At 45.0% G+C, this 58113-nt stretch overlaps 15 protein-coding genes across 15 annotated transcripts; 9 read left to right on the top strand and 6 right to left on the bottom strand.

Moving 5' to 3' along the window:
* Nucleotides 1-2108: 2108 nt before the first annotated feature.
* Nucleotides 2109-3094, top strand: GL218_07272 (Aquaporin-2; the record flags this gene model as incomplete). Its single annotated transcript, XM_033584021.1, has 3 exons — nucleotides 2109-2438; nucleotides 2518-2821; nucleotides 2883-3094. The coding sequence occupies 3 exons, from the start codon at nucleotides 2109-2111 to the stop codon at nucleotides 3092-3094; spliced, it is 846 nt and encodes a 281-aa protein (XP_033433002.1).
* Nucleotides 3095-3665: 571 nt separating this feature from the next.
* Nucleotides 3666-5169, top strand: GL218_07271 (uncharacterized protein; the record flags this gene model as incomplete). Its single annotated transcript, XM_033584020.1, has 2 exons — nucleotides 3666-3759; nucleotides 3827-5169. 2 exons carry the CDS (start codon nucleotides 3666-3668, stop codon nucleotides 5167-5169), a joined length of 1437 nt encoding a protein of 478 aa, XP_033433004.1.
* A 1146-nt stretch (nucleotides 5170-6315) lies between these two features.
* Nucleotides 6316-7458, top strand: GL218_07270 (uncharacterized protein; the record flags this gene model as incomplete). Its single annotated transcript, XM_033584019.1, has 3 exons — nucleotides 6316-6462; nucleotides 6522-6834; nucleotides 6899-7458. The coding sequence occupies 3 exons, from the start codon at nucleotides 6316-6318 to the stop codon at nucleotides 7456-7458; spliced, it is 1020 nt and encodes a 339-aa protein (XP_033433003.1).
* A 286-nt stretch (nucleotides 7459-7744) lies between these two features.
* Nucleotides 7745-8650, bottom strand: GL218_07269 (uncharacterized protein; the record flags this gene model as incomplete). Its single annotated transcript, XM_033584018.1, has 4 exons — nucleotides 7745-8142; nucleotides 8229-8310; nucleotides 8361-8475; nucleotides 8529-8650. The coding sequence occupies 4 exons, from the start codon at nucleotides 8648-8650 to the stop codon at nucleotides 7745-7747; spliced, it is 717 nt and encodes a 238-aa protein (XP_033433243.1).
* Nucleotides 8651-11332: 2682 nt separating this feature from the next.
* GL218_07268 (ATP-dependent permease MDL2, mitochondrial) lies at nucleotides 11333-16014 on the bottom strand (the record flags this gene model as incomplete). The annotated part of the gene is made up of 6 exons (XM_033584017.1): nucleotides 11333-13391; nucleotides 13459-13612; nucleotides 14623-15405; nucleotides 15456-15656; nucleotides 15745-15836; nucleotides 15917-16014. The coding sequence occupies 6 exons, from the start codon at nucleotides 16012-16014 to the stop codon at nucleotides 11333-11335; spliced, it is 3387 nt and encodes a 1128-aa protein (XP_033433244.1).
* A 799-nt stretch (nucleotides 16015-16813) lies between these two features.
* On the top strand, nucleotides 16814-17648 carry GL218_07267 (Clathrin light chain; the record flags this gene model as incomplete). Its single annotated transcript, XM_033584016.1, has 3 exons — nucleotides 16814-16856; nucleotides 16931-17139; nucleotides 17199-17648. The coding sequence occupies 3 exons, from the start codon at nucleotides 16814-16816 to the stop codon at nucleotides 17646-17648; spliced, it is 702 nt and encodes a 233-aa protein (XP_033433251.1).
* A 374-nt stretch (nucleotides 17649-18022) lies between these two features.
* On the bottom strand, nucleotides 18023-18398 carry GL218_07266 (uncharacterized protein; the record flags this gene model as incomplete). The annotated part of the gene is made up of 3 exons (XM_033584015.1): nucleotides 18023-18084; nucleotides 18139-18199; nucleotides 18267-18398. The coding sequence occupies 3 exons, from the start codon at nucleotides 18396-18398 to the stop codon at nucleotides 18023-18025; spliced, it is 255 nt and encodes an 84-aa protein (XP_033433252.1).
* Nucleotides 18399-18936: 538 nt separating this feature from the next.
* Nucleotides 18937-21429, top strand: GL218_07265 (putative pentatricopeptide repeat domain-containing protein; the record flags this gene model as incomplete). Its single annotated transcript, XM_033584014.1, has 1 exon — nucleotides 18937-21429. The coding sequence occupies one exon, from the start codon at nucleotides 18937-18939 to the stop codon at nucleotides 21427-21429; it is 2493 nt and encodes an 830-aa protein (XP_033433249.1).
* A 288-nt stretch (nucleotides 21430-21717) lies between these two features.
* Nucleotides 21718-22997, bottom strand: GL218_07264 (t-SNARE affecting a late Golgi compartment protein 2; the record flags this gene model as incomplete). Its single annotated transcript, XM_033584013.1, has 3 exons — nucleotides 21718-22265; nucleotides 22324-22877; nucleotides 22975-22997. 3 exons carry the CDS (start codon nucleotides 22995-22997, stop codon nucleotides 21718-21720), a joined length of 1125 nt encoding a protein of 374 aa, XP_033433250.1.
* Nucleotides 22998-24108: 1111 nt separating this feature from the next.
* GL218_07263 (Calmodulin) lies at nucleotides 24109-25094 on the top strand (the record flags this gene model as incomplete). The annotated part of the gene is made up of 7 exons (XM_033584012.1): nucleotides 24109-24111; nucleotides 24222-24278; nucleotides 24385-24400; nucleotides 24543-24668; nucleotides 24737-24807; nucleotides 24861-25002; nucleotides 25060-25094. 7 exons carry the CDS (start codon nucleotides 24109-24111, stop codon nucleotides 25092-25094), a joined length of 450 nt encoding a protein of 149 aa, XP_033433247.1.
* A 1371-nt stretch (nucleotides 25095-26465) lies between these two features.
* Nucleotides 26466-28298, top strand: GL218_07262 (Mannosyl-oligosaccharide 1,2-alpha-mannosidase IB; the record flags this gene model as incomplete). Its single annotated transcript, XM_033584011.1, has 1 exon — nucleotides 26466-28298. The coding sequence occupies one exon, from the start codon at nucleotides 26466-26468 to the stop codon at nucleotides 28296-28298; it is 1833 nt and encodes a 610-aa protein (XP_033433248.1).
* A 1658-nt stretch (nucleotides 28299-29956) lies between these two features.
* GL218_07261 (Metal tolerance protein 3) lies at nucleotides 29957-31345 on the top strand (the record flags this gene model as incomplete). The annotated part of the gene is made up of 1 exon (XM_033584010.1): nucleotides 29957-31345. One exon carries the CDS (start codon nucleotides 29957-29959, stop codon nucleotides 31343-31345), a length of 1389 nt encoding a protein of 462 aa, XP_033433245.1.
* A 4737-nt stretch (nucleotides 31346-36082) lies between these two features.
* Nucleotides 36083-38341, top strand: GL218_07260 (Glycogenin-1; the record flags this gene model as incomplete). Its single annotated transcript, XM_033584009.1, has 6 exons — nucleotides 36083-36124; nucleotides 36189-36323; nucleotides 36382-36966; nucleotides 37021-37160; nucleotides 37219-37930; nucleotides 38006-38341. 6 exons carry the CDS (start codon nucleotides 36083-36085, stop codon nucleotides 38339-38341), a joined length of 1950 nt encoding a protein of 649 aa, XP_033433246.1.
* Nucleotides 38342-40157: 1816 nt separating this feature from the next.
* On the bottom strand, nucleotides 40158-41063 carry GL218_07259 (Protein N-methyltransferase NNT1; the record flags this gene model as incomplete). Its single annotated transcript, XM_033584008.1, has 1 exon — nucleotides 40158-41063. The coding sequence occupies one exon, from the start codon at nucleotides 41061-41063 to the stop codon at nucleotides 40158-40160; it is 906 nt and encodes a 301-aa protein (XP_033433026.1).
* A 2472-nt stretch (nucleotides 41064-43535) lies between these two features.
* Nucleotides 43536-45606, bottom strand: GL218_07258 (uncharacterized protein; the record flags this gene model as incomplete). Its single annotated transcript, XM_033584007.1, has 2 exons — nucleotides 43536-44866; nucleotides 45105-45606. 2 exons carry the CDS (start codon nucleotides 45604-45606, stop codon nucleotides 43536-43538), a joined length of 1833 nt encoding a protein of 610 aa, XP_033433025.1.
* Nucleotides 45607-58113: the final 12507 nt, after the last annotated feature.

Raw genomic sequence — 58113 nt, 5'->3', positions numbered from 1 at the left:
AATTTATTAAATTTTAAATATAATATAATAAAAAATCCTATTAAATTTTTATTAATTAAAAAAAATTTATTAAAAAAACTTTAATTAAATATAATATTAATATAAATAAATATATTAAATTACCCTAAAAATTAAATATTATTATATTTAATATTTAATTATTTATTATAAAAATAAAAAAATATAATTATATTTAAAAAATAAATTTTTTTAATTAATTAATAATAAATATTTAATTTAATATTATAAAAATAATTAATAATTTTTTAAAAATTAACATTAAACCAAAAAAGATTTATTTTAAATTTAAAAAATATTTATAATAATATTTTAAAATAATTAAATTATTTAATATTATATTAAAAAAAAATATATAATTAAAAATTTTAAATTATAAATTTAAATTAATATAATATTTATAAATATATTAAGATTTTAAAAATTAATAAATATTTATATTATTATTTTTATAAAATATCTTATTTAATAATTTTTAAAAAAATAAATATTAATAATATTAAATAATATTAAAATTAAATTTATTAATTTTATTACAATAAATTTTTTAATAATATAAATTATAAAATTATTTAAAAAATTAAATTTTAAATAATTTAAATTAATTATTATATTTTTAAATTTAATTAATATTATTATAATAATTTTAAATCTTTTTAATAATATTTAAATTTAATATATTAATATTTAATATAAATAAATAATTAACCAAATTAATTAAAAAGATTTTTAAATATTATATATAAAAATAAAAATTATAATAATTAATAGTTTTATTAAATTTTTATTAAAAAAAAAATATAAAGAATTTATAAAATAATTAAATTTTTAAAAATATTTTTAAAAAAAAAAAAAATATTAAAATTTAATATAATATATTATAAATAATAATAAAAATATAAAAAAATAAAATTATAAAAAATTTTTATTAAATTAATAAAATTATTATAATTAAAAAAATTAAAATAATAAAAAGATTAAAAAGAATTAAATTTAAAAAAATAATAAATAATTAATATTATATATTAAAAACGTTAATTTAAAAAAATTTTAAAAAATAAAAATAATTTTTAATTATTAAAATAAATCAAATTTTAAAATATTATAATATATATAATTAATTATTTTTTACATTTTTAAATAATTTTATATTATAATATAATTTTATAGAAATATATTATACGGCTTTATAAGTGGTAGGTATACCTGTTAAAGCAATAAGTTTTGGCAGAATAGACCTATATTAATCTAATCTATTTTAGATAACTTCAATGGGTAAATCTTTTTTCATGCATCATCTTGCCCCAAAGGTGGCAATATATATTACCTATCAAGAGGTAGCACGATTTCTTGTCTCTTGTTTCGACCAATTATAGGTGTTGTTCCTATTTTTTAGCAATATCATAGTAATACAGGAAAATTATAGGTACCTATATTATGCGTAATACAACCAACAGGCTCATTAGGTCACCTCTTGTAGTAACTTGAAGGTAAAGAAAAATCATCTTGACTCCTTATCATAAATAGAGTCAAAGGTGGAGTCCGGCAACCATACGTGAAGGAGAAAACGAAGGCCTACCTAACATATCGCTACAGATCTTCGCCGAGCAGCCTTTTGACATGTTTGATACTTAGTATGCTCATCGGTAGATCAAGTTGACGATGATGCGGAGTCTCTACTTCAGTTAGCGGATATCATTAATAAGTGCGGAGCCTCAACTTCCCAAGATAATTACTGGACGAGGAACTAAAGCTCCTATGCTTCTACCCGTTTAGGTCGAACGCGTAGTCTTAGTCAACGACTAACAAGTACTAGTAAACATCTTAAGAAATTCTTCCCGTCACCACACGTTAGTAGCGTGACTTAGTGAGTTTAGATACTCAACGGCAGCAATTCCGACGAGTTGGTTACATCATGCATGATCCACCACATCGTAAACTAATTGTTAAAGCCGACTCGTAAGCTTCGAATTGTACGAAGTCTAGATATAAGAAGTTCGTAGGAGTTGCAGGAAACCATGGATAGCCAAGTCCGTTGACCAAAATCAAAACTGCAGGGGAATACTTGGCTGCTATCATATAGAGCCGCGATGCCTCCTCACCATGAAAAGCGCCGCCAGCCATCTAATGGATATGGAAATGAACACGGAAATGGACACCCGCGGCGAAGCCAGCCGCGCCTACCACGCGATAGGCATCTGAACCCGTTAGAAAAACATCTTGTCGCTGCGACGGGAGAATTTGTCGGGACCTTCTTTTTCCTTTTCTTTGGATATGCGGGCCACCTCATGGTACTCGACCAAGGGGCGGCAACATCGGGTGCGTCGAAGGTGATCTATATCTCGCTTGCCTATGGCTTCTCACTTCTCGTTACCGTTTGGGCCTTCTACAGGATTAGTGGAGGATTGTTTAACCCTGCGGTACGTGTAGAGCTTGAAGAGAACAATATTCTCTCCTCGACCCTAAGAGCTTTGTAGCTAACCTCTCAATGTGTAATAGGTTACTTTGGGTCTCTGTCTCGGTGGCCAACTACCGTGGGCGCGAGCAGCTTTTTTGATCCCGACACAGCTGATCGCATGCATGTGTGCGGGTGCCATAGTAAAAGTCATGTTTCCCGGTGATATTGCATTAGTGAACACGACGTTGGCTCCCGGGATGAACTTGGCACAGGGTGTTTTCGCTGAAATACTCTTCACCTCGTACCTGGTCTTCGTGATCCTCATGCTCGCAGCCGAAAAGTCTAAGGACACGTATTTAGCGCCATTAGGCATCGGGTTAGCACTCTTCGTCGCTGAAATTCCTGGTAAGTAGACGATAAATGTCTAGCGACTAGGCTAGGGAGCGCAACTAATATAAGACAATAGGCGTTTTCTACACCGGCGGCTCACTCAACCCGGCACGCAGTCTCGGGTGTGCCGTTGCTGGACCAAGTTTCCCGGGATACCACTGGATCTACTGGGTTGGTCCTCTCCTAGGTGCTTTAATCGCAGCCGGATACTACCGGTTCGTAAAGATCTGCCATTACGAAGAGGCAAATCCTGGGCAAGATAACGCAACTGCCCCTCCAGAGGTGTAAGAGAATGAATTAGTAAATTGCTGTTATGATTTCACACAAATAGGGATTGAATGGTTTCTTTAGTCAATGGAGGGGTTCTCTGGAAATAGGTACAAGGGGCGTATAATGTAGAATAGCAATGTAAGATTACACGTATATAGCAAAGCTAATGTATATTCTAATTGATGTCGCAAAATTCAGATGTTGTGAAGTGGATTGGAAGCTTTTGTTTTCTGTAGCGTCGTAGTCTCTTCTCCTTTAGTACCTAATGTATGAAAAATATAGAAGTCTTGTGCATAAACCTGAAATAAAGTCAAGTTGATATGAAGGTAAACGATTTATGACAAAAACTTAAACAAACGAGGCATGTATGATAGAACAGATTCGTAGGTTTCTGGAAGGAAGGACAGAGTAAAGGCACAGGGGTTTAATCTGCGGCTCATTACATAATCTCCGATGAGTCAATCAAGTCATCTCCAATTCTTGCGCCGTTGGGTCGGTTTTACTTCATTTGCTTACACACTCTTCTTAATTTTTGCGACTTCTTCTTTTCGCAAACAGTCGAGATAGGTTTATCCCATCCTCAACTGTTATGCCTAAGAAAAGACACAATAACAAATACTCGAAACCACCTTCAGTAGCTCCGCCATCACTTGCGCTGTCCTCCTCATCGAGGACCACCTCTGGTAAGTTAATCTCTTAACTCCCTCAAACTCCGAACGTGCGCATCGTGTCTAACAAATCATCGCGTAGATCAGCATGAACGTTCCGTCAACCAAATTCTCGCAGATTTGCGACGGACTAGCATAAAACAAAATGGTACCTCGAGTAACTTCTCCGTAGCGACTCCCACCGTTCCACCTTCGATCCGCCAAATCCTCCAAATTCCCGAGACACCCGCTCCAGCACCCCGACGGCCTCAACGTTTCCATGCGCATGGTCGACGGCCACCCCCAGGCCCACCGCCACCGCGCAGTTGGGTATCGCTGGCGCAGTCGCGGCATGCCCCCGCAGACCTAAGAAGAGACCTTGGAGGACATATTCAACACTGGCCCTTACCGGGTATCTACACCCCAGCCGATGGCAGTTTCGTGGATCGGCTAATACGACGGATGGCCCTAGATTGGGAGCAGCAGCGGCATTGGAATCAGTTTTACTTATATACGTTACCCAGTCAATTGCGGGCAGCCTTAATCAGTTGTATCTCGGAGCTTCATGAACCAGGACTGTCTATCAACGACCTGCGACTGATCCTTGCTGGTCCCGCAGATGAGAAGCTCGCGCAATACGAAGTAGAAAAGCCTGATTTGGATAAACTAAACGGGGACGTGTTTTGTTTGGACCTGAGCGGTTCGGTTGGGAAGTCAATACTATTGAAAGAGTTAGGTGAACTATTATATCCTTCAGTCGCTGTCGAGCTTGATCTTCAGGAATCGTGGGAAGCCCCAGAACCCATTTCCGGGCCGATTAAGCTTTTACCGAACTTAACACAGCTATCCCTCGCAGTCGAGCCCGGAAATGCGCCCGTCGCTTCATGGAAGCAGCTACTTTCGTTAGCTAGCAAGTTACAAACACTTACGCATCTCGACCTGTCTGGCTGGCCGGAACCATCTCTGACACCAAATGCAAAATTTGCGAAGATGGCGTCACCGTTAACAGGAAGAACCGTTCAGTATGGCGGCACCGGGCCTTATAGTCATAATTTAGACGGCGACTGGTCGGAAGCGATACTAGTGTTGAAGCGTCTAAGCAAGTCTCTATATAGCCTGGAGTACCTCGATTTGACCGGCTGTGGGGATTGGTTCCCAGCATTGAGAGAAGAGTCAGATGGAGATTTTACTATCGACTTTGTTGACTGGGTGGGTGATTGGGGGAAAATCACAACCCTGAGACTTTGTTCCGGGTATGCCCTTTCGGACTATTCATTAGATGGTCAAGTCCTTCGGTTTGCGGATTGGATCGAGTCTGCGACAGCAGTAGAAAAGCATATCAGAGCACAGCGGTCAGGAAGGGGACGTTGGATTACCGTGGAGAAAGATGCCCTTACAGACGGTGAGATGGCGATTGTAGAGAGTCAGCGACGTGGAGTTTTATGATATAGCTATGGATGAAAGACATCTCACACATTCGAGAGGACTAATAACTTAAGTTTAGGATACAATTACTACCCCTGCTCAAAGAATCCGCGATATCTTTAGAATTGAATTCAAAATTATGACCACGCGTTGCTAACAATGTCAAAAATATACTAAGAGAATTACTAGCGAATAATAGAGACACAAAGGCAAGTTATCCGGCACCTCGCAACAATTAGAATAATGGCATCCTACAATAGCTTTCCCACGATTGAATCACTTTATGACCTTTCTACGGCCCACTCATCATTAGTCACCGTGTAACTCCAGCTATTTCGATATTTCTGCTAAACGCCCCCTACCTGCGACGCCGTTTCGGGAGGCCGCCAAGAAAGATCACCGTATGGCTACGGATTATTCTCAGAAGACGCTCTGTTGTACTTAGTTCCTAATGACTGCCGGGGTTAACTGGCTACAAGGTGTCGAACCGGTTTTACAGGGGGTCAATTCTGTAATGGTCCCTTATGACGCAACGCTAATAAACAGCCAATCACAGAGACCGACATGGACTAAAGGAGGCAAAACTACTCCGTGACGCAACTCGTTGCCCACTCAGATGCAGCCCATGAATACATGGATGGCATGTTTTTTGATCGCTGGTACTTACGATAGAGTAGATTACATACATGATGAGTTTTCTCTCGTCTCGAAGTAGACTAGATAAGGTACACTTGTACGTATACGTATGCCGAGCATATGTCGATTGACAGAGTAGACCAAGATGCGTTGGTGTCTTTGGACCATTCAATTTACAAGTGGAATTCGGACGAACGAATGGTGACCTTTCGGAGTTTTATTTTATTTTAGTAGATAGTAGATGATGCACGTTATACATATATTACATACAAGGCTGTTATCCGAGAGCCATATTAAGTACCACGTACGACATTCATGAATTTCCTATTATATTCGACAATGTAATAGTCTACTTCATTACCTCTAGCTTTGTTCTGCGCCTTTAGTTCTTCTTATTATTTAAATTCTTATCGAATCTCACTAGTTGAGACTTCCCCTTTTTATTTTTTATATCAACTAACATAAACCCTATATCTGATTGTAAGAGGATCAATTGATCAGATTATCCTAACATTAATCAACTACGGAAATATGGCTGTAAAACGCGGCTATACCAAGCCACTAATGGTGGTTATTCCAACCCTCCTGTCGCTGGTGGGATTCGTGCTGGCAATGATAGCGCTCTTTGCTGGCTCCGGATCGCAGCAGCGATCGATGGAAAACTATCATATCATTGCCGTATGTCCCTAACCCCATAAGTCATATTTCAAAAAACCTCAAGCTAACCTCGTTTTTAGATTAACATGTCCACTTTTGGTTATAATCTCGTGCCAACTCCAAGTTCTTCCGGTTCCCAGCCCACGGCCACCAACGACGACGGGTTTGGTTGGGACGACATCCAAGATGGACTCGACGACATCGAAGGCCAAATCACAGACGAGTTAAACGATATCGCAAATGACATTGCCGACCAACTTTCCCGCGAACTAGGTATTTCTCAGTGGTATAGCGTACATGTCATGACTGCTTGCGAGGGCAACTTTGCGCCCAATGCCACTTCGCCGGGTGCGTGGTACAACACGACTAACTGCACAGCGCAGTCCGCAGGAGGTAAGGAACACCGTCATATTTTACCAACTATATAAAGCCCGATATAGCTAACGCTCGCTTTTAGTCCAATTCAATCTCACCGACATCATCCAGAGGGAGATCAATGCCGGCCCCCTGAACATCAACGCAGCCGACATCCCGATCCCAGACTCGATCCAGGAGACCATCGACTACGTCAACAAGTTCCTATTAGCAACATTCATCCTCTTCGTCCTCGGAGCCGGCTTCTCCGGCCTATCGTTTATATCGTGTATCATCGTCCTGACACTACGACGCGAAGTCATCGGGAGAGGAGCTATCCTCGCCAACATAGCGCTTACCGCACTAGCCGCCTTGGCACTCGCGGTTGGCGCCGCGATCGCGACGGCCATCTCGAAGAGAGGCGCGTCTGAGATCAACGACCGGGGCGGCGAGTACGGCATCTCCGCCGTCGAGGGCACGAGGTTTATGACTATCTCTTGGGTGGCGTTCGCAGTCATGTTCGTGGCGTTAGCATTCTGGACCGTCTCGTGCTGCATGCCACGCAGGCAGTTCGGATCACCTACGGCGTACAAGGAAAAGGTACCCCGAACGAGCACGGATAGCAACCGTGGCTTGTTGGGGATATTCCGGCGAAGACACTAGGGAGATAGGAGGATATAAGAGTGCAATTAATGAGGATGAGGGCTGGTGAGGAGTGATTGAGATGACGTTACGAGCTTGGTTTTAAGAAAACGTACGTAATGATTAGATGACGGTCACGGCGCATATATTTATTCTCTTAGGAACTTCTTAGATACCACCACCAAATATTTCATTGAATTAACCAACTCGTACAAGCAGTTTATGCTCGTTCTCGCTGTCCACATACCATTCTCGCTGTCCTTGTATTCCAATTCCGCCGCCCGTATACAACTGAAACTCCAAGGCCCTACCACTGAAGCTCCAAGTCGATAATGGCGCGATCATTCGGGAAGGCTTCCACGAAAGCCTCGGCCGCGCGGTCCAAGTCCTGCGCCCTTCTCGTCTTCTCCAAGAATTTCTGTATGGCCTCCGCCAAGTCGAGGCCGACCTTCGTTCCGCTTATCTCCAAGGTAATTGCCGCGATGCAGAAAGCCTGTTTCGCGAGGTCGAAGACGCGCGAGCGTGTCGTCTCCGCCTTGGTCCGCATCACCAGGCTGACTATCCCGGACAGCATCATGTGGTACGCCGCGTAGCACAGCCGGGGTATGTCGAGGAAATCGGCGGCGATGAGGATCTCCGCGATTATCGGAGGCGGCACGTCGCCGCCGCCTTCTAGTCCAAAGGCTGATGTAGCTGCGGAGGACCCTGTGTGGGATATAGTTAGCAACTGTATTTCCGTGGTATACAACTGGAGCGACAGTAGGATAGTAACTATACGGTGAAGTACTTACAGTCTTCGTACATGAATACTACAATGAAGTTCATTATGGTAGCGTCAATTTCGTAGAGCTCGATTTCTTTGGTCCTGCTCTCCTACTTATAGTTAGCGTACCGTCGGTAGAACGAAGAAAAGTGTCACTCACTAATAATGGGACGGCCAAGGCCATTCGAAAGAAGTTGCTTTGGCCGGTGATTACGTCTCTGTGGACTCGCCATTCTCTCTTAAATTCGGGCAGCCAAATCGTTATATCCGCAGATCTAGGCAGATTGTTAGAAGTTTCCTTTGTTCTCTTTCGGAGTCAGATACTTACTCCTCTTCGTGCTTCGGCAAGGGCGTGTAATCCAGATTGAAAGCCGGAGTGACCACCCGTTCCTGTCTTGATGGGTAGCGATGGTAGCGGTTAAAAAAGCTTGTTATAGATTCATCCAACATCTTGAGTTGTAGGTAAGTTTTGATGAGACGTTTGTTAATATTTTTGACAAGATAATCGAATAGCAATAGCCCTGATGAGATATTTGAGTGTTATCAGCTTTGAAGTAGTAGAGCTTTTAACCAGTAGTCTTGGGCTTGTTAGGATGTTGTGATAATGGAATAGGACAGAGGATTGGCCAAGGACTGGGTAACTTGGATCGCTTATATGGTCGTTTTGGAATCATCAGAGAGGTTTATAACGGTAAGACTTCCCTAGCAAAGCCTAATTCACTGTTAGTGTACGTATTGGGGCTATGATATTCGTTTACCTAAAGTATTTAGTTGCAAATTTTCGGGTGACTGAATCGTTTCCATAACTCTAACAGTCGTAACACCCATAGCGAGGGGGTTACCAAAAAGCTCAAAGTCATGGTTAGCAAAATTTTCCATGCGGGAACTATGAATGTTTTAATAACGTTTCCTAAATGTGATGCTTATTACCTACACGCACAGACTAAAATAGTCCTCTTATCGTAATTATTCTTAATAGATCCACATGTAAATAATATACAAGCTATACACCTGAGTGCTATGACTATTAGTAATTACACGTCACTTGAGAAGTTAAGACGTGTATAGGTATCAACTTTGATTTACCGGGCGGTAATTATCCACTATTTCACTATTTATTTACCTATGGGGAATAATGATTGGATATTTTCAAACTATATACGTGATTATATAAAGCCATTGCATTACTTAAATCTTAATATAATCTATCATATCGAGGCAATCAGATGAGTCTCTCCATAAACGTTCGTGACATTCTGACGGTGATATTGTGTAAATAAAATTAAGTTCCCCGTCAACTTTATATCAGTCAATTAATCTTGACCGAGCGTAGGTTGCACTCGGTTGTGTATAGCAAGGCTATTGCCACTCGAAGCTTATATCTTTAGGAACTATATTTCTGGTAACTATGTGTTGCGCCTGAGCTACTCGCCGCTGAAATAGTTTTTCGAATTATAGTGATCAAACCAATCTCACTAAATGCTACTAATATAGATTTTAATTGTATTATATAAGGTATTTTCAAGTTGATAATCCTACATTTGCTTGTCTTATGAGGTAGTAAGGGTTGTGATGCTGGCTAGTGGTAGCGGAAAAGGGGGTGGTGTAACGTCCTTAATATACTTCAAATTGAGATTACAAGCAAATATATCACAACTACCTAGGAAACATCTTATATAGCACTACTTTAAGGCGCTAAAGTTGAGCGCTCATACTTGTTTAAATGATCCGACGCTTTAACTCGCTGTTATTCGTAACTACGAACTGATGCTGCTGTTGTCTGGTAATATCAATAGCAATTATTCCACGCAGAATGATTCTAGCTGGAGAAAATGAAAATGATCACAACTTGATTCGATGTGATAAACAGGTATATACTCGAAGTTACCTTCCGGATAACACAAAAGCCTAAGCCTTACACCGCACCATACCTGGTATTTATCTGGTATTATATCCTTAATGAATATTAAGATATATTGAACTACGAATGCCTACCCTTGACCCTTTCATATACCCTCTTACGGGAGCGTTGTACACATCTTATGTCCCCATTCCTAATAGACTTACTCCTGGATCTACCTTTGAGTTATTTATACCTTAATAGGATTCTACCTCTTTTGTCATCTCTTTCTTTTTTACTACTTTTTGTAAGGCAGGAAAAAATCGCATAAGGTAGTAAGGCATACGTTCCGAATAGGAAATTTTTACTCGCATTTGACACAATATCCTATCCTATATATATATCCTAAAGGTAAACCTTGGGAATTCCTTGATCATAAATGCATCGTTGCCTAGATACTTGGGTAGGTACCTTGTAGCCGGTAATCATATAATGGTTACCAGGCAACGAAATCACACGCATGCTAAGTTTAAAAGATGCATTAAGCGCACCTTCTATCACGAAGCCCCAATCCGAGATTTGCTTGCCAACATGGCCGTGGTCTAGTGGTTAAGGACATGAAGGGCTAATTCGAGTTCGAGGCTAAGTCGCGGCGACAAAAAGGCCAATTTGTTCAGGTCAAGTGCTAGGTTTGAACTCACCTTTTTGTCCCTTTTTCTTGTATTTTTATCTTTTTCTATTTTATTTATTTATTTATTTTTCTCTTCACTCCCATTTCCAAGTTTTCTAAATTTCCGCATACACATAGTAAAGTCCCCAAAAAGACCGAGTCAATAGTATATAGGGTCAATGGCATATAGGTAGTAACAACAACGCCACAGCAGTAAAACAGTATATTTTACCCCTTTATTCATCACGCCGTAGATGTATTATTCTACAACCCTTCGAGCCATCAACCCTCTCCTTTCTTTCTATCCAAGGGTTCCGCGGACTCTATCCCGAGCCCGGCTTATGCCTCGTCGTGGTATATTTACCTAAATCGAGTGGAGTTCCGGACGCATTACTTTACACGTACATATACATACAAGTTATCAATTCATTATCACCCAAATACCCCCCTGTATCTGTGCATGTCTTATACCTGGTGACCCCTTCCCTCTCTAAGAGACGAACTTTTTATTGTAAGAGCCCCATTGAATACGCAGGAAACCAGAAAAATTGCAATAGACTTTCACCGCCGTTCCGTTTTTCATGCAAAAATTGTATGCTATGGTTTATGAGATGCGTGACTATTACTTCTCCGGTTTCTGTTTTGCTTCTTCCTCTTCCTCTTCGCCGAGCTCCTCGTCATTATCCTCCTCGAGCTCTTCTTCGATTATCTCGGATTCCGAGAGTACGGGGCCTTGCGCCTTGGTTGGGACCTCACCTCCGCTCATCTGCCACTCCATCAGCCGGGTGAATTCACTGTGTGGGTTTGCGCTGAGTTCCTCGTAGGATCCCACTTCGGCGACCGTGCCCTGGTTAGATAGCACGATAATCTTCTCTGAGCGCTTGATCGTAGAGAGCCGGTGTGCGATGGAAATAGTTGTCCTCCTGCGGCCTTTGAGTAGTGCCGCCAGAGCTAGATTCACGGCCGTTTCGGATTCCGCATCTAGAGCTGAAGTAGCCTCGTCTAAGATGAGAATATCAGGGTCCTTAATGAGTGCTCGTGCTATAGCGATACGCTGTTTCTGCCCGCCCGAGAGCTGTGCGCCCCTGGGGCCGACTTGCGTCTCGAGACCTTGCGGAAAATCGGCAATAAACCCACAATTAGCCTTTTGCGCAGCCGTTACTATCTCTGACCTCGTAGCATTTGGTTTTCCATAGGCAATATTCTCGGCCACTGTGCCAGAAAACAGTACTGGTTCCTGGGATACCATGCCGATACGGCGTCGTAGTGACTTCGCGTTCGTCTTGGTAATGTCCATGTCATTGATCTTAATGGTGCCAGAGGTAGGATCGTAGAACCTCAGTAATAAAGACGACACAGTCGATTTTCCTCCGCCTGAAGGACCGACTATGCACACATTAGTCCCCGATGGGATCTCGAAGTTCACGTTGTTGAAGATCATCACAGCAGGGCGTGTAGGGTAAGCGAAAGAAACATTCTCGAATTTGATGGGTCCTTGTGCTGATGTGACTTTGAACCCCTTAGTCGAGGAGATACCTGAGTCTCGATCTTGAAGTTCGAAGATACGCGTAGCAGCGCCGACTCCTTTCATTAGTTCTGAATAGAAGTTGGCCACGCCGAATAACCCGCCACCGGCCCAGAACGTGTACATGACAAAAGTAGTAAGATCTCCAGTTGTCATTATACCATCTCTGACGAGATTTCCGCCGAACCAGAGCAAAGCAATTATCGTCATGTTACCCATCCAGGATGTTCCAGAAAAATATGATGCATCGTATATAGACTGCTTCTTCCCAAGCTCAAAGACCTTCCTGACCTGGTTGTTGTACCGACGGACCTCCTGGGCCTCACCTGCAAAGGCCTGACTGGTTCTAACATTTCCTAAGCGTTCTTCCGCGATCTTAGTAAGAGTTCCTAGGTTCTGTTGCATCTTACGGCTTATCCTCCGAATGATGCGAGAGTACACGAAAGAGGCGCTACCGATGAAAGGGGCAGCGAGCAAGATAATAGCAGTGAGACTGGGGCTGATCCAGGCCATCAATGCGAGTCCCGCAACGCTGTTCACCATCGATCTTAATCCATCTGATACATTTTGCGTAATACTCTTGCCCACTATAATAGTGTCCGTGCCGAGCCGAGAAATCAGGTCACCGACCCTGTTCGCATCGAAAAACTCAGCATCCTGGCTATACGTCTTCCTGAAGAGCTGCGATCGTAGGCGTGTGACGACTCGCTCGCCAACGATTCGCAGTAGGACGATACGTCCGAAATTAGCGCATGCGCCGAGGGTAAGAGCCAATCCGAAAGCGCCGAAGAACTGATAGAGTGACAGGCCGAACATTTCTGTATCTGCTGCAGCTTTCGCAGTAGCAACATTCATGACTTTGCCGACAACCAGGGGGAGCGAGACGAAGAGAGACGAAGAGATAAGCAGCAATACCACGGCAATAATAAGATTCCTTGCCTCTGGCTTCGCGATCTTGATGAGGCGCCATATTTCGTTGAACGAGGCCGAGCTTTTCTTGCTATCTTTCCCATCATGGGAAAGACGAGCGCGTAAGTTGACCTGAGCCGCCTTAGAAGCTTTTTCAGTTTTGCCGAAGCCCTCGTAGGATTGCGCAACGTCTTCTACAGTCTTAGCCGCCGTTGAAGCAACGATACTGATGTCCCTCTTTTCGTTACTCGGGATAGTCACATTAAGATTCTCTCGGTTAGACGGTTGATTTGTAGATAGTTGTCTCAGCGCACCAATTGGCGATTTCCATGGCGATTTCCATGGCGAGTTCGATGTTCGTATTCGTGACGTAGAAGTAACGCCGAGCTTCGGAGAAAAGGCTAGCGGTGTTTGCGATCGGATGGAACAAGATGAGTGATAGTTCGTCTTGAAAACGGTAGGAGAAATCTGGAAGAGCGGTCGTGACGGAAGTTCCGGAGTAATTAGTCGTTTAGGGAGGACGGAGGACATATGACATGGTAAAAGGACGGATTGGTGGGAGAAGTTCTTTGCGACGCCGGCACCACGTTGCGGGAGGCTTCCCACTATAGCGCGGCCCAATGCTCCCGAAGGCATCTTGTGCGCTTTATTCTCGCCGGGTCGTCATGGATAGATTTAGGTGTGTTCCCTTGCGGAGGGTTCGCACCATCGAAGCGAAGCTGACTTGAGCTTCACTATCTTTTATTTTCGCCGCGCAAGTTTCGTTGGCAACCTCGGTGGTAAAAAGGAAAGAAAAAAAAAAGTTGAGAAGAATGCCGTCATCTACACGGAGTAATTCACTAAAACCGCTGAAGCTTCGAATTGCTTATGCATCATTCAAGTACTTGCACCTAGAGTTAATCGGCACAACTCCGGTCTGTCACGTTCAATTCCTTGTAGAGTCTAGTGCAGAGTTAAATAGGTCCTAAAGTACTTAAGTACATAAAAGGTAGGCCGGTACCTACCTAAGCTTCTAATAAACAAACTGGGCTACTCTGAATTCTACTTTCCTATACATGTTAAGAAGGGGTAAGCAAGCTAGCTAGCTTGAAACATTACGTGCATTGTCGAGAATACATATACTCGTCGAAAGGTGATATAACTAGTCGGATTAAACCTAAGATCTCCGAGGGCCAAATCGGCTGACATTGTACAATGCCTGCTTTATGAGTAGGTAAATAAGGTCTATAATTATTCTGTATGGATTACAGCCATACGCCTATACCATAAGTAGAAAAAAGACGATGTATCCTTGGTGAACGAGAATAACAGTAAGCTCGTATGATTTTGGCATTAGAAATCAAAAAGAGCCACCCTGAAACACAAAACTGGCATTAATATACATCGATTCGTCTCCACTCTCTGCTTAATATCTTCAAGACATCATTTAGGGGACATGTGCAAAGTTAGCTCGAGCCATGTCTGCCAAGATTACGAACCGCTGCTATCTCTACGAAGCATCTCGGCCACGTCCGAGTCGATGCCATCATCTTCTCCTAAGTCGGGAAAATCATTGCCATCATCGAGCTTGCGTTTCTTAGACCCGTTCATCGTAGTTGGCACCGACTTATACTGGACGCTGAGATTAGCGTGAGTGTCGGTATCCTCCACGGTGGGCGGTTGGTCGGTGGTTTCTTGGGTACTACCTGTATTATCCGTCATGTCGGCGTTTCCCGGAAAATCCGGTTCCATAGGCGGTGGTGTAAGTTCTTCAACCTCTGGTCTATCAGGCTCTGGATCTGGATGATCATTTTGGCCATTGCTGAAGTAAGGCTCATCGTCTGGAAGTCCTGCCATAATTGCTCTCTCGACCTCGGTCTTCTTATCCTCCACTTCCATTCTTCGTCTTACGAAAGTCTCTAGCTGATCTTCCTCAGATATTAGTGCGTTTCTGTTGCTGTCTAGGACTTTCTGCAAAGCTGCAACAAGCTCCCGGCGAGCCTTCACACATTGGTCTACTGCTCCTTCCGCCTGGGCTAGTGTCTTCAGCAATCCGCTTAGACGAGCAGCATACACAGGGGCCGAAGGCGCAGTACTTCCAGGGCCCAATAATTTGTCGTATTCTTGATTGGCTATGTTGACGGTAGACTTTGTACTTAGAAGTAGCTTCGTCACGTTTTGCTGAGGAGTTGTCAGGGGGGCCAGCTCCGTTGGAACAGAAGCAGATCCGAATATCGAGCCACCCAGCCCGGCCTTAGCGGTACCGCGGGCCTCATTGATTTCTTTGTATAATTAGTATAATATTGTATGTCATTAGGAAACGGGGGTTTACCTTGTACGCGAGCTTCTATCGCTTCTAAGATTGGCGTCTCGAAGACAGCACGTTCTCTCCAGACGTCAACAACCCGTTTGATTCTTTGCTGTATATCGGCCGATGCGCCCTTGTAAGCGGTGGCGACGGCTTCCGCAATAATAGGCGAGAATGCTACAACAAAATCATCTCTATGACGAGCTTTCGTCTGTTGTGCAACCTCTACAAAACTGTCAGGTTTTGAAGAAATAGGGGCAATTGGTACAAGCACAGCGGCTTGGGGGGGATCCTGTGGGTTGATAACACATACCATTGGCAAGATAGATGAGATTCAATCGCTTGTGACTTGTAGAATCTTTAAGGCGTTGGAGCCACAGTTGCACTGTTCGATCTGCATGGCGTCTGATGTCCGACAAACAAGTCAGTGATTATCTACAAGGCAGCACGGATTGCTTAATAGGCATGTGCTCGAGTTTGCCTACCTATGAAACATGATCCACTGGGATACGGACACAATGCTGTCTGCCGCCTCGGAGAGGGCAGAGAGCTTGGCCAACACAGCATCGTCGGTGTAAGCCATAATGACTTGTTGAATCGAGGGTTTGAGTTTGAGTTTGAGTAGGGATTTGTGCTGGATTGAATGGGCTCTTCTGTGAATTGGAATGTAGTTTACTTGATGAATCAATCTACAGTTGGCTACCAGGATTTCATCTTGACGCGGGCTGAAGACGCGCAGATATTTCTTAGAGGTAGACTAGCCTACTTGCGAAATATCATGAGATAAGGGAAAGTAACTCGAGTCCAGCACAAAGCAAAAGGCAGTAAGGTTGGTAAAAACCAATTCAGACAGCTGCTTGATTCTGCTTGTTTTGTTTTGTTTTGTGATATCTAGCTTAAGTAGTTGTTAGAGGTAAGATGCATAAAATGGAAGTTAGTGGAGCTATGAGCGGGAACGTACATAATACCGTAGATCTTAGATGATTGGAGCACGTGATATTAGCGTTGTACACGGGCTATTTTTACCAATTATATCAATAGGAAGTTGCCATACTTTTTCCAAGGCATCAACGTTAGGTAATTTAGTGTTTAGGTAGTACCTGGAATGATAAGATGTGGACAGTGCCCATCGCCATAATTAATGTGACTAACGCCTTGAACACACTGTGTCCTGATCCATGCATGCAACTGTAATCTGTACTTCATACAAAACATTCGGACCTGAGGCTGCAGCTTAAGCCTTGCAAGAGTGTTAAGACTTGTTCTTGCATATCATTTAATTCTCCCAAGAATCTCTACATTACAACCTCGACGTACATCATTAGTAGCTAGAAATCACCTACAAACCTACTTAAACTCCCAATCGCATTGTTGTTGTCAATATGGCAGATAGATTCCCGTCGCTAGACGACTTTGATTCTGGTGGTAAGTAGAGCTACCCCCTTACTTTTTGTTTTTAATCTAGCAATTGTCGCTCACTCCCAATTTCTCTTTGCTAGCCCAGACCGATATCCAAGATGTCGGTTCACCATCAGCCGACGATTTCCTTGCTCGAGAACGCGCTCTCCTTGGCGATGACGCCACGCAGTTTACCACGGGCAACGAGTCTGCGGCCCTTGCGGATCCCTCATCCGACGATCTTCTAGGAGGCGGCGCCGAAAGTGCCCAATTCGAGAGCCAATTCCCCGATATCAACACTCCCAACGAGGTTTGTAACTTCTGAGTTAGCTGTAGCAAGATTGTGTTCTAATGATGATCAATGAACAGCAAGTCGCACCTGGTGGTACTATCACTGGTCCGTCTGTCAGTTACAACTCTGGCTTTAACGCTTATGTCGGAGAAGAGGAGGAACCTGAAGTGATCAAGGAGTGGCGCGAAAAGAGGGATGCTGGTAACGCTCGACGAGCTGAGCAGTTTGCCGCCCAGAAGGCCGAGACTATCAAGGAAGCTCAACAGAACATTGATGATTTCTACGAGAACTACAACAGCAAGAAAGAGAAGATGATCGCGCAGACTCGAAAGGAGGCAGAAGAATTCCTAGCCAGCCGAGACGATACAACTTCCGGCGGTACGAGCTGGGAGCGCATTGCTAAGCTAGTGGATGTGAGCGGCAAAGGCCAGAAGGGCGGTGCTAGCGGTTCGGGCAAGGAGCGCTTCCGTGAACTACTGATGAGCTTGCGCAAGGACGAGAAGGCCCCCGGAGCCGAAGGATACTAGACATGTCCTTAATACTAGCATACAGGGATGACCAACTAATAGAAGTTACCAGCTGGTTGATGTATTGACAGTAATTCGAGGGTGGATTACTACCAACGTAGTCTTTGCTTAGAGAAAACATTCATGTACGAGTAAATAGCAGGCATTGTAGAGGCATATTGTGCCTTGGGCGTAATGGACTGATTTACATCAATTTCTACATCAACTTCGCGACTTCTTGGATATAAGAGGGTTGATTTATGAAGTCCTCGAAACTAGAAGGAAACTCGTAGGGATTGTATGAACAGCCGTCTATTCTTCAGCCTAACAGGACATATGTGGTCGTCCTCGCCTCTCTCGTCTACAATGCTATTCGCCTTCTCTTTTTTCCTAGTCTAGTTCTTGCCGAACCACGTGTTGTAGCCTAGAATCTTGCGTCCCATCATGTACATAGAAGCTGCAGTCATTGTTAGAATTTGCCGTATTAATATCTATAATATGATGAACGAACCTCCGAAACTGCCCCAGAGTAGGACCTGGTAAGGGACAAGTAGGTAGTTGCTTCGCGGGTTCTGCGTTATATTCGGTCAGTCGAAAATGGCCTCGGGCAAAATGCATATGAACAAATTAGACACATACGATCTTCCAGACTCGGGTGTGCTGGTTATAAGCTTGCTGGTAGAATCGCTGGTGTTGAGGCACCTTGTTTGGGGCGTTGACTAGACTGCACAGCTGGTTAGTATACATCAACGAAGCTAAACTCATTCCCATCGTAAAGATATTCGAATCCGCGCATAGACGGAATAAGGCCATTGACGTTTATATGAACCATCGGAAGGATATCTGAACGTAGGGTGCACACGTACGCCATTTTGTAGATGTTCGAGGGTTGTTCGGAAGTAGGTTTACGGATCCGAGAGTGTATGAAGAGCTGTTGTCGAAAGCTTGAATTGAAGCGATTCAAACATCGAATGATTGGATCTGGATTGGGTAGTGTTCTAATATGACTAATCGTTAAAACCTCGGCTAAGCCTTGTATAACTAGCGTAAACCCCACTAACCCCCCCTGTCCTAATGGCGGTCCAATGGGCGCAACTACGATTTTCTTATTGGCTTAAGTCGAAAAGTACCGAAATACCTTACCTAAGGTATCAATCCGATCTAAGCTGCATCTTTCAAATTTCTATTTTCCTTATGCAGCAATTAGGTCACTCTATACCTTCGGGATCTTTACTTCACCGTTTCCTCTTCTTTTTGAGGCTACTCCCGTTGACTAAGTTGTCTAGCAGTATGTGACTGTGTGGCAGTAATGCGATTGGTGAGCAAAACCCTTCGAGATGTGAAGCCAAAGCGTTTTGTCCTCCATCCTCGATTCCCACTTTCACTCCAGCGCCCTCAGTTGCATGGATATGGTATTCGGTTACCCGCACCGGAACTTGGAAATAATTCACGGTACTATTTCTCAGCATCGTCCTCGAACAACTCGGAAAGCCCTTTTGATGTTCTCTTGTCAGAACTATCCGATAAAGTCCAAGTGACACAGAAGGCGCCTACGCAGCAACAGAAGCCGACCTTTCCCCCAATTCAAGAGACGAAGCTATTTGGGAAATGGAGAGCTCTGTTGACCGACCCTTACCGTCTCTCTGTCGAGTCTGACTTTGACCGGCGCGGTCCTGCCAAAGAATGGCACAGCAAGCTGTTGGTAGACAAATTCGAAAACCGTAATGATCTTGCCTTATGGAGTGCTCTCCTGGATTACCAAAAGAGAGTTAATGGGGACCTAGGCGTTTGGGGCGTTTGGAAAGGTCTCTGGGGTCGCAAGTCGCTGTACGATGTCCAGAATCCGCTTGCGCCTGCGTTTTGGCAAACAATGTTAGAGGCCGCAGTGAAGTCCAGGGAAAACAAGTTCCTAACGAGTGTCTGGGTTTACAGCGAGTGGATGTATGAGATGCATGGTGTAAAATGGCCGCATCTCTACTCGACAGTTCTGTCGCATTTTTTGCGCACTCACCAACACCATCAAGCTCTGCAGTGGCAACTACGATTAACTCCGAACTTTTACCCGGGAGCAGACGAATTTGCGAATATAATCAAGCAGTTTGCAAATGATCAAGAGTTGTACCGTACTCCTATTCTCGAGTCCCTGTACATAATAAACTCCAATCGTCAGCTATATGATATCCTCGTCCCATATCTGTACGACTTAGGCGCATCCCGGCTAGCGGCACAATGGCGACGTACTTGCGTTCGACATGACGATTTACCACTAGCACACGTTTCTGCTCGGCCCTTTCTGAGATTTCTGAAGGGATATTTCCCTCATGTACCACTTCATCCCGAGGAATCCGCCGTGATCGACAACTTGAATTTTGAGTCAAAGGAAGATGCGGAGAAAATTGAAATATCTCGAGAATTCATGAATCGTGTGCACGGCGGAACATTCGGCATCAGCGTCAAGAATTATAACGATCGACTAGGAGCCAAGTGGCTGGCCAGCTCCTGGGTCAGTTTGAATACTGCCATATCGACAATCTCCGCTTTAGGCATTGGTGAGATTGGACCGTTGTCGTTGCAATCAATCGCGCTAAGAGAAGGAACATCAAAGGGCGTATTAAAGCGTATCGAGCAACTACGCGAGCAGGGGATTTCAGTTATCGAATCTAACTATTTGAGATTGGTCCTCTATCTAGCCAAGATGAACGATAATGAGCTTCTTCTTGACCTTCTACATAGCGACCTTCATCCGGATGTATTTGATGATGCTGAGCTACAGTCGCATCTCGTTGTCTCTACGGCTAATTCAGAAGATTGGAGGACTCATCGGCTTATGTTAGCTACACGGCTAGCAGTGATGGATAAGTCAACTCGCCAAACAGCCAACGCACTTGCTGAAACTTATATTCTGCACAAAGACCGAGCAGGGCTCTCGAAGCTCTTAGACGATATGAAGGCAATGGAAATCACACTCGATTCTAACCAGACAAGCCTCATTTTTGACAGTCTAATCAGCGAAGCTAAGTCGACATTTCTACCTGAAGACTCACTCTATTTTTACCTACCTATTTGCCGACAACTTGCGGCTATGGAAATCCCGGTACCCATTGACTGTTGGCGGAAGATACTGTTCTGTCTTGCTCGACAAAGCAGAGTAGACGATCTAGAAAAACTCAGTATTGAATTGGCAGATATGTTTACTTCCTTCCAGTCTTCTCGCCCGGGTTTCGCTCCTGTACACCCAGAAGATATACCGGAATCCATGAAAAAGCCGCTATCCGGTGTTGAAAATCTCCTGGGTGTATATGTTCCTTTGGACTTGCCAATCCAGGCACCCCTGCATCCGTTACGCCAGATATTCGATAATAAGCTATTAGGGACTATCGTGCGCTATTCATTTTACTCCTCCCCGAAACAATCCAACGAAATCACTCCCATGCAAGGTCATCGTCAACGATATCTAAAATCCGGCGGCGGTCGAGCTGTTAGATTGCTACGAAGTCTTTACGACCGGGGCGTTCTTATTGAAAAAACCCACTTAGTTGCTCTGATTAAACTACGCCTAATCACCTTCTATGGGCCTGGTTATCCAACGAGGAGAGGATGGCAAGTGGCCAGAGCGAACAATAGTCTAACGTTGAAGGAAATGAAATCTTGCCTGGATGAGGCTTGGGGAGAAGAACTCCTTCCACCGCTAGAGAGGCTCCAAGAGGAGATTGAGACTCGCGGTCGTAAGTTGATGATACGAGATAAACAGTATCTACAAAGTATGGGGAGGACAGTACCTCAACTTCGTATCGTGTTGTAGCATAGATCTAACGCCTACTTATATGTACATATACAATATACAATAAAGATACCCACATATTTATATAGATCATAGACGAGAGGGTATACACCTTCATAAGACAGAATTAAGATTTAAATAAACTTGTCTGATACAGGATTTCGTCAGTGCCTCCCATGCCCATGATAGGTGGCTCGACAATTCCAATTCGAATAGCTCAGTGACATGGCCTGAGCTAAAATATGATATACCGTATTTCCTACAAACGTCCCAAACGTACAACAAGCATAACCCAGAAATGCTTTCTCATCAGCCCCCGTCACCACCCCCGTCAGTCCCTCCATCATTACTTCCCCCCTCACCACCACCACCACCACGGCCTTTCGGTTTCAAGGCCAGGAGTATTATAGCGCCAACGATGAGCAGGACGAGTAGGAGGATAAGTTTGCGCTTAGTAGTCTTCTTCTGGTATCCGGCGGCGACGACGAGTTCGCGGTCGGCGCTCTTGACGTCGGTGGCCATGCGCTCGACGTTGTAGTCGATGCGGTCGAGCATCGTGCCCTGGTCAATGACCATCGTCTGCAGGTCCCGGAACAGGTCCGACAGCTCGATGATGCCCTGCGCGATATCCTCGATCTCGCGCTCGCGCTGGAGGATCACCGCGTCGTTGGAGTGGAGCTGGCGCTGCTGTGTCGTCTGCTGCAGCGCGGACTGCGAGTACGACCGGTCGGCGTCGGATTCGAGGAGAGACGGGTCCGCGGCGTAGTTGTTGCTATTGCTGCTGCTGCCGCCGAGGGGCGTCGAGCTGCGCTCGCCGATGGGGGATGTGGCGCCTAGACCGGACATTCCGCGGAGCTCTGGAGCAAGTGTTAGCACAAGGGGTCTAATCGCCAACGTTTTCAAGGGCGGAATTACTCTTTAGGTATGCGCTTTGCTTTTTCCTGAAGCCGGCGCTTGCCTCTTGCACCCGCGTCGCAAGGCTTATTTGTATGTTCTTGGCCATGGTCTCCTCGGCCCTGGTCATGCTGCCGCTCTGCTTGCCGTCGCGCACCATCTGCTCGACGCGCTGGATGCAGCGATGGCAGTCGTGGAAGGCCTTTGTGATGCTCTGGGTCAGGCGCTCGATCTCGCCCTCTTCGGCCTTCTTGGCCTCCTCGTCGTTGAAGCCGGGCAGCACGTGCTTCTGGTGTAGGCGCTCGAGGGTCTGCGACTTGCGGGCGACTTCGGCGAGTAGGTCCGAGACCTCGTCGTTGATGTCGGCCCAGCGCGGGGGTAGCAGATCCATCTCGATGACGGCGTCGCCGTCGTCGTGGTAGTCGGCGCCCGAGAGCAGGCCCTGCTGGTCTTCGGCGCTGGTGCCGCTACCGCGGGCGAATTCCGGGAAGCCATTTCTGTCGCTGCTGGGGCCGGGACCGTATCGCGTCTTCTTGGCTGGGTGGTGGGCGTAGGATTGGCGGTAGGATATATAGCTACATTAAGTTTCGGTTGTAAGTCTTAAGCGACATCGTGGATATATATATATATATATAGGTACCTATATATATATAACGAGTGGGCTAGGCTCACAGGTTGGTGCGGTCTCGCCACATGGCGGACGCGGATAGAAGGTGTTAACACCCTCACTTTGGCTATTCTGATACGGATGGGAAAGGAAAGGAAAGGAATTGGGTATAAGAGACGATATGGTAAAAAACTAGAAAAGCGATGTTATGTTAAGCGTTAAGCCGTTAGTAATCGAACGATAAAAAGTGAGCATCGAGTCTACATAGATTCAATATTGTATATTGTATATTGTACAGATTTACAGTGTACTTGGTATGTATGTAGATGTAGAATTGCCAGCTCCCTTACAGCTGACGTAGCTCCGACCAGTCTGGCCCGTACTCTCCTTTTTGGGTTGCAGGGCTGACGAGCATTCCGCACGAACATCCGCATATAGATACGTGCATGTAGATTCAATATTCGGGTTTGATTGGCATTTAAACGTGCGTTAATGGTTCGGATAGATGCAAGTCAATAGGTTAGCCTATTACATGTACCGACCTACTAACCTCCACCGCTAATAAATATGCCCGAATAGTGTAGTATACATACATAGCATGAGCTACATCTTATAACGCACGGTCCTTCTAGTCGCACCATATGTACCTAACCTACCTAATACTTCGTAGATATGCATTTGATTAGTTATGTAGGACTTGATAGGACTTTAAGTATATGTATACATGTAATTCTCATAAATTTGATATGTTGCAGTTGTATGAGGTAATAATAGAGAATAAAGATAAAGAAAGTACCTAAATAGAGAAATAGAGAAATAAAAGTCTAACCCTCTTGGTTTAAGGTACTTCTCGGCTGCCTCTATCCGTACGTATAAGTCCAAAGTGGCTTCCCCCCTACCCCCCCTTAACTTTTAAGGAGGTACCCCCTAATAACTTCCCGTACAAATACAAAAAATAGCCCCTCCATCATCCACCTCCTCCCCACTATTTTTATGGAATCCAGCCCTGCCTTGTTCCTAATATTATTGAGCCAACCCTTGACGCTTTTCAAAACCAGAGGCCCTTCTTCCTCCTTGGCAAACTTACAACTTCTGTAGTTAACTGCGATAGCGAACAAGTGACACTCGTTCTTTTCGCTCCCTTACAACTTCATCATAAACTTATACATATCTATCGCATTTCGAAAAACAGCTCAACCATGGTATGTCTCTACTCAGACAGTCACCGCCAACCCAGAGAGAACCCCGCCGATGAGGGGCTCTAAGGAGGTGAAAATAGGGCTCGCGCTGACCTCGTCTTCTACCATCACAGGCCGATTCTCTGACCGAAGAGCAAGTCTCCGAGTTCAAGGAGGCGTTCTCCCTCTTTGTAAGTGTTTCCCAGATCTATATTATTTCTTTACTCTTCATAGCTATCAATACTAGCTACTAAATTGTCTCGCCTTTGATGACGTACCCGCTAATAGCTCGCATAGGACAAAGACGGTGATGGTAAGTTACTATCTCGATATTGACAACCATACTACTTTTGCTTGAATCGATAAAAGCAATTATACCACAAATACCTTTGTCTACTTCGCCTGCCTCGTGCCTTTATACCAACGAACCAAGTCGACTAACCTATGACTGCCAGGACAAATCACAACAAAGGAGCTAGGTACCGTCATGCGATCGCTGGGTCAAAACCCCTCCGAATCTGAGCTTCAGGACATGATCAACGAAGTCGATGCCGATAACAATGGAACCATTGACTTCCCTGGTGAGTTTGTTGCTGCCTGGCGCAAAGTCGTACCACCTCGGAGCCTTACTGACGTTGGGGTCGCACAGAATTTTTGACCATGATGGCACGCAAGATGAAGGACACCGACTCTGAGGAGGAGATTCGAGAAGCGTTCAAGGTTCGAATCTCTTAGCCACGCAAACAAATACCCAGTCGCTTATATTCAAATAGGTTTTCGATCGTGACAACAACGGCTTCATCTCTGCTGCTGAACTCCGCCACGTTATGACTTCTATTGGAGAGAAGCTCACTGATGACGAGGTTGATGAGATGATTCGCGAGGCTGACCAGGATGGTGACGGCCGCATCGACTGTAAGTAAACACTCCTTATAAACTAAATGTTCTAACCATACTAACTTGCACTACTAGACAACGAGTTCGTTCAGCTAATGATGCAGAAATAAAATGGAGAAAGAAAACAGGAACTTGTTAGACCTTAGCTAACCTGTTGCCGTCATACCCACTTCTTATGTTGCGATGAGCTTTTTCCTTCTCTCGGGACCGTGGCCAGTGGGACGCTATTGATTGAGCTGACATTGCCAGCTCGGGTGGTGATATACACATGAATGGTGTTAGGCTGAAAGACGGGCAGGATCTCCTCCACCAACGGCTGTCTTGACTCTATATTTCCCGATAAACAATAGCACGTCAATCTTGGTGTGACTTAACGTCCCCTCCCACACTACTATTTTGCTATTGTGAAATTTCTAAGTCTCTAATCTTACGACCGGAGTCTTGTAGTTTGTCCCTTATGTAGCATTTGATTAACTTGAGATACCGTCCCTCATCTAGTATTGTTTTTGCATGATGACTTCCTTCATAACCTAAACTCTTTAAGATACGATATGATAACCTCAAGGGTCTTCGCAAGGGCTTAAATATGAAAAGGTTAAATATAGCTAGAACTCTTTGACTTATCTAACTCTTCATGGGGCTAGATGTTTAAAATGACAGAGTGTTACCTCTAAATTATATGTTATGTTAAACTATTCTTATAGATATGCCTACAGCGCTTAGTCTACAGATTAGGTCATGCTATAACAGATACCTTTAATATAGATGCTTTTTATATTTTTGTTCATTATAATCATACAGGGTCGATGGTGCTACAGTTAGAAGCGAGATTTTGGAACGGAACAATTTACATCTAGTTAACTACTAGATAACTCTAGAATTAATCACCTTCCCTCACTTACTGAAAAAATTATCAACTATGACAACAGTTGCAGTTGTTCTGAAGACTTTACTAGGTCAATAGTCTTTATCTATATATTTATCTAAAGGAGCTTGGGCCAGTGACTATGCGGTGGAGAATGGGGATAACCTTATGTGGCTTACGGAAGCGGAAGCGGAAACGGAAAACCGGGAGCTTGACAGGGAAGCTCCGTCATGTGAACCCCTTTTTTAAAATTCAAGTTTATTTTTCTTTCAATTCGGACTTTACTACCACTAAAAAAATACCACCTAAATAAAGACTCCCTTAACTGCGTCCCACAGAGTCCCATTCCGCGAACCATGACATAAACCTCGCCCCGCTACTCGAATCCATAACAGTAATAAATTCATTCATCTGATGTTTAGCTACGAATTCAAGATCTCTTACCAGCTTACCTCTAGGAAAGCTGACCTTTTCGTCAGTTCTCCGGGCTGATATTATACAATCCGTGCTCGAGCGATGTGAATATTTGCTTCCTTCCGACTGCATTCGCTAGCTTTGAAGCCTTGTTAGAGTAATATACGTTAGATCTACGTCCCAATCCGATATAGGTGCAGCCATGGGTGTTCGACGAGTCCGAATACTTCTTGCTGCGATTACCATCTGGGGACTTGTGTCTTGGTACTATAGCTGGCACCCACCCGCCGGTTCGGGTGTTTTTAGTCATACACGCCGTCCGGGAAATCGTCCTACGTCGGCTTCGGTTGGTTCCAAAGGCCTAAAGTGGGAAAAGCGTCCACCTCAACACCCCGTGGAAAAACTCGCTACGCTCCCGACCAACAAGCCTTCCAAACGAATACCGCGTGTGCAAGTTGCGAGACCGAAGGAGACTGCTTCTGATAAGGAATTGCGGCTACGAAGACTTGCTGCTATCAAGGATAGCTTTAAACACAGTTGGAATGGGTACAAGAAATTTGCATGGGGTCATGATGAGATCAAACCCCTCTCGGGGTTGTATAAGGATCCCTTTGCCGGGTGGGCAGCAACCCTGGTTGATTCCTTAGACAGTCTATGGCTCCTTGATATGAAAGATGATTTCGAGTCTGCGGTAAAGGCTTGCGAGACAATCGATTTCACAACTACGGAGACTCGTGATATCAACATTTTCGAGACGACAATTCGATATCTTGGGGGTTTCTTAGCGGCATACGAACTAAGTGAGAAGCAATATCCGGGCCTTCTTAAAAAGGCGACTGAGGTTGCTGATTTGGTGATGTCATGTTTTGACACACCGAACCACATGCCCATAACGCGGTTCCCCTGGAAGGAATATGCTAGGGGTAAGCCACAGGTCGCTCCGGGACATGCTCTGTTAGCCGAAGTCGGGTCACTAAGTCTTGAACTTACGAAGCTATCCCAATTAACTGGTGATATGCAATATTACGATGTCGTACAAAGAATAGCCGACGGCCTAGAAAAAGACCAAAAGACTACTGCGCTACCGGGGATATGGCCGATCATAGTGGACCCCTCAAAGACGCCTCTTAAATCTTCTGGAGACTCATTCACTCTCGGTGGAATGGCCGATAGTACATTTGAATATCTAGGAAAGCAGTACTTATTGCTCGGAGGCGCTCTTGATCAGCCTCGCAGGATGTATGAAGACTTTATTGATGTTGCGAAGAAACATCTTCTCCGTCGTGCTTTAAATCCGGACAATCTCAAGCTACTCTTCTTCGGCGACACTAGGGTTGTCTCGATGCCCGAGGGCGGCGAGCAGATTGTGAATACCCCGATAGCGCAACATTTAACATGCTTCGCAGGAGGTATGGTGGGTATGGCAGCTAAAATCTTCGATCGCCCGTCAGACCTAGCTATAGCAGAGCAGTTGACGGAGGGCTGTGTGTGGTCGTACAACCAAACCGACTCAGGCATTGGACCCGAGCTATTCCGCTTCATCCCTTGTGACCCGGATGTTACTAAGGACGACTGTCAGTGGAGCGAGACGCGATGGACGGAGGCAATTAGAAAATTTTGGGGTCGCAATATGAAGGGCGATACGCTTTCTGACAAGCAGGTCAAAGACAACATCATAGAGGCGCGGCATCTGCCTCTCGGTATGGTTAATGTTGACGACCGTCGGTACTTACTGCGGCCCGAGGCCATCGAGTCCGTGTTTATGATGTGGCGCATGACAGGAGATCCCAAATACATGGAGCAGGCGTGGGCCATGTTCGAAGCCGTCGATAAGTGGACACGATCGAAGTACGCCGCGGCAGCGTTAGATGACATAACGGTGAAGAAGCCGGTGCAGGTGGATAGCATGGAGAGCTTCTGGCTTGCTGAGACACTCAAATATTTCTACTTGATCTTTGGTGATTGGGACTTGGCAAACTTGGACGAGTGGGTATTGAATACCGAGGCGCATCCTCTAAGGCGAGCGGATGCGTGAGGGTATATGGTTAGGGTGCTCAGTATATGAAGGATAGAGGACCGGACTTGATACCCCTAGAGGAAACTATATATGGGTGGTATAAACGTTGGATGGAAATGATTTGGATTGGGCTGGACTAGATTAGGGGACTATGATAGAACTGCAATATTGCGATGACTTGTCTAGATTACTATTTGGCTGAGTAGAGAAGTGAGATGTATGGTATTGCTACGCATTTCCAAATATGAGAGGTTATGAATAGTAACAGCCTCAGTTTTAGTGTACTGGATCCGCCCTTAAAGATATTGATATGCTTTAAACTTGGTTAAATATTAGAACTCGACCTGTGATAAATTCATCAAATATATCAGATAGATGTCGCAGTTCTTATTAAACCTTCCGAAAATCGCATGTCCTTCATATATGTACGTACTGTATGTACTAAGGTACTGCGAATATGTAGGGATCCCTTTTGGACGCACAGCATTTCCCGACGGGACCCGAATTCATCAGACGATTTTACCGTTACAGCAGCCCTTGTCCTGGTATATATATATAAAAGTTCGACCCGATCCGTTTGACATCTGCATTGATTTTTTTAAGTTTTGTTCACTCTTAAGCCGCACAGACAAAAACTTTCAATCTTCCACAACAGAAAGTTCAATCAACCTCGTCGGACGAAAAAATCGCGCGTCAGCTCTTCGCCTCGGGCGGCCGAGGTTGAATTAATTATTCACAATTTCAACATTTTTTTTTTTTTTGCAGGCTTGCTATGTAACTTGTCCCTTCTCCACTTACGGTCAGCTTACGCTACGCTACGTAGGTTACCCGGGTTAGGTACCATTGTCTTGTCTATCTCGTGTAGACAAATCACAATGGCGGATTTGAGCGCGTGTTGGATTGCCGGAGTTGGCACGTTTTTTTTTGAGTCGGCGTGGCGTGGGCTTGGGCTTGGGTATGGGTATTTTGCCTTATCCCCCATCTCCGCTCTTCGCATTTCGGCTCTTTGCCACACGAAGCTAAGCTCGTTCGTCATAGTGTGATCATTCTTGGAGTCGAAGGATAAAGGTTAGGTATGGTAGGCTGGTAGGGTAGACTAGTGGTTATTTACCGCTTTCTCACCGCTAAAGCTTGGAGTTGGAAATGTTGGTAATGGTAATGATAATGATAATGGCAATGGCAATGGCAATGGTAATGTCGTGACTACCTTATCTTTTATTTAGTTCCCGCTCAATAGTCTTGTTAGTGCTTGCACATCTACAAATCTACCTTACATATTTACGTCACTAAAGTTCCCTACAAAGACTTTATTCTTTCTATTCTATCTTACATAATTGTACTACATTTTATGAGACACGGTACTTGTAGCTCTTGCTTACAAGAAATTACTTTAGTTCAAATCAATAATCTTCCATAATCACAAACAGGTAAGCTTCATATTTGATAATTTCAAATTCACTAACTCTGCGTAAATAGAGACCAGCAACGTCGAGAACATTAAACATATTCTCCTCTGACTCTGGTACTCTAGGAGTGGGGATCTTATAAATACTTATCCTCCTCCTTTTCCCCCTTGCGCATCACAACTTATACATATTCTAAGCCTTATCTAATTCCTCACCTACAGATAGGAGTAATTGGCATCTCCGGTTGTATGTCCGAGCTCTCTTAAGGCTATGACATCTAACAACTCGCCTTCTGCGGCCTCGCGCTCGCATTTAAGCGATTACCAGCACGGGCAAGCTTCTAGCTCGCGGTCCTCGGTCCATACACCTGTATCGCAGTCTCATCACTCCCCTGTCCCTCACCACAATGCCACAAGCACAGGTGTAGAAGCCATGGATGAGAACGGTGATCACCCTGTAGCTCGCCATCCAGCTAGTACAGCTACAGATATTGAGTCGCAGACCGGTCCTAACCGCTATGGCGGCAGTGACCCTTATAACTTGTCTTCGGCCTTCAAGACGCCTGAGCAGCTAGACGAGATCAAAGCTAATACCGCTCGCAAGCGCACGGGTGCTGTCAGTTCAAGTATCGGCCAGCTTACATCCAACCTCCGAGCACGAAGGGTCCAGACCTTCTACCACAAGCAGAATGACACGATCAAGCAAATGCTCAAATCGGTGGAGGAGCACTCCACCGAAGCCCAGAACGAGGCCGGTGACGACAACCTACGGGTTAAGATTGCTGTCATGGGCTCCTTTGTCGCCAATGTATTCTTGGCAGGTCTACAGATCTACGGAGCCGTATCTTCCGGCTCTCTATCTCTCTTCACCACTATGGCAGACGCCATCTTCGACCCCATGAGCAACCTCACCCTAATCCTTGTTCAGCAGTCTATGAAACGGGTAGATCCTAATAGGTTCCCATCCGGCAAGGCTCGCCTGGAGACGGTGGGGAACATCGCGTTCTGCTTCATGATGACGGCCGTGTCCGCCATCCTAATCGCCTTCTCATGTCAGGATATCTCGAACCGCCGAGGCACGACTGAAGTTAACAACTTCCACTTGCCTTCGGTGATTGCGGTGTGCGTGGCTTTTGCAACGAAATTTGGCCTGTTTATGTACTGCTGGGGTATTAAGGACAAGTACAGCCAGGTGAACATCCTGTGGCAGGACCACCGCAACGACCTCCTAATCAACGGCTTCGGTGTACTCACTTCCGTCGGCGGATCGAAGCTAGCATGGTGGCTTGACCCTATGGGGGCGATCATCATCTCGCTGATCATCAGCGGCGCGTGGCTGCACCAAGCCTTCGAGGAGTTCATGACGTTGGTGGGGCGCGCGGCCGATATCGACGTCCACCGCCTCATCACGTACGTGTGTCTGACGTACTCTGATGCTATCCTCGGCATCGACACCGTCCGCGTTTACCACGCCGGCCCTAAGCTCATCGCCGAGATCGATATCGTCATGGATCCCACCGACCCGCTGCGCATTACCCACGATGTTTCAGAGGGTCTGCAGACCGAGCTTGAGAAGCTTCCGAATATCGAGCGCGCTTATGTTCATGTTGACTACGAGACTACGCATAAGCCGGAGCATAGCTTCCGCAAGGATCTATGATCGTATGTGTTGTGAGGTGGCATGGTATCTACCTACAAGGAGTCCGGGACAAGATTAGTTGCCGGCGATATTCAAATAGCGCAAGCGTAGTGAATTATGAGGTATTTGAGCATATGGTGAACCGTTATGGCGTTTTTTTACGTAGAGGAGTGGGAAACGAACGCGGGAAAGAATAAAAGTCGTCCCCGGGAAAGATATGGGCGTAGGGTTATCAAGGTAGTAGTAATATTTATTAAGTCCATAAGCCTTCACTTCTAGCAGTAGAACACGTTGGCGAGAGCAATATGCTGGCAGCCAGTATTGGAATCAGAAGGTGGGATTTCGGTCTCGAGGGTGTATCACAACTGGTTTATAGTGGTCTGGGCGAGGTTTCTGCTCGGGCTTTTCGTGAACCTCATATCAGATATCCAACACACCTCAGAGTATTCCTAGATGTTTATATGTTCAAGCTTGCCCTGCGTGTATTATTATTCTAGGAAAGTGTAGTATTATAAACTCCGGAGACCTATAGTTAAAGGGGTCGGGTCGGTATGACTCGCGATACTTGATAATAGATAGAGGTTGTCTAATAAGTAATACGAGGCTAAGTTACCAATTTCCATCCTATAGGAATCCCACCCCAACCCTCTTCCCTACCTTGATATAATAGGCCCTCCTGACCAAGATAAATTGCGAGCAGGTTACATGAACGCAGACACGTCATCATCAATAAGTAGTTGCAAGCCAATCAAGATGTGTTAGTTGGTAGCCTCCCTCGTTGTCCGAAGATATAAGATCAGTCATCGTAACGTAAGATCGTATATCCAAAGGATTTTCGCCCAGTGAAAACTTTTCACCGAGAACTAGGGGGTATTCGGAAGTCTAACTACGCTACTCGAGAGGTATCATATTACCTTCACTACCTAGCCCTGAGAAATTTCCCGGATCTTGCTTTTCCCACGCTCTATCCGCGCTGAGATACAACAAACCCGTGGACGTAAGGAAACAAGATTAAGTGTGCTGGCGGGTGTGGTTTAGGCAGCCAGACAGATATGAGCAATCTAAAGAATCAGAATCTCATCGGTGCCAACTCTTTCTTACGGCCCGGTCTGCCTAGTATCACTTCCCTATGTCTGCCACAATCATATCCCTTCAGTACTGCAGTTTTATCCTTGAAGACTTCAATACGAATATGAGCATATACGTCCCATATTCTGCTTGATAGAGGTAGCCAATGTGGCTGGCTATAATATGGGAAACATAATTTGACCAGCTGTGGTCCCGTTGTAGTCCATTTCTTTAGGTTCAATAACTTTCCTTTTATGATGGGACATAAATCGAGCCACAGTGGACAATTATCGCGACAGGCAAAGACAAAAATGATAGAGGTCACATTGGAGATGGTCGATCGCCGTAGGCTCCACAGGAAGAAGTTCATGGGACAGAATGGTGCCATATAGGGCACTCCATAGCGCCCACGTCGTTAGTATACAATATAAGTTTTATTTTGTATGAACTCAGGGGACGTACAGACTACGAGGAATTTATTTTTCCTGTAAACAATAGGAGTTGCCTCTGAATTTACCTGCTTGCAGGTACGTAGCAACTCTATGTGTGGCATTCGGTGGGGGAGGCAGCGAAGCTCGCACGTAGGCAGTTGTGGACGGTGCCAATAAATCTGGCGACGTCTCGATGATATTATAATATCATCCGGTGAGCATAGAAGATACTCATATATTTCTAGACGTAACTCGAACGGGAGTTCGAGGAATGGGGAGTTGGCCCCTGAGCTACCTGTATCGTCATCGCCGATGTGTGTAGTAGAAGGGCCGACCTGATAGAGAAGGCGTTCTCATTAGTTTCATTATATTATATCGTAAAGATAGCATATCGTTAGAAGGAAGTGTAATGAGTATAGACACGACCAGTTAATGTATATGAGTATATTATTAATTATATGGTATATTATCGAGTACCCCAGTACGCGGTCCGGGGATATGAAGAGCCATGGGGTCGGGTTGTAGTAACGCACTTGCGTGTCTATATGATATAGACTTGACGATCGCATATATTCTAGAGATATCAAGTCCCATGGAATGGAAATGCATCGTGCTTACTGCGGAGCTCTCACTAGTACGGCTATATTGACCGCTTTCCGTGGTCACCACTAGAGAGGGGCGAGTAACCTTCTTATGAGGATCTCTCTTGTTTCCCGTTCGTAACATGGCGCTTTCGAGTCCGGTCCGGCCCGCCGATAGGGAGCAGAGAAAATAAGAAAGATCCACACTTCCCGGTGGTCCGACTAGTCTGCTAGTTTGGTGTATAATGAATAATAGATGGATAATGGATGAATAATGTTTGGAGAAGTTTTTGAAGTCGAATGGCCGCGATGCCTTAAATTTTTCAAGATGCTTCTAACCTATAAGAGACGTCGGCGTTATCAAATAATTTGAAGTTGGGCAGTTTTCCGTAGATACCTTGATATGTTAGGCAGATGTTGGATGGACCAGCAATAAGACTGCATAGTGTATGTGTAAAGAAATATGGAGATATGGAGTTGTGGAGTTGTAAAACCCAGACCATTCGGAATTCATAGGAGGGAGCATTGAAGATCTATGTACGAAGTACCTGTATGGATACGTGCACGTAACTAGTGCACATGTAACATTGAATGCTAGAACATTGGAAGGCGGGATGTCTGGATGTGTGGCAATTTAGACTTTCCCTAGATTCCTCAACCATTTTTATTATTACTTCAAAGAAAGGAAAGAAAAGCTAGAGTTGTTTCCCAACTAGGGATTTTTAGTTAAGTCTATCGATGCTGGTTAACTGGTTAACTACATGTAATCACGGGATTCTCCAAGATCGCTTTGCGGGGCTCCCCCAAACTTGACCCCTGATTCGCCATCGGATAGTTCCATTCAAATGAAGTTACGGTTATAAGAGAAGTGTCGTCATTCTACCAAGCCGCTTACATAACTATATATACATGTGTGCGTGTATTAAGCTGGATTATATAACTTGAATGCATAATACGTGTATCTCCGAGTTTGAATTGTCGGGATCGACATGCAGAAATATGTACAGATCTCATGTGTGAAACAATACTTACATGTGCTTAGGTGGATAGGTGGATGGCATATGTACCTCCTTGCTTAAGAGGAGTAGATTGGGTAGATTGGCAGATTGGCAGATTGGTTGCACTAACCTAAAAGTCCTTGGGTTTGTTAAACATGTGGTGCGAACCATAACGTTCTTCTTAACCAACCACCCAAATACCTCATACCTCAATATTGAGAATTTTCATGTTTCCTAAATCCTAAAATTGTTGATATTCTCCCTTCTCTCCTCTCGTTGATGGTTGGATGTAATTTATCTATCTATATGTATGCTGGGTGGCGCGCTTATTATGTTAAACTTGCTTGTTGTGCTCGTGGGTCCTAATCGTTGTTTACTGGTGTACAGAAAGGCGAAAAGATTCTAAATTTTGTTAGGATTCGTAGATATTTGTGGATACATGTGGTGTTTGTGGATAACTGTCAATGCTGAAAAAGACGAGAACGTTCGAGACCTTCCCCAGCCATGAGGGCAGGGAGGACAGGGAGGACATGGAGGGGTCGTAAGCAAAAAAGAAGTGCCCCCTCACCAACGGATACGATCTTGTCTTAGTCGCCTCAAGGTTTAGCAAGTCCGAGACAAGAAACGATAGCAAATGGCAAAATTCACGATGTGGGCTGGTGGATAACTTCTAGTTATCCAGTTCTAAATCCCCAGGTCGTATGTAGTGGACATAGAGGTAGTGGATAGCTGTGTGGAGCTACGGAGCTTTAAGTAGATAATATAGGCCTGTGCTCTGGTATTGATAGGTATTGATTGGTATTGATAGGTGCTGATAATGGTTCTTAGTGGGTCCGTAGTCCCTAAGGTTCCATCATTAAGGTTCCATCAGCGATACCGCCAAACATGCAGACGTCTTTCATCTTTCAAAGGCTATTGTATTTATCTTTCAATTATACATATGCGAGTACATATGCATATGCCCCGCGTATTGCGTATTTTTCAAAAATTTTGATATCTTTCAACTTTCAAACTCTTCCAGAACATACGACTCTTGATACCTATCAATTTCAGTTGGGAACCATAGCCTAGTATATTTGAACCAATCCTATCTCTAAACCATCAAACTAAATCTAGGTTGAAGCACATATGCCTAATATTGAACGCCTTAAGCAATGCCTTAAACTATTCCAGACAAAACACTAAGCTTGAGACCCAGATAAGTGCATCGCTGGACCAAGGACATGTAAGTAAATACATATAATCCACATAAATCCTTGTTCATCTTGTTGATGAAAGTAACGCTAGCGTTGCATTTGCATATCGACCACGGTCCATTTTGATGATCTCCTCTTCAACCTTGTCTCTTGGAAGGCAAAGTCCAAAGTCCAAAGAAGGAAAAAAAAAATACATACACTACAGGGTTATTTGCAACTAACTGGCTAGACCAGCCATCCCGCTTCATCGCCATAGATAAAAACAACAAGCCTTGCTACAACTATTATTTACAATTCTTCTAGCTTAACATAACTTTCCTCACTGCTTCGAATTTAGCTATAGTCTATTTTATGAGCAGATAGCTTTGTCGAATTTTAAGCTCAAATATACTTCTTCCCTCCAGCGTTGATATTCTTCGCATATCTTACCCCTCTCGACCATACCTTTTTTTCGGCGTGATTTGACCGCCACTTCTTGCACAAAATGTCTGCGCAAGATGGACCGCAGGAGGATGTGTACGCTACAGTTAGTAAATTCCGAATACATTCAGTGAGCCTATGAATAATAGCTAATACACGTTCGCATATAGCTTCTCCTAAGCGACACATATTTGCCTGGTGCTTTGGTGCTTGCGCACTCCCTACGAGATGCTGGTACAACTAAGAAGTTGGCCGCTTTGGTCACGCAGGATACCGTAGCGCCCGAAGTCATAACAGAGCTCCAGGTATGTTTACTGCTTCACAAACACCTAATTGCTATAGCCGACTAACTTAATTGAATAGACTGTCTACGATTATATCATTCCGGTTGACACAATACGCAATACCCAAACGGCAAATCTTCACTTGATGAACCGAGCCGACTTGCACTCTGCCTTTACCAAGATCAACTTGTGGAAGCAGACCCAATTCCGAAAGATCGTGTATATCGATGCTGATGTCGTCGCCTACCGAGCTCCGGATGAGCTCTTTGGGTTGGATCACCCATTCTCTGCAGCTCCCGATATTGGCTGGCCGGATCTCTTCAACACTGGTGTCATGGCTCTAACTCCTAACCTGGGTGACTACCACGCCATGTTGGCAATGGCTGAGAGGAGCATCTCCTTCGACGGCGCTGACCAGGGTCTTATCAACATGCACTTCAAGAATAACCACAACCGCCTCAGCTTCGCCTATAATGTTACCCCCTCAGGTCACTACCAGTATGTCCCTGCTTATCGCCATTTCCAATCTGGTATTAGCATGGTTCATTTCATCGGTCCCGACAAGCCGTGGTTCAGAGGGCGACGCGCTAGCACTGGAAGCTCGCCCTATGACGAAATGGCCGGAAGATGGTGGGCTGTTTATGACCGACATTACCGTGGATCGGTACGTTCCCTATTAACCCTTCCATATGTTAGATCTTCAGCTTACCATATCTAGACCACATCAGAGATCGTGCAATTCCTTACCAAAGGAGAATACCAATCCAACGGTACCACTAAAAATGCATACATCCGAGGGCGTGGGCAAAACGGGAATTCATCATTCCACTCTAGCACCCCAAGCTGGGACGCTCAGAGGTTTGTTACCAACCTCGTTACCTATTCCTAGAACGCTAAAGAACTAACTTGAAAATAGACATGCTCCCCCACAAAATTCCAGACCGGAAGCTATGAACTTCCCCTCTACTGTATATCATATGTCTCAAGATACTACTCAGTGGGTCGCACCAAAGTGGTATGAACCTCCTAGGGAGCCTGGTGCGCCCCCCATGAAACATATATTCCCTTGGGAGACTCAGCGATCAGCGCCTTCTCGCGTGTTCGCCGAAGATTACCCCCAGGAACCCGAAGAGGAGGAGGAACCTGAAGAAGAAGAGGAGGAGGAGGAAGAAGAGGAGGCTCTGTCCAGTGGCGCACAAACGCCTACGGGTGGACCATGGAATGCGCCCTCTGTTACAAATGCATCCACAGATGACCAGAGGAGCGAGCTAGTCACACCGACCACACCAACTATTCACATCACACCGGCTACTTGGACCTCGTTTACGATGACCAATGCCTGGGACGATGTGCCTGAAATTGAACGCTATGTTGATAAGATACAAAGGCACAAGCAGAAGCCGAGCCTCAAATCTCCTCCTAGCGCGGTATTATTGCAGGATCCTGTCCAACAGCCTGAGGTGACTCATCGCAGGCGAGGAAGCAAGGTTACCGACTTCCCCAGCGAAGCTGAACGTCCTAGCTTGCCAGTCACTCCAGCGCCCGTCCGTGGACAGAAATTATGGGACGGTAGCAATGACAACCCGCTGCTGCCGGCCGCACAAGGTGTGCCGACGCAGTCTGAATGGGTATGTGAGCACGGGACTCGGTGGACCCCTGAGGCCTGCCTCTGTGATATAACTAACATACTACGCTCTGAAAAGGACCCTGCAGTCAAGCTACAGGAGCTGTCTGAGTGGCATAACTCACTACTGCAGAAGCTTGGTGATGGCAAAGACAGTGGTGAATTACACTCTACTCACGCTAGCCACGCCGCACAGCCGTCCACGCTTGTGAGCCCGCAGCCGGTGAAAGCTGGCGCCAATTCGAGTGCGATTCATAGCCTCGAGTCCAACTTGGAAGCGTTACCTCGGATCATTACGACCGGAAATCGTAAATCGAGAGGCGTAACACCCATACCGGCGCCTAGCTACTCGGGTCCTGGCCCCGCTTTCGAGAAGGGCGAGAATATGCCGTTAGAGCTATCGGCTGGGCAGTAATCTAGAATATATCACATCAACCCCACCACAAGCCCGACAGGGCCTTTCCTCTTCGGAGCTAATATGCTCAGCGTAGAGGTCAGACGAGGTTTATCTAGCAGCTAGGGAAGGCTACAGATATTCCCGATGAGTTGGAGGATAGAGGAGGTGGATGGATGGACTGTTTGGCGTTTGGTACACGATATAAGGAGGAAAAAAAACAAAATGACCGCATGATGGATGGATGGATGAACGACCCGCCAACGAAGGTCTAATCACTTGGGATATTGGTTAGTATCCCTTACGCAGTATACCTTTTTCTTTTATTGTTTTTTCGTTTCTACTTGGATACCAGACCAGCAGTAGGCACGCAGGATTGCATATGGAATTTACTCCCGACAGCTTGTTCGTGCTCTCCCGTTGGAAGCTGCTATCTTTTGGTCGGAAATATTTATTTCATTATATATGAATTCTTTATCCCGACCAAGGTGCTACTGCAGTTGCATTTACGTCAACATTACACACAGAAAAAGATACCTTATCTTGTCGCACATATGGATACTATCTATCACATATCTATATATCGGCGGCATATGAATGAGACTGGTATGAAGCGAGCATCTTATTTTAGCATAGCTTATCTATATATTGGATTGTCTTCTTCATTAGGTAGTTAGATAGAGGACCAATGAGATTAATGAATAGGACTTTTGGAGATGGGACGTCGGGCTTTATATACATAGACACAGATAAGCACGTACATATCATAAAATATATATAAAGTATATGACGCATATTAGATTTATCCTATTAAAGGGAATGGGTATACCTGGATGACTTTAATAGACGGGTAGTTTAGCAGTAATTACAAGATGTTTTCAAGAAGCGTTCCCTATAGCGAGTAAGTTCAGAAAATATATACCTAGCAAGCAGTACTATACATAGCAAAGGTTTGACGTATTCGGACGATGATTAGGTGAGGAGCTTTCGGCTTGTATTAACGAGCTACGGCGTTGGCAGGCCAAACTAATAACGAATAAGTTCTACATTAGGTACCTAATTTACCTGATACAGGAAGCCATGATCGAGTATGGTCGCCGAGCGCAAGAAAGAGAGTAATGGATAAACGTTTGCGCTGTTGGTAAAACTATCCACTTGGGTCGACGGAATAATGACTATACTTTTCACAATGCGCGATGGCTTCTACGAATTAGTAGGTGCTGCATCAAACCAGATGTCGATTTCGGTTACTGCTACTTCGGTCGAGGTTCACTATTGTAACTTTTAGTTAATCATAAACCTGCCATGACTGGCTTGGCTCGAGAAATAGAGCCGGAGCTCACCCATCGAACAATTTTAAATATATTTTAGTATTTAGAGGAATAGGGATATGATCGGGGTCTTTGCTACAACTAATAAAGTTGTGTAGACTACCTCTTACGTTCTTTCTTGGTAAGCATCTATCTCGAGTAATTTGAGATTGGTCTTTTATACTTGATATGTCTAAGTGGCTATAGGAGAGCAAGGCCTTAAATCGTCTTGTCTACGGGACTTTAGATATCTATTCGTACCTAATACAATAGTCTTACTACTTAATAGCTGGCTTAGTACCACCCGGAGATTAGTTCCATACCCATTGCCATACATAGACTACCTAGGCTTATAGCCATATGGTCGCGATTCCTATTGCATTAACTAGGTGGACGACAGACAGCATCACCTTACCGTTTATACATGTAACTCTCAGATATCTAGAGTATAAAGCCCCTGAGCCGATAACCCAGAGCTCGCGACTTAGGAACCTAGTTTTCAGAGGCCAGTGGACATGGGATGTATTTTACCCTTCAACTGTCGACGCCCTCCGCCGCAGTACGCCGACGACTAGCCACCGCTTCCGTATGCTAATGTCCTCTTGGCCGCGATCCCAAACCCACTCGCGCTCAACGCCATCGCAGTCGCGCTCCCATATACTCTCGACCTCAAGCCCGACAGTCGCAAGAGCGTCGTCCTCGAAGAAACCGCGCATTTTAGCGCGCCCCGTATGAAACCCAGCAACAACCCAGGCTCTAGCGTCTGAGGAATCCTTCAGGAACCACGCGATGGATTTATGTAAGTTGGTGTGCTCCCACGGCATCCACAGACAGTCGCACACGAAGACACGGTCGAACCGACCCCGATGTTCTGCTGCGAAAGGCGTATCTAACTCACCCCATGAATGACCCTCGACTGTTAGCGGTGCAAGGGCGCTGCCGGGCGAGTTCTCAGTCTTGGCATTGGCCGCGACGTTCTTACGCAGAGTACCTAAGACAGTTTCAGAGGGGTAATCTGTTACGACTACGCCCTTAGCCCCGAGCAGAGCAGCCATTAGGCTAGGCAGCGCGGTACCGGCGCCGAGCTCAAGTGTCTCAAGGCTAGCGACATTGAAGGCGGCGGGCTGGAGCCGGCGCAAACCGATGTCGAGGGGTAAACCAAGGGTGCCGGCCTCGACGAGCTCGGCAAGCAGCAGACTTGCGTTCCACAGGTAGTGACTAAAGAGTTTGCGATCGGCCTCCCGGTCCGGATCCGCGAGGGCGATGTGCAGGGGCTTGGGTAGGTGCGGCGATGTGTAGAGTAGCGAGTGCTCCGCGTCGCCATGCTGGTTCGTCACATCATCCGGAAATATGATGCCCAAGGAAGAACTAAGGTAGTCCTCAGGATCTGACGATGGAGGACCGTGAAGGGAGATGCGGCTCGTGAGGGCCATCCTGCTCGGCCGAGTAATTTGAGGCTCAAGTACAGGGGGGGTGTGATTTGGTGCTGGGGTGCTAGAGAACTTTTTTTTCTTTTCTTTTTGTTCTCTGCACCCAAGCGCGTGTGATCAAAAGTTGGGCACAGAAGCGAAACCGAGAGTAGTAGAGATTTGGGTCAGTCCAGACACCCCCCGGTAGTACAAGGTTTAGGTACTCTGGTAAGGTTAGGTTAGGTACATACTAACCTGTACTTACTGGGGGAGAGAGACGGAGCTATTCCGTTGCGAACCTTGCCGGGCGGAAAAGTGACACCGTCTATGTAATGTTGTATTATAAGTGTGTGTGTGTGTGTGCACGCCACACCCCCGCGATATTAAAATAGAACAAGAACAGAAGGAAAAAAGCAAATGTGTACCATACCATATACCTACCTACACTAGTATGTATGCACGTATGTACATGGATGTAATATATAATATAGGTACGAAGAAGGGGAAAATAAGAAAAAGCAACAAGATATTGGTATGTACACAACACCAATGTATGTATGCAGTGTTACAGTGTTGAGATGACATGACATCAATCTCGCCATTACCGTACTTGTATATATGTAGCGTCTAGAAGAGCCTACGGGAATGCAGAGAGATATGCGCTCATCAACGCCCATCTGCGTGGGTATATGTACGTCTACGGCGCTGCCGGTGGCATTTATAGTGAGTTTGTATTTTGTAATATATCAAGTGATAATGATGATGATGATATTGGATTGATGGGGCCGTGGTCGTGTTTCGGATTGAATTTTTTACAGAACACGATTGGGAACTTGTAGTGGGGAAAAGAGCTTATCTATCGGCTCGGTTCGAGTGACGCTTGTCTCTAGCCTTACCGTTTGCTTTAGGTAAAGGTAGACAGGTACATATTACGTTTAGGTACCTATTCCATTTTTATTGCGTATTTGAATCTATTCGTTATGTACCTAACCTAAGGTATCTAATCCAGGTAGGCACCTACATTATAGGTCCATATAATACGATACCCGCTGCTAAGCAAACGTGCAGTTACGTTATGCTTTCCCAGCAGCCAGCGGCCAGCAGCCTATTGTCCTGCTGCAAATAAGCAAAAGCTGCGCCCCTACACCGCTTATGAAAAGACCCTAACCTTCCTGATTCAGGCAGCCAATGCGGAAGGGTAGGCTAACGTTAATTTTGTACCCTTTTTTTTTTCTTGCCAACCACAATTGTCTTCTCTTATACCCCGGCAATACACGTGGTATGCGGGAGCTGCGCCTTAGGTGCGCAAATGCACGAAACGGTCATCAAAAAAGCCACGGCCTAATCCGCGGAGGCCTCTATCGGGGCCGCGCTTGTGTTGCATTGTTGCATTGTTGCATTTGAAGGTGTCAAGTTTAATACTGACATTGATATCGACAATGATATATACCTACTTGTCAGCATGACAGCAGTAGCAGCAGCCGTTCCCCATCCAATTGCGATGATGGGAGGAGGTAGACGGGTAATAAAATGGTTCGTGGTATTGGCTATCCCGTTCATCTCGCTGCCGGTCGCCGGTTGCCATCGCTGCGACCGCAACATTATGGGAAATGACATGCTCCGTTTCAGCTGCAAATATTCACCTATTATACCAAACCACCTGCGGTTTCAGGCAATAGGAGGATTCATCCGGGAAGCCTCGTTATTAGATGCCGTCGTCTTGGTTTTCCAATCAGATGAGCTAAACGGTCATTCACTGGTTCACTGGATTTGGTTTATATTGCTCGCTTGGACGAGATGGGATTTGAAAAATATGCGTCGGGATTTGCATGGTCAATATACTGACGTGTGTGGAGAGATTGGGTGATGTATACTGTAGTTAAACCGTGTAAAGGGGGAAGATTCTAAGTACCTAGAGTATAGTTATTGATTATTGGTTATTGGGTTATGTCTAGTATCAATATTGATTTGACAACGTATTATTACTCGAAGTTATACACACTCTCACGTTCACATTCATAATAGTCTAAGAATATAGGTAGTCAAAATAGGTAGTGCGAATGCGAGATGATTTCTTTTATTCAAGATCGAAACCGAATCTTTGTTCGGTCTCCGCAGCGCTGTCGTGATAGAAAATAGATAGGGTATCAATACAGACCATCAAAAACTACATAATATATCAAAAGATAATAGAACATTTTTATCAGCCGCTGAGCGACTGTTGGGGAAGATATACTCTTCATGAGATATTTCTGCTTCTCCCCTTTCTATAGTTCGCCAGTTATAAACTTTCTCCCCGACGGAGAATGAAGTCCCCCCCTCCCCTTTCCCCCCTAATAGGTTTTTGTATGCCATTAAGTATTCCAACGTACAACAGACCTTGCGCCAATCATGCTTATCCCAATCTTCGTCTCGGTCGTCATGATGCTATGTATATCGATACAGTAGTGATTAGGGATGTAGGTGGATGTGATTTATATACGGGCGCGATTAGCTCTAATGGCCATACTCCATGCGCTTCCTGTCGTCCTCGGTAGGATCATCCGAAATCCATATTCCCTTCTCTTCCTCTGTGGCGTTTAGGAAGCCGTTAGCTCGCTTCAGCGTCTGGATGTCGAGGTCTGTTACGTATGACTTGTCGTCAGAAAGCTTTAGGCGGATCTCGTGCTCTGTCGAAAGCATCATATCGTCTTTAGCTAGTCGGCGAGGGCCGTCGAATACTGCCATGACCCGCTTCTTCATGGTCATCTGGCCCTTATCAAAGCCCCATGAAGATGGGTATTCGCGTCGGTTCTTGCGGCTCTTGCTCTTGCCTGATAATTGTACGCCGCCTCGCGAATGTGTCATGCCCCGCGACTTTTGAACACCGTTGGGCGGGTTCCCCTTCTTCCTTGATGTGGGAGAGGTTAACTTCCTCGGCTTGTGTTCATCATCCCCGGCGTCGTCATCTTCAGCCATATCCTCATCCTCCTCGTCATCGGAGTTAGGGACACTTTGTGTGGTAAGAGGCAGTTGGTTTTTCTCAAGCGTTTGGTGAACATCCTCGTCATGTTCCACCTCGGCCAACCGCTTTGCGTTGATGGCCTCTGCTGGATCTTCTTGCTGAACGATGCGCAAGACACAGTCGTCCAGATGCTCGTAGAAGTCCTGGGCATTCTCGAACGTAGCTGAGCATGTCGAGCACTTGCCTGTGGCGTCTGGCGCATAGCCAGTTAACTTCTTGCCGCTGTTCACCGAGGTTGCCTTCTTCCTACTGTTAGGGGCGGTCTGCTCGACGCCATGTACGGCGGTTAGATGCCGCTTAAAGACATCAGCCCGGTTGAAGGACTTCTCGGCGGCCGAGCCTGACCCAGGACAAAATCCGCACACCATGGTACCCTTGTAATGGGTCAATGTATGTCGGTTCTTGTCATACTTCCGCGCGAAACCCTTAACATGATAATCACACGTTTGAATGGGGCACTTTTCTGGCCTCTCATTCTGGTGTGTTAACATGTGGGCCTTAAGGTCTTTAAAGACCTTCCCACAATCTGGGTGTGGACATCTTTGCTTCTTCTCCGATTCGTCGCTGTTATACGCATACTCGTGCGACCCATGTGATTGGTAAGATGATAGAGACTGTCGCCTGGCTGGCGCAGCAGGTGGTGCCTGGAAAGGGCTGTATTGCTGAAAGGGGTGCATGTAGGGAGATTGGCTGCCGTTGCGCATGGCTGGCGCAGGTGAAGCAGTACCAGAGAGAGCAGGAGAAGTAGGATAAGGGTTTTGAGGGGAGAAGTTGTCGTACCCCTGCATCGGTGGGGCCATCGTTCCGCGTATTAGTGAAGGATCTGTAGAATGGGCTTCTTGGTCAGCGCATCGTGGTCTTCATTTGTAAGTATTGTGTAATTCAGTATTCGGTTAAAAGAAATCAACATAGGTATCCAACTCCCCCTCTCTATCTTCAATCTCGAAATGACGGCGCCTGACAAAACCAACACTAAACTCAATTCTCATACAATGATAGAAAAGGGCTACGGTTGGTGACGAATAAGAAATTATTAAAAAATGAAACCCGCGCCAACTCACCAATAGCCTTATTGTCAACAAAAGCCATGTTAAATTCATCCATAGTGGGATAAGTAGAGTATTCCGTTCCTGTAAAGTAATTGCTTGAGTCGACAATTCCCGGGTTCACACCGAGACCACTCTGTTGGTACTCGGGGAAGAAAGCTAATTGGCCGTGATTTGAGTTAGGCGACCCGACGGTTGAAGACGCCGTTTCTGAGGGAGCCGAGAGGCTTGAGGCTGGCATCTCGTAGTCTTCAGGGAACATGCTAGGGGAAGCTCTATTGTGGTTATTGCTGTACATGAGGTGCGTTTCCGGGTACATGGAGCCGGCTTCGTATCCCGAGACTGGACGGTAGTCTTCCTGGACACTCCGGGGAATGTTAAAAGCGCCTGGACTCATATGCATCTCTAGCGTGGGTGAAGTGTAGCCCGTCTGGGGGTGGGCTTCGGGGTAAAGCCTGAAATCGTGCTCGTGTCGAGGGAACATATCGTAAGATTGGTGGTCGCCAACCATGGCCATTATAATTTTACGTTGTCGGCGATTCCGGGGATAGACTTGTAGTGAATTGTAAGAGGAATCCCGGCCGGTATGCTCACGCTAATCGTCTCCCCTCTCGTCAGTGTCTTAGTCCGGACACAGGATATGACTACAGTTTATGCGGTGAAATAAAAGCTCACATTCGTCTGGAATTATACCATATCAAGACCCGCTAAGATCTATATGGAACCGAGTATAGACTTGGTGAGTTGGTAGTGTGACGTTCGAATGGAGTGTCACTAAGACGGCCAGTGGAGTAATGAGAATTTATATAAGTCGCAAAGCTTGGGCAATGATCGATGTGAGTTGTCGCGCCACACAAATTCGTGATGCCTTCTTCTTCCAATCCTATAGCTCTTCTAACATACGACCTCACACGGTGAGGCTATGAATGGCGATGACTTGGGAGGGGTCCTCGTGTCGAACACGACAAGCACGGGTATGAACAGAGTCTATTATATATATTGCTCTAAGCGGCCAGTAACCACGATGGTAAGATGGGAGGGTAGAGCGGGAGTGTTAAGTAGTTTAGCATAGTCCGAGGTCATAGAGATGGGACAGTAGGAACCGGTAATGCTTTGGGGGCTTCTTATTCTATATACACTACACACTCGCGCGCACAGCCGCGCTTTTCTCTCAAGGTACGTAGATCTCCATGCTGCCCATTTGAGATGTGGGTTGATAGGGCAGAAGGGCAGAATCCGCGGCAGCGGTGAGAACAGGGATTACAAAGTCGATCCAGAGCCTTATTTGGGTCATACCGTGTGTCAAACTTCAACTCATACTCGGTACCTACGTACATCATTTCGACCCCCCATAGGGTCACCTTGCTAGCGTCTCTTCCATTCTTAGGCGAGGCCGTCAGCAAGTAGCGTGGGTGAAGGACCTAGGTGGGTACAATTAGTATCCCGCCCGTCAATAATTCAAAGAGACGAATGATAAGCTGGACCGTGGAGTTGTTTTGCTTTGAGGCGGCCCCCGTTATTGGTGTTATTGGTAGAGCATCACACACCTAATGTTGTGCTAAGGCTAAGTACCAAGACTCAATACCTAGAGTACCTAGACCTAGAGTACCAAAATACCTAAGGCCTGCAGGCCTGTTCTTTTTTGCAAAGAGGTAGGGTGGGACGGTGGGCTCCCCAAATGACCCCTGGCACCCACGATTTACAAAGTACACGGCATAATCTGTCTTCCCATCTGTTGTCAATCGTTGTTTTCAGTCGCCAAAGGTCCCGTCAATCGAGTAGACACCTGATTTGTACTAGTGGTATGTCCTTTTTATCTTAGCATAGGCATAATATACCCAGGTAGTATATGTTGTATACGGTACAAGAGAGTAGTCCCCGTTAACCATCTTCCCCCCCTGCTACCGTGCTAAATCCCAGGAGATGCATGTCTGGGAGCCCTGCTGGTCATCTCTAATTGGCATCGTTAGATCACTGGAATTCATCTTCACGACAAGCATAGTCGTTTGTTTACATTATTTCTACGGAAACGACGGATATACATGGGATTAAGCAATGAAGACAATTAATTACAGTTAAAGCCGAGAAGAACTGTCCTTGCTTAGTATAGATATTCCCCGTAGTCTCGATGGTGTAAATACAGTAGTTAAGAAACAGGGTTCATTGCCAGTATAAGGTTCTAGGATCCTGAAATGTTATTTTTCCTTTTTCCTCATTTCCCTTTTCTTTTTAATTTGACGAATAGAACCCCAGAAACGCTCTAGAGCTCCTAGGAGGAACAGAGCCAGAATCCGAACCCGAAAAAAGGCGAGAACTAGACGGGGACATCTACCTTCTGGAATTAACCTATCGATAGATGTGTCTCATATCTACTTCAGTAAAATGTATGCTACACTCTACACTATGTATGCTTACCACGCGCACATTTTCTTCCTTAGCTCTCTAGGCTATGCTCCAGGCTAGAGTATCTTGTCGGGGTATTCTGAATCTAGTAATAGGAGACGAGAAATATGTCTCAAGAACGCCTAATAGCGGGTCCGGAAAACGGTAGCGTTGGTGCAGAACGGCAGACCGAACGATGGCTAAGGCGGAGGACAGGGGCGCTACATACATTAGGTTAGGTAGATAGCAAAGAGTTAAAGAGGCTTCGCGCCGTTATGTTCCCCGCCGACGTAAGATAGTCAGTTATATTGCCGATATCATCGTCAACTTATTTAGTGTGGAGGTTTCAAACGTCCGATCGTATCGTATCGCATCTTAGGTACATCAATCAGTCTGCATACCTATCAGTCTATACTGTAGATAGTACATAAAAGATAGTAGTTACATGAAGAGTAGTACATTGTGTATATTGGAGCGTCATCTTTCGGGCTTTGCACAATTTACACAGCCATGTATATATGTATATCTCCGGTGCGGTAATGTAAGCACCGCCCCCTTTTCCTGGGCTCTGCGGCAGGATGCACGTGTCATACTGCGGACCAGCCCATAGTGTTGTGAAGTCAGGCAGGTAATAGTATGAAATAATACCATTATGAAGTCTGATTGGCGATTTTGTCATTTCCACTACTTTTCTCACTCTGCACATAGCAACACCATTAATATATGCATCTTCCGTTTTTGAAGCGGCGGTATGTCCAAAACGAGCCAGCCAGCTACCTTGGTGACAGTTTCACTTCGCACATGTCCGGACAAGTGAAGCGGTCAATATCTTTGTAAGCAGCCGGTAGCATTTGGCAGTATTTAGTAGTATTTCGGATGAAGAGTTACGATGCAAGGGGATGTAAGACTCGCATAGAGTACCGTGAGCCGCAAATCTCATAAAGCTCCTAAGTTCCTAGAGTCCCAAGTTTTCAAGTTTTCAAACTTCCAAGCGGGGGAAAAAGAAAAGATGTAACATCGTAGCTTACAACAACCTTTAAAACTTATTATCATCCGGGATTATACCGAACCATACTTCATGCTTCTTGTCTCAGATTCAAGTTGTTTTCCGTAAAGATTACTGCTCATAACAAGATCCGTAAGTAGCATTTACGCCTTAGTTAGGAAAGTTTCTAGAGCGTTTAGAAAGACAATTCAATTTGTGAGTCCGAGCAAAAGATCATTCATTGGCCTTTTGGTAAATTAGGTACATGTATGTCTAAGATGGGAATTTGAATGATGGCAACTCGAATAATAAGCAATGATTGGTCAAAATACGTCGCGCACGGTACAAGCTATGTGACCTAATCTACTTTAGTCTCGATCTAAAAAAAGAAGCTCGAAGGGAGTACAAAAGTTCCACATCGGAATAAGTGTGGCAATTAGAACGGTGTTATGACAATATGATTATTTATCATAACATATAGATATAGGCATTATAGGCATTATAGACATATAAACATATAGACATATAGACAACCATGGTATAGGCCAAATTAATAGGCGAAAATATTGATGTCATATTCCGTTTCAGGTAAAATCTATTCGTTTACTCCTTAACTAAAATGGTCAAGTTGAGAAATCCTTCTCAAGCAAACATACTACAACATTACGCCCATATGCCAAGATGTTATTGTGATAGAGCGTCCACTATGTGCTACTACAACAGAGGCGCGTTACATACATACATCCTAATATACCACACCAGATCTATGTATGTACATACCTCTCAACAGGGTAAAGCGCACCGTTCGCATTTACACAATACATACCTAGGTAGTCTTTTAGGCCATCCACACCGTCCGACTTTAAGACAGCGCTTTTAAAAACGTCATGTCGTGTTGCAATATGCATTTGCCTCCTCCATGCTCCATGTGTGATACACGCGATATGATGCCACGTGAAAATCCGAAGGATCGCCTCGTGACGGATGCGCATTGCATGAATTCTGCTTACTCCACCTCCTCAAGCCATGAACGATATCGTCTTCTCGACGTGCGGTTGGGCTGTCAATTCTCATGTCCTCCTATCCTCCTGTCGTCCTACCGTCCTACGGTAACCTACACAGTAATAAGAGTCTAACAGCGCCAAGGGCTAGGATGTCACCAGGGGTTGTTCGCAAACAATTGACTCAATTTCTATCTAGATCACTACGGTCGGAGTACCGGCGCGAGGCTTCACAACCTATACCGAGCCAGATAATGAAGCATTCTCCATAAAGTCGGAAATCATCTAATAATAAAACGATGCCTACCCCTATCATAAAAAGGTTGAGCATCATTGGCGAAACCCAGTCTAAAAACGTATAACTAATTGTTTAACAAGAGCGCTTACCAGTCATGCATTAAGTATCTCTCACGATAATTATCCTAATTAACCAGATTTAGTTAAAGTTCTCATCTAATCATAACCCCGATTAATGGCGGAGGATGAGATGATCGTGACGATGATGCGATTAGCATAAGGTACTCAGCCCTATAAGAGGGTCAATGAGAGAAACCCCGATTAACAACAGTTCAACGCCTCTCAAATGTAAGCAAATTCACAGCCACCTCCATAAAATAGAAGGTTGATCTGCGTTTCTTGGCTAGACTTTCGTACCAAAGGAACGATAATCGAATGTTCGATGAATATTCCAATTTAGGCAGCATCGTCTTCCGTGTACCATCCATCACTATGCAAAACCCGGCGCCTCTGCACCACAAGTACTAAATGTAAGCACGTATTTGATGCGCCAACTCATCACCGACCAGGTCTAGCAGCCCTTTCATTCAAAACAGCAGATTTACAAGTAGGTTGATTGGTCCTACCGTCTAAGACTGTCCTGCGAAAGAAAGGAGAGCCTGTTTCGACGCGGCCATAGAAGTTGGAGAAGATGGGGGCCAACGCCTACAGACGCCTACATGTCCCAACTATCCCTGGCGCCCACATGGAATATGTTACACGGCGGCATATTAATCCCTCCGGTTCAGGGGTAGAAATGTAAGCCCTAACTACATAATAGATCAGAAGGAATCGATCCGTTCCTGCAATCCTACACAACTGAACAAAACTCGTGTCTCATTTTTAAGATACCCTTGTCAAAGACCAAATCCTTCGAAGGACTGCAGGACTTGTGGGTGTTACCATAGTACGTAGTTGTCTGACACGATACCGCGCAACACGGGAATGTCAGCAATTTTCTGATTGGAAAGCCTAGAACTAAATTCTATGCATAATTGTTCCATAACTATTGAGTATGCAACCCACGTTCCTAAAAATAAATCTTCTTTTTTTTTCTCTAGTGTTACAATGAAGACACGTGAAAATATGAGCGACTAGTGGCGTATTATAGCTTCTCGGCAAGTATGTTATTACCGTTTATTTCATTGATATATATAGTAGTTGTTTTAATAAAAATTTTGACAAGCTGAAAAACACTAACAGAATAGTTTGAAAACTCTACCGCAGTTCTGGGGTATAGGGCTGAGCTGTCGTAACAAGGTGCCGGTCCTAATGTCATTTGTGATCTCCGCCATATCCATGTAATTATCTGACTTTATTATGCATTGTTCGTCCAATCGCAAGCTTTTCCTTTTACTCGGGTCGAACCACGGAACCTAAAATGAGCACGGTACAAACAAACACTTCACCTATTTACAATAGCCTTTCTAATATCGGACGGATGATGATAAAGATAAGATAATAGAATATAGGTATTTATGCGAGATGTGTTGTCGCTGAGACTCTGACTAAGAAGTCTTAAGCATTTCTTGCACCCTGTAGCTTATAGGCACCTTTTACCCAACATATGAAAAAGACGCCTATTCGCAAGCATGAATTTAGTTAAGCATATAGATATCAAACTAAGGCATATGTTAAGAGCCTCAGTCCTACGATCATCTACAACCTAGTTCTCACATGATGAGTGTTAATATTATTTATACCGACGGCAGAATAAAGTTGCCAAGACGGCACAACCGAAGCCATAATTTTAGATAGATGATATTTCAAGTCTGGTTGAATAATATTCTTAAGGTATTCTTAGAATAACACGTAGATAGCATTAGTTGAACTTAATTATTATAAACGAGGGTTTCAAATAACTAAGGAAATTCGTGACAGCACCATGACACTTCGAGATATTCATAATGTTGATTTTCTCATATCATACGAGTGCATAAGTTGTACAATATCGTCCATACTTACATGTATTTCATCATACATACCCCTACACTAGTCTCGCATTCAGCAAGTTCCGCCCCGCTCCGCCCATCATTCACATATCCCATTATGGTATCCATAACGTATTTATAATATATCTGTGCATACACAGTGAACCACTAGTGAGCCCGAGCTTGATCAAAAACGGATAATTTTAGCGAATTTTTACAAGAAAGGTTTGGCGTCCAAGATACGTCTAAGACCAGGAACCCTGTTACAGGTTCTTCCCCAGAGACCCATATCTACATCACGGCATGTATACGCTATGCCCTATTTGAGGTCCCTGCTCCGAGCCTCTACGACATGTATTTGGTACAAGGTACAGACAGTACAGCACTTCGGAGTCCCTCTCCCTGGTTGTTGCGCCTAATAAGACCCCAGGGCCAAGAGCCAAGGCAGACTGACGGGTCGTAACAGTCAACCTTGTATGAACTTCACGCGCAGACGATGTATGGAGTTGAGTATATGCCGTACAGAATCCACATTTGCCCACATAATCAGTATTTTTTTTTTTAGTACCGCTAGAGATATCACAGCGGACATCGGAGCATAAAACGGATGAACGGAGATGAGTTGAAGGATTCTAAAGGTCATTGTGTAACTAAGCGGACGAATTTGCAATACACATACATACACAGACTATTACTGTATCACCACTAACCTCGTCCTACCAACTGGTCACCTGAACGAGACATTTCTACTGTCTACATGCCTCTCGGAAAGATTCCGCACATCGACGTAGACAAGCTCGGTTGGGGACCCTGCATATTGATACTCATACTATGTAGTTGGGCGAGACTGGATGGGTCCGGTGTCCAGAAGAGACATCTTTCATCTCGGTGAACCCCCTATCTCTCTACTATCAAACTGCCTCCCCTTTTCTATTGTCTAAGGTGAGGATGAACGCATACAAGCTAGACGAACACCTATGATACGCAATCCTAGTAACGCACCAAGGAGCGCGTTGACAGCGCGCCATGTGTAACATAAAACTTGGTTCTAATACCTTATAAGACCTACAATCCCGCCTAGTTCCTCCCGCAGGCGAAGGCTTGGCTTAACCGGGGATGATGATACGTCAAAGAAAGGATGCACAAGCTTTCAAACCACCTAAGTTAGTGAGTGACATAAGCGCGCGTACCTTGCAGAGTTGGCCGTTGTTGTCTTGAACTATCAACGTGCTATTCCCTCCTACGCCCCTTCAACGCATGAAAAGGGGTCTACCGTCGTGGCTGCGTAGGTAGGTAGTCAATAGATCAACGGTCCATAATTCTGCACCCGACGTGATAATCTAACTTCACGGACAGGAATCGTGATGATCTCATCCGCCGTTTAGATAAAACAGGGCGATCAAGTTGGATTGTGACGCTATCGCAACGCCATGTCACAGAAATGTAACGGCGGAACGAGATCCACCATGTAATGCCTGCTGGTCTAAGGTCGTGAGATGAACTAGCATCTATCCTTCAGGCTCGTTACCAGGTTCTAACACAGATGGATATGTAGATCAGCAAGATATTGATATATATATATGTACGTAGGTAGGTACATGTAAATGCAATACCGAGGACCAAGCTGCGATCTGACGTTAGTATTTTCGTATTTTACGTATTTACGGGGTATTTGGTCTAACCGCCTATGGAATATTTATGCAAGGATCCGATAATGAGTTATTGGGTAAATTTGCATAGGAGTCCGTGTTCTTTTGTATTAGAACGCCAATCATTTCCTACTTCCGCCACATCGGCGACCTGAAGTTGCAGGTGCCCGGCGAGGCAGCCAACCATACTTCAATGATGACTTAACCGAATCAACAGGCCTAAAGACAAGCCCTGAAGACAAGAAAATAGCGTTCGGTAGATCTAGAAAGATGCATGGAAGCTCCAATCCCTTTCTCTGCATCCTGTACTTCCCAATGCCGCCAGCCGTTATCCATGCAAGAGAGCCATTGTGGACTAACATGAGGATCTTCGCAAGCCATCTTCAAGCCCCTGGAGATACTAGAGTAGGTACAGTAATCAACTTGCTTTTCCAATATCGTCATGGGTAAAATTCGCTTCTAGTTGATCCCCAAGGGTTTTACCGGAACGCCATGTTTCCGAGTGTTCGGTAACAACTACCTAGCCCTACCCGATCTCACCGAACTTTTGCAATCGATCATTTATTAAGCGGTGTCGAGATTTGGTATTGTACCTGCGGCACGTAACAATATCTAAGTTAGTTATTATAGATAGGTGCCTATATCCGCACATGGGTATAGCATAGCTACGCGAGTGTGCTAGATTTTGAATGGTGACTGGTGACTAGTGACTTATGAGCCAAGCAACCGCCCGCTAAGATGCATGTCTAATATGTATGTTGGCTTGCATTCTACGAACTGGTGCATTTTTTAAAACAAAGCACAGTATCGATTTTACACATCAAACGAGAGACATGCCCCTATGTAAGAAACATCTTAGATCCCCCGCAATTAGAACGCCCAGCGACTATACCTACCTACATATTCTTCCACTATGTATGCTACAGTACAGTAAAACAAAACTCACATGCTTTAACATTATTATGCCCATAAGGAGTCCAAGGCTCCACGTGCCCGCGTTTCTCACGGACCTAGCTCCATCGCCTCGGGACCGAAATTTACTAGAAACCTCCGTCTCTTAATCCTTCTTTGTAACAACATAATACTACTGGAACATATAGATAATAACTATACGTATTACCTAACTCTCTATCTCTCTCTATATATATATCATAGAGTCAGGGGTATGCATGTCTCTCAGAACCTTAAACATAAATAATAGCTATGCAGAGGTTGGGTGCCACAGGCTTGGGAGAAATGATCGCCGTAGGTCCAGACCGTCTCACTGCTTTCACTGCTGCTCCTGTGGCATAAAACATCAAGCCTCTCTAATGTTATATGAACTTTAGTTTATGCCAAGTCTAGAGATGCGCCCAGTTAGCGGATGAGATCAGCACGGAGCACAACGTGGTAAAACCCGTTGCCGCGCCGGAATAGCGCTAAAGTATTACGCATACTACACATAAAATCCTTCGGATGCAGCAGTATGTCTCAGACCTAGTAGATATACGTCCCGTTGGTCGTTATTAACAGACTTATTGCTTCATATCTACCTGTAATGAAAACTCCATCCTAAGATCTCGTATAGGCACGTAGAGCCGGGACAGGTCTTAGTTTGACGCTGCTCAAGTTAACTGGTACCTTTAACTGGTACCTAGGTCAGTACCTGGATAGTTTTGGCCAGGATTAGGTCTGGTATACCTACCTTACATCCATACAGCCATCAATACGACATATCACAACGAGGGAATAAACCATATGTAATTCTTGTCGCACTGCACAAGCCAAGATTACACCTCTGCTAAGTTCCCTGCCACTAAGTACAAATTAACTGTGACACGGTTCTTTGACTACAGCGGTAGGTTCCGTGAAAGAGCCTCTTTTGATCGTCTTAACAACCGGTCTGGATCTAGGTAATGTAATAAATCGTCAGGAGGTCTATGCGTGTCGCGGACATGGATGAAGAACTCTAAGATCACGCGCCAATTCCCGGAAGCCCGTGTGTTGCTTGGCCAAACCCCTGGAAGTTCAAATGAGACAATAAAGTCTACCGCCTGTGATGTTGATGGTGATTCCCATACCCATGAATACATATCAATATCAAAGCACTACCTTAGGTACCTATGTAGATATGAATATATTATGGTTAATAAAGGGAAATCATCATCGAATCCCGGCTTATTCTAGATTTCTCGGCCGGTAGACCCTAGCTGATGGAAATTACCTCACAATAACGACCCAAAATAAGAAAGATCTAGGATTACAGTTTCTAATGTATCGTCAGGACGGTTGCGATTATGAATAAAGAAGCCGGTGTAGGAGTTATGTATTGTATTGTATGTACATAGATGACAGGATTCCAAGATTAGCATGCGTTCAAGGGACCCATGGAACCGTCCCAGCTAGCCGGTTCGATCATCGCAGCCACAGCGTTAAACCCACGGGAACGCCTAGATACGGCAATTCTAGACCCTTTGACAAGCCCCTAAACGTCTATTACAACCGCAAGTAAATTCCATAGTCAACGACCATGGTTCGATATCATGTGGAACTAAGAATGAGTCTTGCGGCTTACTATGATATATCGTGTGGACCTACCGAGGCTGTGGACTTATAGCGCGATGTTATGGTATGATATGAAGTATTAGATCAAAGGGACCCAGAAGGATTTCACTGATGGCCCTACAATTCCGCACTGCTAAGCTCTTAGCGGAGACCCGACGAATTGGTTTCCGCGCGCCGCCCCGTGTTAGCTGCCGCCGGATACGACTCTGTGCGCTTAACAATTCCCGTCTTGTCTTAGTCCCAAGCCTCAACGTTTGTGGGGAGGGTTATCCCAGGGTTTATCCCCCCTCCCCAATCTACCGTATCTCAGTAGAGTATGATTTTATTACCAGGTGACTGACTTATAAGCTTCAGACCACGGCCCCTCGCTCCGTGAGGGTCTAGTGCGAGCCTGTACATAGTATACCATGCCTTTCGATATGTACTTACTTTGAGATAATAACTACCTTGTACCAAGATTAAAACCCCCCCCTGCCCTTCGCTTCTACGCCACACTGTCCTGGCATTTACTGACAAAAGAACCATTGCCTGCTCTGACGCGCATATGCCAGCTGGGTTCGCTATCAAAAAAAAACTCTCGACCCTGCTGAGATCCCCTATAACAAAGCTGCTATTATATCTAATATTATATTACCTATATAGAATATTGTAACGTCAAGCTTCAATGTAAGACCTCCACTGTGTACTATTCCAGCAGTAGTGTACCTATGTATGTCCCCAACTCGCGGATGCAGTAGGCCGTCAACCTTAAAAGCCAGCCATCGATCGCCGACGCAAGATCTACTCCGCGTCTAGGCATTTGGGAATCATGCGCGTGGCTGACGTGGAGCTCGGTAATCCCTCTATCTTCCTCTGAATCCGGTCTCGAGACCGGGGTAACTTGATGAAAAGCAGCGCTGAAGGTCTAATAAACCCCCACCTCCATCTCAATTAACGTAGGTGGCAATGGTATCTTGGGCATCGCACAGTACGGTACGATAAATGCTTGTGTCCCTATCATGGTAACGATGTCGTCGCCAAGGCCCGTTTCAGGGGAGACCCATCTTACATACCTACTGACAGCCCGTATATCCTCCAACCATCATCATAGACCCATCCACCAATCTATAAACAAAATAAACACTACCCGTCAGGATTCTAAACATCCGACCTTTTACCGGGGCTTCGCCCCTAAGGTCAGGGACTTTTAGATGGAAACGTACTTTTAGATAGAAATTTCAATACAAAATTTTACTAGCGTTTCTCATACAAAATTTTGTATCTCGTTTAAAATGAATAGTCTATTTTACATGCAAGTGTCTAATACCTTAACTTCATATTATGTAATAAACCCCTCATTTTATTTGATTATCGTAATATTCACAAATGCTTCATTTACACACAATACACCTTTTGATGCCTTTGATTAAAATACGCTATTTACTCGAAATTATCGTCAAAATCGCATTTAGACTCATTAGGGTATTTGAATCAGTTGTGGGTGACTGATTTAGATGTTGAAAATCAACGTATTTGATAATGTTGAGATTGGCAAATGTAAATAATGAAGGGTTTGGATTTGTAACTAATGTGATATTTCATTATTCCGGTGGTACTTGGATTTTAGGTGCGGGACCCATACTAAATAAAGTAGCTACAGAAATTTCCATCTAAAAGTACGTTTCCATCTAAAAGTCCCTGACCTTAGGGGCGAAGCCCCGGTAAAAGGTCGGATGTTTAGAATCCTGACGGGTAATTAGACTATCGAGTTGACTGGGCTGTTCCCGCAACACGTGTTTTTTGAGCCTCAATTTCCTCAGTCAGCAGGGACCCAGGACAGTCTCCTACGGTCCGAAAACCAGTATCTTTTCCATCCCCCCCCTCCCCCCTCTTCCCCCCTCCTTCACATCCCCAATCCGATCCCCAGTCGTGCGTTGGATGCTACCTACATGCAGAAGCGAGATCATCGCTTGGCAGCATTTCAGCAGCCTCTGGCGTAGCATTGCCTGAAGATCTTTTCTGGATTGCTCGACACTACACCGCTTTGAGTCGCCATAGTGCAGTCTATTACATAGACTTACATACGGTTTCCCGTAGCATGCGTGCATTCTTCATAGTATAGAGGCCTCACCTCACCTCACTCCAAGATTTTTTGATTGCCGGTTCAGCAGCAGCAGCAGCAAGCAGCAGAGCGTTCGTCAGTCCAAAAAAAAGCAAGTCACCGTTGTCCGCCCCTCACCCCCGTCTGTGCTAAGATCCGAACCGAGGCCGTCGTCG

This window comes from Daldinia childiae (assembly GCF_008694065.1).
Source record: "Daldinia childiae strain JS-1345 chromosome Unknown Scaffold8, whole genome shotgun sequence".
NCBI lineage: Eukaryota > Fungi > Ascomycota > Sordariomycetes > Xylariales > Hypoxylaceae > Daldinia > Daldinia childiae.
This window is presented reverse-complemented; position numbering and strand designations above follow the sequence as displayed.